Source organism: Coregonus lavaretus, assembly GCF_964263955.1.
Source record: "Coregonus lavaretus genome assembly, chromosome: 4".
NCBI lineage: Eukaryota > Metazoa > Chordata > Actinopteri > Salmoniformes > Salmonidae > Coregonus > Coregonus lavaretus.
The window spans coordinates 11277778-11349035 of NC_139991.1; the positions used below are offsets into that span (position 1 = coordinate 11277778).

Genomic DNA, 71258 nt, shown 5'->3' on the forward strand with positions numbered 1-71258 from the left:
CACATGAAAAGAAGTGTCCGGTTTCCACGTCATCTCCCGACATCCTCAGATATGGATGGACGTCAAATACTGACCGGCTGACCTGGCTGCACTAATCACTCAACATTACACTACAACATCAAATAAAATTGTATTTGTCACATGCTTCGTAAACCACAGGTGTAGACTAACAGTGAAATGCTTACTAACAGGTCCTTTTCCAACAATGCAGAAATATAAAGTCGAAATAGTGACATGAGGAATAAATACACAGTGAATAACAAATAACAATAACAAGTCAAAATAACATGGCTATATACAGGGAGTACCAGTACCGAGTCGATGTGCAGGGGTACGAGATATTTGAGGTAGCTGTAGGGGTAAATTGACTAGGCAACAGGATAGATAATAGACTGAGCTGTAGCAGCAGTGTATGTGGAGAAGTAGCAGCAGCTTATGTGGTGAGTGTGAAAGTGTGTGTGTGTGTGTGTGTGTGTGAGTGTGTGTGGTGTCAGTATGCATGTGTGCGCATGTTATGTGTGTGTGGGCATATGTAGTGTGTGTGTGTGTGTGTGTGTGTCTGTATATACACTGAGTACAAAACATTAGGAACACCTGCTCTTTCCATGACATAGATTGACCAGGTGAATCCAGGTGAAAGCTATGATCCCTTATTGATTTCACCTGTTAAATCCACTTCAATCAGTATAGATGAAGGGGAGGAGACAGGTTTTAAGAATGATTGTTTAAGCCTTGAGACAATTGAGACATGGACTGTGTAACTGTGTCATTCAGAGGGTGAATGGAAAAGACAAAATATTCAGGTGCCTTTGAACGGGGTATGGTAGTAGGTGCCAGGCGCACCGGTTTGAGTGTGTTAAGAACTGCAACGCTGCTGGGTTTTTCACACTCAACAGTTTCCTGTGTGTATCAAGAATGGTCCACCACCCAAAGGACATCCAGCCAACTTGACACAACTGTGCATTGGAGTCAACATCGGCCAGCATCCCTGTGGATGTCCATGCCCCGATTTATTAAGGCTGTTCTTAGGGCAAAAGGAGGTCCAACTCAATATTAGGAAGGTGGTCCAAATGTTTTGTACACTCAGTGTATGTGTGTGTTGGGGTGTCAGTGTAAGTATGTGTGAGTGTGTTGGTATAGTCCAGTGTGTGTGCATAGGATCATTGCAAGAGAGTTAGTTCAATAAAGGGACAATGCAGGTTCCTGGCTTCAAAGTAACTGTCCAGGCTCAGTCTTATACAATGTGTTCTGACTGCTGAGTGGCTTAGTAAAACCTCTCAGTGTCTGATCTCAACCTCTAGGGCCCTGTCTCTGCCAGCTCTATGGTTCATGCTCCCGGTTAGCAGCATCACTCTGGCTTTTACACAGTCCGCCCATGGAGGGAAGAGCTGAATACAGGCCCTTTATTAATGTTGCTTACTATTCACTCTTATTACTCACTAGAGTATACAAGGGCTCAAGAAGAGTGTGGAGGTGTGTAGCGAGACAACAGGTGCCCACAGAGGAATGATCGAGCCTTCAAATAAGTGATAACTTCCACCCCCCGATGCTCCTCCTGAGTGTGGCTGTGATTACTGGCTGGTGACCTGTCATCGCTGGTGTTATGAGTGACTCAGCTCCTTCATTATATTCCCCTCTCTGCCCTCGGTGGAGAAGACAAGCTGACTGGCTTTTATTCTGGGCCTCTCTGTGGCATACTGATCCACCAGGCCAGAGACGGCTAAGCATGCCTCATTCTCTTCTCCTTTTCCGGGGCAGATTCAAAATATAGTCCCCACTGGGCAAAAACTGTTTGAATCAACATTGTTTCCACATTATTTCAACCCAAAAAAGTAATGTCATAACGTTGAATCAATGTGGGGAAACTCATTGGATTTGCTAAAAGTCATCAATGTACTGTAAGAGTATTTCGTATTTTTTTCATCTAACGTTTAACCTAAATCTTAATGTTTTGTTGATTTCACATTGAATTCACAATAGTTGACAACTAAACCAAATGTAAATTAAAACTAAACGTTGAACTGACGTCTGTGCCCAGTGGGTCCTGTCTTAAACTCAAACTTGAGTTGAAGGTTCTCTTAAAATGCAGAGGAAAATAATTGTGGGCACACTGGAATTCTCTCTCTCTCTCTCTCTCTCTCTCTCTCTCTCTCTCTCTCTCTCACACACACAGACACATACACACACAGGGCCGGCCCTAGCCTGGGTATGTACCCTGCATGCCTGGTTGGTAATTCGGCCATGATTACTGCAGGGTTTAGGTAGCTAGCTAGACTAACTTACCTAGCAATCTAAAAAATGTTGGCTGACATGGGCCAATTGAGTGACTGACAGTGACTGACATAACTAGAGGAAAACTGCTGAACAGTAAGTTGAGACACCGACTGAGTTTTTGGTCGGGGCCCCCAAGTGGCTGCTTATGTCACTTATAGAGAGCAATAGTAATGGCATCTTTTTGTAGGCACTAACTCCGCCATGGCTCGTTGGCCAAAGCCTATGGGGAAATGAATGTTTTTTTTTGTAGGGTTTCTGGATAAACGCAGAAAATACGGTATTAGAAGGCTTAGAAGATCTAATACATTTTTGTACTATGAGATAATCTTCATCAGCTAACATCACTTTTTTTTTTTTTATGTTGAAGCATGTACTGTATGTAATCAAAACAAGCACATACCAACTGGGCAAAAACTGGTTGAATCAATGTTATTTCCACGTCATTTCAACAACAAAAAATGTAATGTAATGACGTTGAATCAATGTGGAAAACTGATTGGATTTGAAAAAAGTAATCAACGTAAGGGAATTTTGTCTTTTTTTCACCCAACTTTTAACCAAAATCCAATGACATGGTGGCATTGTTTGTTGATTTCACATTGAATTCAGGTTAGTTGACAACCAGGGTTTGGAACCAAAATGATTTTCCAATAATTTGTTCTGAACAGAACCACCATTTTTTTGTTTTGTGCCACTGTTCCGACCAGCAAAATAAAGTTCTGAACCGGTTCGTACCCAAAAAAGTACCAGTTTATATCGTTCCTTTCTGTTCCTTTTTAAACCTGTGAAATCAACAGTTTTTTACATTTAGCTCATTAAATTACTTCACCAGTCAGTGTGGATAGAGCAGGCAAGTTAGTTGTTTACATGCGTGATGGACAGACAAGTGTAGCCTATGGAGCAAGATGCGACTGAAATTTTGCGGGTGGGGAGAGAGCGAGAAAAGGTTGAGGAGGAGGTTAGAAGCACTGGGCATCTTGTTATGACGTGCATTATATGAATTAGGTCCACAGAATTATACCTAGGAGGAGCGGCTTCAATGGAGGAACTTTGAATGTCCTTTGAGCTAGCTAGCTAACAAGCTTGACCTTTTTGTAGTTAATAAATCCAACGTGAAATGTGATAACTAGGCCTATAGTATCCTTCACTAGCACTGAAAAAGTTAATCCATTCTTCTCTAGCTAAGTAAAAATCTCTCTCCCTATCTTCTGAATCAAGCTTGTAACTTCAGTACAGTAGCCTATGCTTTGGAGGGGGGAGGGGCAGGTAGCCTAAACATGCACAGGCAAAGATTTTCAGTTTGCAGGCAGACACTGGAATAAGTTTCTGAGTGACAGAGTGAGGGCTTTGCATGTGCACTTTGTTGCATTTTGTTGTGGGACTAGAAAAAAATGCCTGGAATGTAAAATAACGTTATTAACCGGTTCCCATGCTTTTATAATAACGATTATGTTCTGGAACACTATGGATCACTTTCGTTCCAGGTACCGTTTCTGTTCCTTGAAAATTTTCATTATTTTCAGGTTTTCGTTTCTGTTCCCTGAACCGGTTCCAACCCACATTGACAACTCAACCAAATGTAAATCAAAACCAGACGTTGAACTGACGTCTGTACCCAGTGGGTAAAGGCTTTATGATTCATTAAGGTCATGTTAACTGACTGATATTATCTCATAGAACAAAGATCTCCTAAGCCTGTGTTAAGGGGCAGGTGGAAGAGAGTGGCCTTTTATTGTCCCCAGCACAAGGTGCACCTGTGTAATGGTCATGCTGTTTAATCAGATTCTTGATATGCCACACCTGTCAGGTGTATGGATAATCTTGCCTAAGGTGAAATGCTCACTAACAGGGATGTAAACAAATTGGTGCACAACATTTGAGAGACTTAAGCTTTTTGTGCGTATGAACAATTGCTGAGATATTTCAGCTCATGAAACATGGGACCAACACTTTACATGTTGCGTTTATATTTTTGTTCAGTGTAGCTAGTTGTAGTAGGCTAATGTTAACTAGCTGGCTAATCGTTGCCCATGAAAGGAAGTTAGGCTAGCGAGCAAGCATTTTAGCCAGGTAGCCTAGGACAACAAAAACTAAAAGCATGTACTGTATGACAGAGTCATAGGCCATTTTGGCAACATGAAAGAGAGGAAAATGGCATTGGCGTTTCTCTACAAGTAGGGTGAGTCAACATGTTTTTTCTACTTACACACACACACACACACGCACACACACACACATACTCACACACGGACAGCCACATGATATTTAGCTTACGTTGATTGGACTAATTTGGTTTTGGAATATATTAGTTGTCACTGTATTAGACTAAGCATACTGTAGGTGATTTAATGATATTGAAATGTTGAAATTGAAATGGTGCTGGAATAGTGGAGGCAGCTCATGTTTTCTTTGCAACTTGCAGTAACTCTCCAGTGTTCTAAATCAGTAGTTGTTTAGTAGTCTGAACATTTTGAAAACATTAACTTGATTGACTGTTATGATGAGTTTCTGGTATTGAGAAGTTCAAGATGCAAGAATTTACTTAGACATTCTGTGGAGATTTTACCAAGTATTTATTTGATCACGAGCCCGTGGGTTCATCTAACAAACGGACATAGCCTTGCCCCATTGTCAGTTGAGCTGCCCACACACACAAATCTCACATCTTTCATACTCTTGGTTACACATTTCTTCAACCACATCTGGCCATCATCAATGAGCACTCCCATTCTTTGATGTTATTACTCTTTACCCCAAGTCAGTATATCCTGTCCATCAATCATGCTATCCTAAACATCAGTAATCTCCTTTGACATAACAGAATGTAGACTCTGTGGCACCAAGCCAATTATCTACTAAATCTAACATGGTCCCCTCCCCACGATACTATGACATGACATCATAACACTATAAAAACCTCATATCATTGACCATGCTGTAGGTCATGTAACAGTTGTTTACATCCAATATGCTTTGTGGACTCTGTATGTCACGGTGGCAAGGCATATGAACTAACAGGTTATAGATCAAACAACGCAATTATCATAAAACATAGGTTGTAATATGGCTTTTTTTTTCTTGGCTTGGCTTCCCCAGTGATTCTACCCCTGCACCGCTACTGAGTCTGAACAGCCAAAAAACGCATGGAATCAGATATATCAAACCACAGGAACCAGGTTTGTATCTGACTTCAAACCACCTATGAAGGTGGTTTGAAGTCAGATACAAATCTGGTTCCTGGCCATGTGACTTGTGTCTGAATGGTAAAATCTTATTTATTTGCCCTCAAGTGGTTTTTAGACTGTTATTTGGCATGTCTTGTTGCTTGCTAGCTGCTTTGTTGACAGTTTGACAAGAACATGTAGTAGCTAACTAGCTTGTTAATTGTTTACAAACAAATTAGTGAATGTGCTAGAAAGCTAAACAGCTAGCTAGCTAGCTAGTTGACTGCTGTGGCCAAAAAGGGCTTGTTTTGAATGTTGGATCATCTTATCCTTAGAGGCTTTAAAAGTGTTCTTACGCTATGATTTTGAACATTCAAAGCAAATGTGAAACGTACATGGCAGGCATTGTTGTCACATTAGCTTGCTACATAACTTCTGAGTGATAGGAAGAAGCAAGAGCACCACCGCCAATCTGCCTACTACACTGCTACACCACTGGCACTGCACGCACACCACTTGTTACTATGAGAACTAGTTTGGCCATGTCAACTAATGACTGCTGTCTGAAATCCGATTTTGGTCACTTGTAACTTGCTGTTTGGACAGTATTCCAAAACGGATTTGAAAAACGAAACTGATTTGAGCATTAAGGCCTGCAGTGTGAACAATATGTTATACTCACAACTCACTTCAATCTAATAGGATGAACATAATGGCTGTTTTTCCTCTATGCTCATATATGACAGATTAAAGCAAATTCTGGCTGTTCTGTTTTTGTGAACATGAAGGAGAGAAGCTATTGACTATTATGGACGTTTGAGACGCACTATATGTTTCTCTCGCCCAAAGCACACTGAAATTGCGACTGCACGCTTACTGATGTCCTGAAACGCACCCATCAGAAGCGGAACGAAGTCAAGTCAGCTGATCATCAAACCAGCCCTGACAGGATTCTTGGCGTGACACGATTGGATAGCTGGGGAGCTTGAGTTGTTTACTTTTTTTGCTAGTCATTTTCTAACTGTATACCGTTACAGTAGGCTTTCGTTATTTGTGAAACGGACACACTTTAAAACGGAATGAGTACTACCATTAGCACCCAACGAGGACAGGTAAATATAACGACTAACGTTAGCTAACAAGCTATAGTAGCTAGCTAACGAACACGGATCAACACCATTTTAGCTAACATTAGCTTCAATTATCACTCGTTTTCAAATTAACCAAAATTGGCCAGATTAGCTGTAGCTAGCTAGCTGCAACGTTTTAATGAAACAGCACCGTAATGTTTGTTGATTTAACAAATGTTAGCTAGCTACAGTAGCTAACAAACTTCCAGCTAGCTACATTAGCTTCAACAAGCTAGCTTGCTGGGTGGGTAGTTTTTACGTTAGCCAGCTAATTTAGAAGCCTAAAGTTTGACAAGTCTCTCTGGATATAGCCATCTAGCAAACGGTAGCTAGTTTGCGCTCCTTAGATAGAGCTTGCCAGGAACAATAACCAATGGCAGAGTTAACATTAGGCTAACTAGCTATGTAAATTAGCTCGCTACTGGTTAAATCTAAAGTCAACTAGCTAGTTATCTAGCTAACTACTGTATTCACAGGAGCCTTAGGCAAATGGCTGTAGCTAGCGTCTGTATGGCCGGATTAGCTAACGTTACTCGCCCAGATTTAAACTTGCTTGAGTTTATCAGGACACAGCTAAACCAGTGTCGTCTGTTAGCCATTTGAGCTGAAGCCTAGGCATGAGGTATTAAGCAACATTTTACTGAACCACCTCTATAGGGAAGCGATGGAGAGGCAGGGCCAAACTAGATCTGATGATGTTGGACCGGTTTCCCAGACTGATTTAACCCTGGACTGAAAAGCATTCTCAATAGTAGGGTTTTGGGGACTAAATGAAACTAGTTCTGGCATAATACTTTGCATTCCATGTTATAGAGAAACTTCTCATGAACACAGAACTTTATTTCATGAGGATATGACTTATTTTCAAGTGATCGAAAAATGTCGCTGACGGATCTGAATCCCTAGTCAATATAAGGGACCAAATCACCTGACACGTTTTGTCCAATAACTAAAGATAGGGTGGTCATATTGTTATGACATTTTCAGGGTTGATGTAGAACACAGAGATGATTCAAATAAAATTATTTACTGGGTAGTTCGAGCCCTGGATGCTGATTGGTTGACAGCCTGCTCTAATTATGTTGGTAACCAGTTTATAATAGCAATAAGGCACCTCTGAGGTTTGTGGTATATGGCCAATATACCACGGCTAAGGGCTGTATCCAGTCACTCCGTGTTGTCGTGGCTAAGAACAGCCCTTAGCTGTGGAATATTGGCCATATACCACACCTCCTCGGGCCTTATTGCTTGATTAAATGTATTAAATTAAAATGCTGTATTATGTAAATTAGGCACTTAATATGCAAATTAGGCAGTATGGAACACACAATTACAGTAATGAAAGCCCAATAATTTAAAGTAGGGATGGTCATATTATTAACAAATCTTAATGTTTTATGCAAAACAGAGTTTGTAACAATTTTAAACAATTTATGAAATTAGAATAACTTTTTGTACGATTTATAAAAATGTGATACTTAATATGCTAATTGGTCTGTACGGAATAAACACAAAATACAGCATGTTAAACCTATACATTTAAACTAAGGTGGACATTGTTAACATATATATTGATGTTTTATGCAGAACTGGGAGTTTACACTGAGGAGTAAGGTGCAGCCCATGTGCGTGTACACACACACACACACCAGGGGTGTTAAGAGTACATATAATTGGGATTAATTACATAATCATTTACATAATTGGGATTAATTACATAATAACAAAAAGCAGGCTTACTATTTAGTATTTACCAATTAGCAACTGTTAGGCGGGATATATCACAGTTATGTTGTATTTAGTAGCCCAACTGATTAGGCCTGGAGTGCCAAATAATAGGCCCAACCCTGTGCCACCTGCATACACACTCCACACATCCCACACACACTCAAACAGCACCCCCACCAGCACACACACACACAGTGCCTAACACAGACACACATTTCTCAGAATCCTTACACAGCACCCACCAACACACACACACTACATCACACATAGCCTAACACAGACACACACTTCTCACTATGTCTGAACTGTCACACAGTAGGCTACTAGTGTAATAACATAGCTTACTTCTAAGGTAGGCCTACGTCTGAGTTGGGTTTCATTTGTAATGTTATTTTTTGGTGTTGATGAGTTTCTCTGGTGAAGGGAGGATAAACTGCACTATTTCCAGCAAATAATTAGCCTAGGCTCAGAAGAGACAGAGTGCACTGCCTGCTAGCCAGCTGCAGAAAGATAGATGGGACACATTTTCAATTCACTGGTATTTAGCTATGTTTTTACCGATTGTAGGCCTGTCGCCACTGAATTCTTGTAGTTTTTACTTGAAAGAAAAAACCATGAATCACAGAAATTACTGGTGGCATAATACTGTCAATGCTGCACAGCGCTGCCTCTCACCCCAGTTGCCTCAGCGAATGGCGTCAAGCACTCCCACAAAGCTAGCAACCTAGCACTCATCATGTAAATGGCGGTGGCGGAACAAGAATTTGGAGCAATCCCTGACAACCCATACATCAAATCGTAGCTACAATACAATGTTGCCAACTTAGTGACTTTGTCGCTATATTTAGCAAGTTTTCAGACCCCACCAGTGAGTTTTATTGGTAAAATATTCTAGCGACAAATTCAGCTACTTTTCAGGCTGCCTTTTGGGGAGTCACGGTGGGTTTCTATGGTTTTGATAGCATTTAGCGACTTTTCCCAATACATTCTGCCGCAAACAAGAGTGGGAGAAGCTGTCTGTGCAACAGAAGTCACAGCAACAGTGCACACAGAGGCACAAGGGGAGGGGGTGTGCGCCGGGAGACGGGGTTCAAATGCTACGTTGGGGACCGCAGCTGTGCCGCAAGGCAAAACGTCATCTGCCGACAAATCAAGGAGCCAATAGTTGGTCTCGCTGAAAAATAGTTGGAAACACTGGCTACGAAGCTCTACTTTGTAACCTGCTATGTTTTTTTTGTATCTCTGAAGAAATGGTTCAATGATAGAGCTGAAAGAAAATCGTTTTACCTTATATTTCAGTCCAAGGATGTCCGATGCCCATGAAACACCCTCAGGACTTTCCCAACATTTCTTAGCAATACAACGTCACATCGATCTTACTCTGGTAGGTTGAGGAATACCTTCCGCCAAGAGCAAATATGAACACTGATTTTGCGGGTTTCACAAAAAGGTCTGTCCCACAGAATTTAACGTTCTTAGCACGGCACTTGCTTTAGATTTGGGCTCATATCACGTAAATATCATAACATACAGTATTGGGATTTTTAGAGATGGGTAACAACTGCCACATTAATGTTTTCAAATGATTAATGTATTTTGACGACCACATTATTGACATTTAGTGAAAATAGATTTGTTTACTCCTGTTCTTTGTAGAATTCTAGCATAGCGTCCATTGTTTGTCGCGTCACCTAACACCCTATCAATGGTGTGTCCGGGAAATCGCTGCATAGTGTGACCCTTTTCTTCCTCTAGTGTAGTTTGCCTGTCCTCACTCTCACAATTCCTCCGCTCCTTTCGTCTTTTTAGGTATACATTGGGGAGTTGCCCCAAGACTTCCTGCGTATTACTCCCACTCAGCAGCAGCAACAAGTTCAGTTGGATGCCCAAGCAGCGCAGCAGTTGCAGTATGGGGGATCCCTGGGCACTGTAGGACGGCTTAGCATCACTGTAGTACAGGTAGGGTGTTTTTAACTGTGAATCTGCTTGGTCTTTCCCTAGTATCAATACTTATTGTGTAACACAAGGTTATTAATGCAGTGGGAATGTTTTCCTGTGAATCACTGTTATGTCCCTCTTCTCTCCAGGCCAAGCTTGCTAAAAACTATGGTATGACACGCATGGACCCTTACTGCAGGGTCCGACTAGGGTATGCTGTTTATGAAACACCCACAGCCCATAATGGTGCCAAGAATCCACGATGGAACAAAGTTATCCAGTGCACTGTCCCACCTGGAGTAGACTCCTTCTACCTGGAGATCTTTGATGAGGTGAGGAAGAAGGAATTAGAGGGTGGTGGGTGAGGAGAAGATCCTAACGTGTTATTGGCTCGACAACTAGGCCTGTCTAGAGTTATTGATAGCAATCTACTTTGAGTGTTTCTTCTTGATGATCATCCATGATTTTAGAGACAAGTTACTGATTTGAGGTGTTTGTGCTGGTCACTTTTCCAGAGGGCATTCTCGATGGATGACAGAATTGCATGGACACACGTCACCATCCCGGAAGGCCTGAGAGAGGGCAGTGTGGTTGATGAGTGGTACAGCCTCAGTGGCAGACAAGGCGACGACAAAGAGGGCATGATCAACCTGGTCATGTCTTACGCTGTGAGTTCATAAAACACACATGCTCACATTGTACATTGTCATTGTAGTACAGTTTGAAAGTGATTGATTGATGTCATTTTACAACTTGCCCCTTATCTCTTCCTAATGGCTCTCATGCTTTCAGAACATGCCAGCAGGTATGCACATGTCTCCACCTGTTGTCCTCATGCCCACAGTCTATCAGCAGGGGGTAGGATACGTACCCATTGCAGGTGAGTAGAACCATACTCTCCACTGAGACATAGTGTTAGGTTTAATTTCTGGTACAATAATCCAGACGGTCTCCAAGAAAACTTGTGCTAGATCTATTCATCACACTGGGTGTTGCAGCTGCAAAAGCACACATACAGGTAATAACATGACTAGCCCCCCCTTCTAAGTCTAGGATGAACAATCAGTCTCTGTTGCTGGGCAGGAACTGAGTCTGTTCCTCATGTTGGTGTTATCATGTCCCAGCTTGAGTCCGGAACCTTCGCACTCCTCTGTGCCTTTCACAGGTCTTCTTATCAGTCAGCCCTTGAGTTATGGAGGGTACACATTTCTACAGGCTACTGCAATCCACTAGATAATTACACTTCTCATACACAAAGAGCCTAAATTTAACACTAATTTCAATCTCTAAGGATATATAAAAACGGTATATTCATATTCAGAGTATATAAGTATAGATCTAAAACAGTAAAGATATAAGACAGTGTTATAGAACAGTAATTATGATCTATCAGCTCTAACTCTATCAGCCCTATTCCACCCTTATGGAGTCATTTTTGCCCTCAGAGACAGGCCCCCTTTCCTTCTGCCCAAATACAATGCACATAGATCTTTCCATCTAACCAATAATATAATAATTACTACTGCTAGGCTAATTATACAATTATAAACAGATTAAAACGGGCTCAAGTCAGTCTTCAACAGTTAGCAATCTTGGACAGAGACACTGCAGCCATCTAAGGCCCGATTCTATTTAGATTGCTTGTCTACTTTCCAAGCCAAATTGGTAGAGACAAATGGAAGTGGGCATAGCGTGTCTTATGTAAATTAAACTAAAGGACGAAACAGACCACGCCTCTGACTGACCACAGAACATTGTCATTTTCTGTTCATTTTCCCAACTATTCTACATGTTGAATTGCCACTGCTCATCAGCACCCAGCAGGTGATCTACTTACTGCGCACGGCTGATGTTTATTAGTGTGTGTGTTGCCCTTAAGAACTGTTGACCTGTTTAAATGATACATTTAATAGATTGTTGCTTACCCATTTCTCTCTGGTTTGCTCTTCTCAGGAGTGCCCACTGTATACAACCAGGGAATGGTGCCCATGGGTATGCCTGCAGCACCCACTGTCGCCCCACAGGAGGCTCCCTGTAGCGAGGAGGATCTTAAGGCACTGCAGGACATGTTCCCCAATCTGGACAGGGAAGTGATCCGCACTGTAATTGAGGCCCAGCAAGGTAACAAGGATGCCGCAATCAACTCTCTGCTGCAGATGACAGAAGAGCTGTAACAGTGGAGCCACACATAGAGCCACTGTGGCGGCCAGAACATTGCCCATTCACATCAACAGCACCCTGCACAGTTTGTAAATATGCACTCAGGCCTGCGAGCTCTCAACTGTCACTCACACTAAATAAAATCCAGCAGTTTTTTTTCCAACCATAAGCAGATGTTCAAATCTGAGGTGTCAAACATTTATACATCTGTATACATTACCATCTGTATTATGAAACAATGTATAGCTTTGTTCCCAGTCCACATCTGGGATTGGGACAAATTGGTTTACCTACTGATAAGTGCTGTGATGGCTGGTTGGCTTCTCAATTTTACATTCCACTTTACTCAGAATGGGTTATGTACAATTGATGTTGATGCAGTGCTATGTGGGGGTAATAAAAAGTGCTATGTGGGGGTAATGAAAGGAATTGATCCTGCAGAAGCTTTAGATCTTTGTGAAAGCAGTTGTTGTGCGACATTGTTGAGCGCTCCCAAGCAAGTCTTCTCTGTATATGTGTATTGACCAGTACTGTCTTGAGCCTATCTGTGTTATATATATATATATCTGTATAAATATAGTTCTATATATTCAAAAGATTATAAATTATGAAGACGAGATTTAGGTATGCAGTGGTTCAGAGCAGAAAGAGGACTTATCACAATATAACAAACCGCGATTACTTAGGAGATGTGCAAATCCCCTCATAGCCACACAGCCAATGCCTAACAACCTCTCAAATGTTAAGGTTCATTTGCCACCATTCCACTCTACTCTGGATAATGCCATGTGATTTTGCACGTCTCCAAACAAAAATGCCTCTCTGAATGTTTCAATATCACTGGTCAGTGGCTTAGTAACTGTGGTGGAAGAATATATCATGGTAAACCAATATCAAATAATTACATGTTAATATCGAATTATTGAAAGCAGTGAAGAAATAAACATATGACTGATATCATCCTTTCCCTTAACCCATTCTGAATTCACAGGCTTTATTGCGAACCGTTATAGGCTGTGAAAATCCCTGCTGGATTAATAAACAAAATTGTGTGCACGACCAAATTATATTCAGAAAATGTGTAAATGTTGGTATGATTATCATACAAATAAAATGTAATGTCCTACCACTACCATATATATTTATATATACACACACACACACACACACATTTAGAGGAGACTTGTAAAGATCCATTGACATGAGGCATTGAATGTTGCCGTCCCCCCAAAGGTCTAATTTTAACATGGGGTTTTCATTTGATATTTGTATTTGCTTAATCTTCAAAGATGTGCATATATTTTTCCAAGGAAAGATCCTCTGTTGTGGTTTGATTCACAAAAACAATTGTTAGTTCATTTCATTTATGCTTAGGCCATACTCCATGAGTGTCATATGTAAAATACTTATTGTTTTAATTTAATAGACTTCATTGATTTTCAGTGATCCCAATTCTGGGCACTTATGTTTGATTGATTGCTCTATCCCCTCTTGATTTAATAAATTCCTGTCTACCTAGCACTTTCATTTTATATGTTAGGTTTTCTTCTCTGTTTTCCCCCATACTTGTCCCATTCGCATAGACATATTTTGAACATGATTGTGTCATGTTTAGCCAGACGTCTGTATAACTCCTAACACTTCCAATGTTTAGCCATTCTACTTATTTGTTAGTTCATAAGTAAATGTACCTTCCTAAGCTAAAGAGAGCATAACATTTATTTCACTTTTACAGTCCTTTGAGATCAATGTGCACAAGGATGTTCGAAGGCGCTCTAGCGAAGTTAGGAAGGTTGTTCTGATTCTGTTGCAATGGAATGGCAAGGCTATGTGCTAAAGCAGTTTAATGGGTTATCTGGTTTGAATGTACAAAACTTTTTTGGCATCAAATTATGTTTGCAATTTGACATTTGCTCTTGTTTCCTTTACTCATGAATTATTACATTATGGAAATAAAGGTTTAGTCTACATTTGGTTGGTCTTGCAGTGTATATCTCATCCTACTGGTTTGTTTGCCGTGCCATTTTTAGACTTTGAAATTGATATATTGATATATACCAAATTATTTATTTATTTATTTACTATAACTTAGAAATACCTCATGAGTTTAGTTCAACTGTCGTACCCCATCAGACCCCAAAATATAAGCGTGTTTTACTTCTTTGTTTGTAAACAATATAATTGTAAACAAACACTGTATAGACTCAACATGATTAAGGCCTAGATTCAATCCGGACTGTGGAAGATCTGTGTTACAGCGGTAATTTTCGATTGAGCCGACAAATGCTGTGTTTACCGTTAATGTGGTCTCTGCGATCGCTGGAATATTGCCTTTAAAATATGCATATAGTGGACAAAACGCGATCGGATTGAATCTGGCCCTTAAACTATAATTATGATCTCATGGATGGTCGGTTCTTACATCTATAGCTCTATATGAATTTGAGAGTGGTTACATTTCTCCAGCCCTATCCCTCAGCTTTGTCTGAACTGCAGATTGCCCCTTTAAATCCCACCATGTTGTCAATGACACAAGAACGTCACTACCCTATTCTAGCTACATATTTTATTATACCTTTACTAACTTGTGGCTTACTGCTTGGCATGTTTTGTTGCGTCAATATATTTTCAAAAGCCACTGGTAGATAGCTACAGGTAACTGCCAAAATAATAGAAACTCTTGCGTAAATGAGAGTTCTGGTGGCTCTGTTATGGTGTGTGGTGCATTTTCCTGCCATGGCTTAGGTCCACTCAACCCCGAGAGCACTGGTATTCAAACTTTTTCAGCGGGGACCCCCAATTGTTTCAGCCAGATTTTGACATCAACAAATAACCTTTAATGCATTGCATTTTCATCTCTTATCAAAAATAAACGAAACCAATATATAAATGTATTCAAAATGGTATCTTTCAAATTGTCTTTCTCAAAAACGTTTGTATATTGTCCCATACAACAATCTGTACCCTATTTTATTTTATTTGTATTACATTTTGGCGACCCCACTGCAGTTCCGTCGCAACCCCAACTTTGAATACCACTGAAGGTAAGATAAGCACCAGTAAATACACAACCATTCTGAGTGATCACCTTCAATTTATGGTGAATCATTTCTATCCTGATGGGAGTGGATGACAATGCCCCCATCCACATGGCACAAGTGTTCCCTGAATGGTTTGATGAGCATAAAAATTATGTAAACCATATGCCATGTCCGTCTCAGTCACCAGATATCAACCCAATTGAACACTTATGGGAGATTCTGGAGCAGCGCCTGAGACAGCATTTTCCACCACCATCAACAAAACACCAAATGATGGAATTTCACTTGGAAAAATGGTGTTGCATCCCTCCAGTAGAGTTTCAGACACTTTGAGAATCTATGCCAAGGTGCATTCAAGCTCTTCTGGCGGCTCGTGGTGGCCCAACGCCATATTAAGACACTTTCCATTATTTTGGCAGTTAAACCTCCAAGTAGCATAATGTTACTGTTATAGTGATCACTGTGAATAGCTTGAAGGAATGTGAGAAATGCTCAAAAAGCAAAAGGAACATGCAGAAGCACATGATGTTGCTGTTGTTTATTAATCACTACAAATGAGAAAAGAGATTCTCCACTACATTTATCATTGAAAATACATTCATTCTACAATGAAGGTATAAGAACATAATACTAAGTGCTGCCGATTGTAGAAATACACTGGCATGAAAATGTAAATAAAAGTTAACAAGAAAACAAATTTGGACTAAAACATTCGATGTCATGAGGATAATTCTGATATCAGTGTGTATGTTGTCTCCCTAGACGTTTAGCGCCTTCTCCTGCGCTGTCTGGTCGTTCCCGGGGCAGCGGTCATGCCTGCATCACAGTCTGTGACATGACATCCGCACGACTCAACGTGGATGTAGGAGTGCTTGACCTTTGACCCATCAGGGCAGATCAGCTCCACCTCTTTCTGGCTAGTGGTCGCCTCTTGGCAGCAGGAGCAGTAGTGCATCATGGTGTTGGCCTCTGCTGAGTACCTGCACATCCACATAAACACAAGACAAGTTGAAAAGAGGGCTTGAATTTCCTGGGTTGTCTTGACAAGATGAGCACAGGAGCAGTAAATAAGTCAAATAAGCTCCTAGTTCATAAAGGGCACAACATATGGTGAATAAGTGATCACTGACTGGGGCCTGCATGACATTGACTAGTGCTGCATTCAGCATCTGTAGTACTTACATGGAAGAGGTTCCACAGTTTCCTGAGCAGGAATTGATCTCCACAGGCTCAGTGGTCGCACAGCCACTGATGACGATGCTAGTGGTGGTGTACTTCATCTCACAGACATTGCTGCGTTCTGTGCCTGGTCAGGGAAGATGCATCAAGAGTTATTGTTTGATACATTATTACATAGCTTAAGCAGAAACAGACAACATATACATTTTTGGCCAGCATGTAGGCACAATGTTTCCTGTTGGTCTTATTTTATTGTTTAGGTGACATAGCAAGCTATTATTAACCAGTAGATAGGTGGTTATTAGGAATGCTTTGGCTGGACGTGTTACTTACAGGTCTTGCAGCATCCATTTGCATCTGTCTTTTCTGTGCCCTGGGGTAAAAAATAGGATAGATGATTTATAAGTGGCAGTTTGTATAAATTGTGAGCTCCCTTCCATTCTAAATGTTACTGAAACATCTATCGCTATGACCCAAGAGCACTAGGACTGATAGTAACATTCTGAGTGAGAATGGAAAACAGTGTACAGTGGGGGGAAAAAGTATTTAGTCAGCCACCAATTGTGCAAGTTCTCTGTAATTTTCATCATAGTCAACACGTCAACTATGACAGACAAAATGAGAAGAAAAAAATCCAGAAAATCACATTGTAGGATTTTTAATGAATTTATTTGCAAATTATGGTGGAAAATAAGTATTTGGTCAATAACAAAAGTTTCTCAATACTTTGTTATATACCCTTTGTTGGCAATGACACAGGTCAAACGTTTTCTGTAAGTCTTCACAAGGTTTTCACACACTGTTGCTGGTATTTTGGCCCATTCCTCCATGCAGATCTCCTCTAGAGCAGTGATGTTTTGGGGCTGTCGCTGGGCAACACAGACTTTCAACTCCCTCCAAAGATTTTCTATGGGGTTGAGATCTGGAGACTGGCTAGGCCACTCCAGGACCTTGAAATGCTTCTTACGAAGCCACTCCTTCGTTGCCCGGGCGGTGTGTTTGGGATCATTGTCATGCTGAAAGACCCAGCCACGTTTCGTCTTCAATGCCCTTGCTGATGGAAGGAGGTTTTCACTCAAAATCTTACGATACATGGCCCCATTCATTCTTTCCTTTACACGGATCAGTCGTCCTGGTCCCTTTGCAGAAAAACAGCCTCAAAGCATGATGTTTCCACCCCCATGCTTCACAGTAGGTATGGTGTTCTTTGGATGCAACTCAGTATTCTTTGTCCTCCAAACACGACGAGTTGAGTTTTTACCAAAAAGTTATATTTTGGTTTCATCTGACCATATGACATTCTCCCAATCCTCTTCTGGATCATCCAAATGCACTCTAGCAAACTTCAGACAGGCCTGGACATGTACTGGCTTAAGCAGGGGGACACGTCTGGCACTGCAGGATTTGAGTCCCTGGCGGCGTAGTGTGTTACTGATGGTAGGCTTTGTTACTTTGGTCCCAGCTCTCTGCAGGTCATTCACTAGGTCCCCCTGTGTGGTTCTGGGATTTTTGCTCACCGTTCTTGTGATCATTTTGACCCCACGGGGTGAGATCTTGCGTGGAGCCCCAGATCGAGGGAGATTATCAGTGGTCTTGTATGTCTTCCATTTCTTAATAATTGCTCCCACAGTTGATTTCTTCAAACCAAGCTGCTTACCTATTGCAGATTCAGTCTCCCCAGCCTGGTGCAGGTCTACAATTTTGTTTCTGGTGTCCTTTGACAGCTCTTTGGTCTTGGCCATAGTGGAGTTTGGAGTGTGACTGTTTGAGGTTGTGGACAGGTGTCTTTTATACTGATAACAAGTTCAAGCAGGTGCCATTAATACAGGTAGCGAGTGGAGGACAGAGGAGCCTCTTAAAGAAGAAGTTACAGGTCTGTGAGAGCCAGAAATCTTGCTTGTATGTAGGTGACCAAATACTTATTTTCCACCATAATTTGCAAATAAATTCATTAAAAATCATACAATGTGATTTTCTGGAGAAAAAAATTCTCAATTTGTCTGTCATAGTTGACGTGTACCTATGATGAAAATTACAGGCCTCTCTCATCTTTTTAATTGGGAGAACATGCACAATTGGTGGCTGACTAAATACTTTTTTCCCCCACTGTAACTGCAGTTTTGATTGTCCCCACAATGGAGGTGAGATAGGACAGAAACTCACTGGGACACAGTTCTCTGGGCTGAATGCAGGGCACACAGTCTTCACCTCCCTTGGTATATATTGGCCATCCGTTTTCTCACATGTGTACTTCACACATTTGTCACCAGGTGGTGACCATGTTTGGTTCACCTGTCGCACAAGGAGAAGATTATGAAGAATTATGATGGAGTTTCAGATCATGCAGACAGATTATGCATCCTCATACACACTCTTGTTGTACTCACCTGAATAGTGTGTTTGGTGTTATCTGGCATATTAACCACACAGCTTGTCTGTACACACTTCCCACAACACTGACCAGGTATGGCCTGATACTGGAAGCCCTAAGACAAGGATGGAGAGCCATCATTGAATCATTGTTCACTTATTTTATAAGCATGCGGTAGTCTCCAGAGTAGGCTACTGCAAGTTTCTTATAAATATGTAAATGCATTTATCATCTTTGTTAAGAGAGACATGACTACCTGTGAACATGTAGTGTCGCAGGAGATATTTGTGCACACAATGTTGTTGAGCTTGGTGCTAGGATCCATGGTCGAGCTGCAGATACAATTCTCACATGTTCCTTTAGGAACTTGAGCACCAGGCTGGAGTGAAGGAGAGAGACAAAAGAGGAGGAGGGTATAGAGGAGGGTCAGAGTGCAAAGGAAGCAGTTCTATAGTAGAATGTGACCAATTATGAGGGCAGCAAACACAATACAGCTTATCTCAAGCTATTTGTGTGTGTATCTTTCAGAAGCTTGTTGAATTTAATTTCTTTGAAATTATTTATTCTTACCTGGTACTCAATGTTATTGTAGACACATACACCCTTAGGAACTAAACAGACACACATTGAGAAGAAATCAGTCAGTGATACCAGCGATTCATGTCATTGTTAACACAAACGTAATTCAAACTAGTGATACCTGGGAATTACAAAGTCAATGAACTAACTAAACCACTGATGAAGCAAATCAAAGGGACTTACCACAGGTATACTCTGGACAGCAGCTTGAGATGGACGTGCTTATAATTGCCTCCCACCCTGGCTGGCAGTCCATCATGATTTTGGGGCAAAGCAGTGCATCGCACTCTGTTACAGAGGTAACCAATGAGAAGTGATTAAAAGACAAGCTGATAGAGGGTCAAATAACCCCCCTATGACCCTACAGAACACTTCAGACAATATTGGTCTAGTACTGTATGAGTAAGAGTTGGCTTTCTAATGATTCACTGAAGGGTCACTGTTCCATCACTCACCACATGTATATTTCTGGCAGCAGCCTTCTGTCTTGTTCACCAGTCTGTATCCAGTTTCATTGCAGATGGGTATGACTGGTGTGGGGCAAGTGATAGGCTGGCACTGGACAACCATAGAGTCCTTGTCACAGGTGCACTGCTGGCAAACACTCTCCCATGTATCACCAGGCTTAAGGGAAAAACAGGGTCATGTCAGGTCAACACATAAAAAGAAAAGACTCCATCTTTATGAAAACTCAAAACAGACAGATGAGTAACTCAAATGTTGTTGTTCTGCAATGAACTGGATTTAACCATGGCAATTCTTATGAACCATCATTAGGTGAGAAGAAATGGGTTGGAGGTGGTTATTCAGATATTAAAAGTTTTCTTCTGGTCTGTTCATTGGAAGGAATAAAGAGGCCAATACCTATACTGTGCCAATGAAAAGTATCCATCCTATGTGAGTTCCCTTGACTCACGTGATATGCGTCTCATGATATGTCTATGTGAGAATGAATATCTGGAGAATATTTAGATGGAGGAAATTCTTACCATTTTGGGGTTGCCATCAGGTCCAGTGCAGCCTGAGGAATGAATACAGGGTGTGTTTAAAATGTTTGTCTCACATAGTTGGGGTCTTGTTCTTCACACCTCCACAACAACACATTTTGTTAACCGTTCCATTACAAATAAAGTCAGTAAACCATGATTCATGATTAATTCAAGGTTTCAAAGCACAGAAAGGTCTAATTCTCATATTGATAGTGACCTGCAAAATATCCCATAACCCATTCTTACCACAGGAGACCACACAAGTATCAGAGTAGGTGCTGAACAAGACGGTTCCAGATGGACAGAAGCAACCCTCCTTCGTCTTATTGGTCATTTGGGTTTGATTGTTCAAATACTTCTCATTATATCTGCATACAAAAGAGGTTTTGGATTATGCAGGAGATAATTTATTTAAAAGAAGGCTCATATTACATCCAATCAGAATATAGCTTACCTGGTATTACATGTTGGTTCAACTGCTGGACCACATGGCATGTACACCTTAGTGTCTGGGCATGTCTGGTCTGTAGGACAAAAATAGGTCACAGTTATGCTAAACACCAGCAAAACATGTTTTTTTAAAGTAGCTGCTTATGACATCTGCTAATGTTACACATTAGTCAATGAATTTGTGGCATGACATCTATGCTTGGATTCATAGCTCACCACATTCTCCATCGGTGGACTTCCTCCAGTCAATGCAGATCCCTTTATTTGCACATTCAGATGCATACGCCTCCAGACTAGAGCATCTAGAATTAGCATTGTTGCAGACATCTGAACTACAGGCCTGAACAAAGGCGTCAGGAGAAACCGCTTTATGGCATGCCTCAAAGACCCTTTGACAGAAAATAACATAGAGAGTGATTTAAAGAGATGCATGGAGTGCAACCTTTAACTAGAAATGCCAATGGAACGGTACCTGTATTATGATAAAAACAGGTGCAAATACAAGCAAATTAACAGTACAGAAAATGTACATTACAATTGATAAAACACATTAGGAAGTGAATTATCATTTAGGCATTCCTATTGTGTGCTTGTTCCCTTTTTCAAACTTAGTTTGATATGTTCCTTACTTGCTGTTCATGATTTCACAAATGGCTGTCTTGCAGGGTGTAGGGGACGTGCTTGGGGTTGCCGGGGTGGTAGAGGGTGGTGCTGTTGGAGGAGTTGGACAGTCCTGGTTTGGAACCAGCCACTGGCTAGCTGCGACTGAGCAGCTCTGTATCTGACCATTAGGTGACTGGCAGTCATTCTTCTGGGAATTATCACAGGTACCTTGAAAAATACAGACATTAAGTAGGGTGAACCCTAGTTAGCAAGGCCAGGTCATAGATTCCTTGTTGTATGCAATTTCTATAGGGTGGTCTAGATAGGAGCATCTACTGAAGGTTTGAAACTGTGAAATGTATATTGACCCTCTTTAATAATACTCACCACACTGGCCCTCTGTGCTGCTTTGGAAGAGGGAATAAGGAAGGTTGATGCTAAATGATGACCCCTTGTAAGACACCTGAACCTTAAGATCAGGGATCTCCAGCATGACCTCCACACCTGTACTTGTTAGAGCAATGTCACCCATTCTGTAAGCTGGGTAGATTCGTTTACTGTTGACATATACCTGCATTTGTGTAGAAATGAATACACATTTAGATGGTTGAGTCATGTGTTATCTTGAAAGCAGGAACATGACAATGTTGACACCTTTATTGGTTTTAATTTAAAGTTATGAGATTTCAATAAAGCATGATAACGCAGTAGCATACATAAAACAATTATGGATATTAAATAATACAAGCAATGATAATTATATTTTAAAATAGTTACCACATTTTCTGTTGTTTCACCAGATCTCTGCTGGGTAAGAATCCCTTCATAGGATTTGTAATGAATGATAAGGGACTGAGGACAGAATCCACTGTCAGCGTTTCCACAGTAGTGGTTATCAACAATAATGGTAAGGTTGTATTTTAAGTTGATTTCTTTCATTAAGGTGTATGAGCAGTTCTCCTGGAAATTGTAATATACTCCATCAAATGTAATATAGTGAGATCCACCCCATCCACTGCATACACCTGCAACATGATAAAATATGAGTTGATAATAATCTAAGCTATTGACAGAGGACATTGAAAACTCAAAAGTTGGGGTTTTAGATTGTATGTTGTCACTTACATTCACATTCATATGTGAAGCAGCATCCAGCTGAATCATAGACCTTGACAGGTGGACGGCCATTCTCACACTGTAGTGGCTCCACTGGCTTGCATTTTACTGGTAGCTGGACAACAATGCCGTCCTGGCAAATTGCTGTGGTACAGCTATTCAGCTGCCAAGATTCTCCATTCTGCCATTGATTTGATAAGGGGAAACAATTACTCAAACATGTACACACAGGGTTGAACATACAAGCATTACACCACAAAGACAAATACTGTATAACCATTCACCCATTTTATTATATATATATATTTTTTAAAGATTTGTAGGCAAAAATGACCTTTCTTGGTGGCTGAACGCTAGTGCAGTCTGGAGAGGATTGAGTTGTTGGTGGTGGGGTCGTGGTCTCTTCTGACGTTGTGGGTGATAAAGTGGGTGGTGTAGAGGAAGGACATGGATTTGATTCCACTTCAACTTGACACGTTGCTTTGCAGTAAGCGGTGAAGCACCACCCTGAAGCATCGGTCACATTATACACTAGGTTCCCTGATTGTTGACAAAGGCAAGCGTTAGAACATTTCAGTTTGCAAATGAAAGTTCATTAAAAGATTAGTGAAATGTCATTAATTTTGATTGTCTGAATAACATTTATAACATATTACCTGGTAGATACTGTGTCCCATTAACATTGCAAATGCACTGGCTGGTGGTGACTACTTGTGATGTAGGTGTAATGATCACTTGTGGTGAAGTTGAAGGATTTCTTGTTGTTTCTAATATGCCTGTGATGACAACTGGCTCTGTTGTTCCTGTACTTGTTGTTGAAGGCTGTGATGTTGAAGTTGAAGTCAGTGATGTTGAAGTCACAATGATAGCAGTTGTAGAATATGTAATTGGGCCAGTTGTGACTACTTTAGGTGGCTTTGTGGATGTAGATGGAATTGTCTCAGTTGTGGTTTGTTCAATTGTTGTAGTTCCACCTGTGGTAGGTGTAGTTACAACTGCAGTTGTTGTGGGTGCAATTGTAGTTGTTGTTAAAGTAGTGGGTTTGGAAGTTATGACTATTGGCCCTGTTGTTTCTTCATGTGTTGTTGTGGGTTGTGATGTTGAGGTAGAGGTTTCAACAATTACAGTGGTGGAAGTGGTTGTTGGGCCTGTGGTGACTACTTTAGGTGGCTTTGTGGATGTAGATGGAATTGTCTCAGTTGTGGTTTCTTCAATTGTTGTAGTTCCACCTGTTGTAGGTGTAGTTACCTCTGCAGTTGAAGTGGGTGCAATTGTAGTTGTTGTTAAAGTAATGGGTTTGGACGTTATGACAACTGGCCCTGTTGTTTCTTCACCTGTTGTTGTGGGTTGTGATGTTGAGGTAGAGGTTTCAACAATTACAGTGGTGGAAGTGGTTGTTGGGCCGGTGGTGACTACTTTAGGTGGCTTTGTGGATGTTGATGGAATTGTCTCAGTTGTGGTTTCTTCAATTGTTGTAGTTCCACCTGTTGTAGGTGTAGTTACCTCTGCAGTTGAAGTGGGTGCAATTGTAGTTGTTGTTAAAGTAATGGGTTTGGACGTTATGACAACTGGCCCTGTTGTTTTTTCACCTGTTGTTGTGGGTTGTGATGTTGAGGTAGAGGTTTCAACAATTACAGTGGTGGAAGTGGTTGTTGGGCCGGTGGTGACTACTTTAGGTGGCTTTGTGGATGTTGATGGAATTGTCTCAGTTGTGGTTTCTTCAATTGTTGTAGTTCCACCTGTTGTAGGTGTAGTTACCTCTGCAGTTGTTGTGGGTGCAATTGTAGTTGTTGTTAAAGTAGTGGGTTTGGAAGTTATGACAACTGGCCCTGTTGTTTCTTCACGTGTTGTTGTGGGTTGTGATGTTGAGGTAGAGGTTTCAATAATTACAGTGGTGGAAGTTGTTGTTGGGCCAGTGGTGACTACTTTAGGTGGCTTTGTGGATGTAGATGGATTTGTCTCAGTTGTGGTTTCTTTACCTGTTGTAGTTCCACCTGTGGTAGGTGTAGTTACCTCTGCAGTTGTTGTGGGTGCAATTGTAGTTGTTGTTAAAGTAGTGGGTTTGGAAGTTATGACTATTGGCCCTGTTGTTTCTTCACCTGTTGTTGTGGGCTGTGATGTTGAGGTAGAGGGTTCAACAATTACAGTGGTGGAAGTGGTTGTTGGGCCGGTGGTGACTACTTTAGGTGGCTTTGTGGATGTAGATGGAATTGTCTCAGTTGTGGTTTCTTCAATTGTTGTAGTTCCACCAGTGGTAGGTGTAGTTACCTCTGCAGTTGAAGTGGGTGCAATTGTAGTTGTTGTTAAAGTAGTGGGTTTGGAAGTTATGACTATTGGCCCTGTTGTTTCTTCATGTGTTGTTGTGGGTTGTGATGTTGAGGTAGAGGTTTCAACAATTACAGTGGTGGAAGTGGTTGTTGGGCCAGTGGTGACTACTTTTGGTGGCTTTGTGGATGTTGATGAAATTGTCTCAGTTGTTGTTTCTTCAATTGTTGTAGTTCCACCTGTTGTAGGTGTAGTTACCTCTGCAGTTGTTGAGGGTGCAATTGTAGTTGTTGTTAAAGTAGTGGGTTTGGAAGTTATGACTATTGGCCCTGTTGTTTCTTCACCTGTTGTGTGCTGTGATGTTGAGGTAGAGGTTTCAACAATTACAGTGGTGGAAGTGGTTGTTGGGCCGGTGGTGACTACTTTAGGTGGCTTTGTGGATGTAGATGGAATTGTCTCAGTTGTGGTTTCTTCAATTGTTGTAGTTCCACCAGTGGTAGGTGTAGTTACCTCTGCAGTTGAAGTGGGTGCAATTGTAGTTGTTGTTAAAGTAGTGGGTTTGGAAGTTATGACTATTGGCCCTGTTGTTTCTTCATGTGTTGTTGTGGGTTGTGATGTTGAGGTAGAGGTTTCAACAATTACAGTGGTGGAAGTGGTTGTTGGGCCAGTGGTGACTACTTTTGGTGGCTTTGTGGATGTTGATGAAATTGTCTCAGTTGTTGTTTCTTCAATTGTTGTAGTTCCACCTGTTGTAGGTGTAGTTACCTCTGCAGTTGTTGTGGGTGCAATTGTAGTTGTTGTTAAAGTAGTGGGTTTGGAAGTTATGACAACTGGCCCTGTTGTTTCTTCACGTGTTGTTGTGGGTTGTGATGTCGAGGTAGAGGTTTCAACAATTACAGTGGTGGAAGTGGTTGTTGGGCCTGTGGTGACTACTTTAGGTGGCTTTGTGGATGTTGATGGAATTGTCTCAGTTGTGGTTTCTTCAATTGTTGTAGTTCCACCTGTTGTAGGTGTAGTTACCTCTGCAGTTGAAGTGGGTGCAATTGTAGTCGTTGTTAAAGTAATGGGTTTGGACGTTATGACAACTGGCCCTGTTGTTTCTTCACCTGTTGTTGTGGGTTGTGATGTTGAGGTAGAGGTTTCAACAATTACAGTGGTGGAAGTGGTTGTTGGGCCGGTGGTGACTACTTTAGGTGGCTTTGTGGATGTTGATGGAATTGTCTCAGTTGTGGTTTCTTCAATTGTTGTAGTTCCACCTGTTGTAGGTGTAGTTACCTCTGCAGTTGTTGTGGGTGCAATTGTAGTTGTTGTTAAAGTAGTGGGTTTGGAAGTTATGACAACTGGCCCTGTTGTTTCTTCACGTGTTGTTGTGGGTTGTGATGTTGAGGTAGAGGTTTCAATAATTACAGTGGTGGAAGTTGTTGTTGGGCCAGTGGTGACTACTTTAGGTGGCTTTGTGGATGTAGATGGAATTGTCTCAGTTGTGGTTTCTTTACCTGTTGTAGTTCCACCTGTGGTAGGTGTAGTTACCTCTGCAGTTGTTGTGGGTGCAATTGTAGTTGTTGTTAAAGTAGTGGGTTTGGAAGTTAGGACTATTGGCCCTGTTGTTTCTTCACCTGTTGTTGTGGGCTGTGATGTTGAGGTAGAGGTTTCAACGATTACAGTGGTGGAAGTGGTTGTTGGGCCGGTGGTGACTACTTTAGGTGGCTTTGTGGATGTTGATGGAATTGTCTCAGTTGTGGTTTCTTCAATTGTTGTAGTTCCACCTGTGGTAGGTGTAGTTACTTCTGCAGTTGAAGTGGGTGCCTTTGTAGTTGTGGTTAAAGTAATGGGTTTGGACGTTATGACAACTGGCCCTGTTGTTTCTTCACCTGTTGTTGTGGGCTGTGATGTTGAGGTAGAGGTTTCAACAATTACAGTGGTGGAAGTGGTTGTTGGGCCGGTGGTGACTACTTTAGGTGGCTTTGTGGATGTTGATGGAATTGTCTCAGTTGTGGTTTCTTCAATTGTTGTAGTTCCACCTGTGGTAGGTGTAGTTACCTCTGCAGTTGTTGTGGGTGCAATTGTAGTTGTGGTTAAAGTAATGGGTTTGGACGTTATGACAACTGGCCCTGTTGTTTCTTCACCTGTTGTTGTGGGCTGTGATGTCGAGGTAGATGTTTCAACAATTACAGTGGTGGAAGTGGTTGTTGAGCCGGTGGTGACTACTTTAGGTGGCTTTGTGGATGTTGATGGAATTGTCTCAGTTGTGGTTTCTTCAATTGTTGTAGTTCCACCTGTTGTAGGTGTAGTTACCTCTGCAGTTGTTGTGGGTGCAATTGTAGTTGTTGTTAAAGTAGTGGGTTTGGAAGTTATGACAACTGGCCCTGTTGTTTCTTCACCTGTTGTTGTGGGCTGTGATGTTGAGGTAGAGGTTTCAACAATTACAGTGGTGGAAGTGGTTGTTGGGCCGGTGGTGACTACTTTAGGTGGCTTTGTGGATGTAGATGGAATTGTCTCAGTTGTGGTTTCTTCAATTGTTGTAGTTCCACCTGTGGTAGGTGTAGTTACCTCTGCAGTTGCTGTGGGTGCAATTGTAGTTGTTGTTAAAGTAGTGGGTTTGGAAGTTATGACAACTGGCCCTGTTGTTTCTTCATGTGTTGTTGTGGGTTGTGATGTCGAGGTAGAGGTTTCAACAATTACAGTGGTGGAAGTGGTTGTTGGGCCAGTGGTGACTACTTTAGGTGGCTTTGTGGATGTTGATGGAATTGTCTCAGTTGTGGTTTCTTCAATTGTTGTAGTTCCACCTGTTGTAGGTGTAGTTACCTCTGCAGTTGTTGTGGGTGCAATTGTAGTTGTGGTTAAAGTAATGGGTTTGGACGTTATGACAACTGGCCCTGTTGTTTCTTCACCTGTTGTTGTGGCCTGTGATGTTGAGGTAGAGGTTTCAACAATTACAGTGGTGGAAGTGGTTGTTGGGCCGGTGGTGACTACTTTAGGTGGCTTTGTGGATGTTGATGGAATTGTCTCAGTTGTGGTTTCTTCAATTGTTGTAGTTCCACCTGTTGTAGGTGTAGTTACCTCTGCAGTTGAAGTGGGTGCAATTGTAGTTGTAGTTAAAGTAGTGGGTTTGGAAGTTATGACAACTGGCCCTGTTTTTTCTTCACCTGTTGTTGTGGGTTGTGATGTTGAGGTAGAGGTTTCAACAATTACAGTGGTGGAAGTGGTTGTTGGGACGGTGGTGACTACTTTAGGTGGCTTTGTGGATGTTGATGGAATTGTCTCAGTTGTGGTTTCTTCAATTGTTGTAGTTCCACCTGTTGTAGGTGTAGTTACCTCTGCAGTTGAAGTGGGTGCAATTGTAGTTGTAGTTAAAGTAGTGGGTTTGGAAGTTATGACAACTGGCCCTGTTGTTTCTTCACGTGTTGTTGTGGGTTGTGATGTTGAGGTAGAGGTTTCAACAATTTCAGTGGTGGAAGTGGTTGTTGGGCCAGTGGTGACTACTTTAGGTGGCTTTGTGGATGTTGATGGAATTGTCTCAGTTGTGGTTTCTTCAATTGTTGTAGTTCCACCTGTGGTAGGTGTGGTTACCTCTGCAGTTGTTGTGGGTGCAATTGTAGTTGTTGTTAAAGTAGTGGGTTTGGAAGTTATGACAACTGGCCCTGTTGTTTCTTCACCTGTTGTTGTGGGCTGTGATGTTGAGGTAGAGGTTTCAACAATTACAGTGGTGGAAGTGGTTGTTGGGCCGGTGGTGACTACTTTAGGTGGCTTTGTGGATGTTGATGGAATTGTCTCAGTTGTGGTTTCTTCAATTGTTGTAGTTCCACCTGTGGTAGGTGTAGTTACCTCTGCAGTTGTTGTGGGTGCAATTGTAGTTGTGGTTAAAGTAATGGGTTTGGACGTTATGACAACTGGCCCTGTTGTTTCTTCACCTGTTGTTGTGGGCTGTGATGTCGAGGTAGATGTTTCAACAATTACAGTGGTGGAAGTGGTTGTTGAGCCGGTGGTGACTACTTTAGGTGGCTTTGTGGATGTAGATGGAATTGTCTCAGTTGTGGTTTCTTCAATTGTTGTAGTTCCACCTGTGGTAGGTGTAGTTACCTCTGCAGTTGCTGTGGGTGCAATTGTAGTTGTTGTTAAAGTAGTGGGTTTGGAAGTTATGACAACTGGCCCTGTTGTTTCTTCATGTGTTGTTGTGGGTTGTGATGTCGAGGTAGAGGTTTCAACAATTACAGTGGTGGAAGTGGTTGTTGGGCCAGTGGTGACTACTTTAGGTGGCTTTGTGGATGTTGATGGAATTGTCTCAGTTGTGGTTTCTTCAATTGTTGTAGTTCCACCTGTTGTAGGTGTAGTTACCTCTGCAGTTGTTGTGGGTGCAATTGTAGTTGTGGTTAAAGTAATGGGTTTGGACGTTATGACAACTGGCCCTGTTGTTTCTTCACCTGTTGTTGTGGCCTGTGATGTTGAGGTAGAGGTTTCAACAATTACAGTGGTGGAAGTGGTTGTTGGGCCGGTGGTGACTACTTTAGGTGGCTTTGTGGATGTTGATGGAATTGTCTCAGTTGTGGTTTCTTCAATTGTTGTAGTTCCACCTGTTGTAGGTGTAGTTACCTCTGCAGTTGAAGTGGGTGCAATTGTAGTTGTAGTTAAAGTAGTGGGTTTGGAAGTTATGACAACTGGCCCTGTTGTTTCTTCACCTGTTGTTGTGGGTTGTGATGTTGAGGTAGAGGTTTCAACAATTTCAGTGGTGGAAGTGGTTGTTGGGCCAGTGGTGACTACTTTAGGTGGCTTTGTGGATGTTGATGGAATTGTCTCAGTTGTGGTTTCTTCAATTGTTGTAGTTCCACCTGTGGTAGGTGTGGTTACCTCTGCAGTTGTTGTGGGTGCAATTGTAGTTGTTGTTAAAGTAGTGGGTTTGGAAGTTATGACAACTGGCCCTGTTGTTTCTTCACCTGTTGTTGTGGGCTGTGATGTTGAGGTAGAGGTTTCAACAATTACAGTGGTGGAAGTGGTTGTTGGGCCGGTGGTGACTACTTTAGGTGGCTTTGTGGATGTTGATGGAATTGTCTCAGTTGTGGTTTCTTCAATTGTTGTAGTTCCACCTGTGATAGGTGTAGTTACTTCTGCAGTTGAAGTGGGTGCCTTTGTAGTTGTGGTTAAAGTAATGGGTTTGGACGTTATGACAACTGGCCCTGTTGTTTCTTCACCTGTTGTTGTGGGCTGTGATGTTGAGGTAGAGGTTTCAACAATTACAGTGGTGGAAGTGGTTGTTGGGCCGGTGGTGACTACTTTAGGTGGCTTTGTGGATGTTGATGGAATTGTCTCAGTTGTGGTTTCTTCAATTGTTGTTGTTCCACCTGTTGTAGGTGTAGTTACCTCTGCAGTTGTTGTGGGTGCAATTGTAGTTGTGGTTAAAGTAATGGGTTTGGACGTTATGACAACTGGCCCTGTTGTTTCTTCACCTGTTGTTGTGGGCTGTGATGTCGAGGTAGATGTTTCAACAATTACAGTGGTGGAAGTGGTTGTTGAGCCGGTGGTGACTACTTTAGGTGGCTTTGTGGATGTAGATGGAATTGTCTCAGTTGTGGTTTCTTCAATTGTTGTAGTTCCACCTGTGGTAGGTGTAGTCACCTCTGCAGTTGCTGTGGGTGCAATTGTAGTTGTTGTTAAAGTAGTGGGTTTGGAAGTTATGACAACTGGCCCTGTTGTTTCTTCACGTGTTGTTGTGGGTTGTGATGTTGAGGTAGAGGTTTCAACAATTACAGTGGTGGAAGTGGTTGTTGGGCCAGTTGTGACTACTTTAGGTGGCTTTGTGGATGTTGATGGAATTGTCTCAGTTGTGGTTTCTTCAATTGTTGTAGTTCCACCTGTTGTAGGTGTAGTTACCTCTGCAGTTGTTGTGGGTGCAATTGTAGTTGTGGTTAAAGTAATGGGTTTGGACGTTATGACAACTGGCCCTGTTGTTTCTTCACCTGTTGTTGTGGCCTGTGATGTTGAGGTAGAGGTTTCAACAATTACAGTGGTGGAAGTGGTTGTTGGGCCGGTGGTGACTACTTTAGGTGGCTTTGTGGATGTTGATGGAATTGTCTCAGTTGTGGTTTCTTCAATTGTTGTAGTTCCACCTGTTGTAGGTGTAGTTACCTCTGCAGTTGAAGTGGGTGCAATTGTAGTTGTAGTTAAAGTAGTGGGTTTGGAAGTTATGACTATTGGCCCTGTTGTTTCTTCATGTGTTGTTGTGGGTTGTGATGTTGAGGTAGAGGTTTCAACAATTACAGTGGTGGAAGTGGTTGTTGGGCCAGTGGTGACTACTTTAGGTGGGTTCGTGGATGTAGATGGAATTGTCTCAGTTGTGGTTTCTTCAATTGTTGTAGTTCCACCTGTGGTTGGTGTAGTTACTTCTGCAGTTGAAGTGGGTGCAATTGTAGTTGTTGTTAAAGTAGTGGGTTTGGAAGTTATGACAACTGGCCCTGTTGTTTCTTCACCTGTTGTTGTGGGCTGTGATGTTGAGGTAGATGTTTCAACAATTACAGTGGTGGAAGTTGTTGTTGGGCCGGTGGTGACTACATTAGGTGGCTTTGTGGATGTAGATGGAATTGTCTCAGTTGGGGTTTCTTCAATTGTTGTAGTTCCACCTGTTGTAGGTGTAGTTACCTCTGCAGTTGCTGTGGGTGCAATTGTAGTTGTTGTCAAAGTAGTGTGTTTGGAAGTTATGACAACTGGCCCTGTTGTTTCTTCACCTGTTGTTGTGGGTTGTGATGTTGAGGTAGAGGTTTCAACAATTTCAGTGGTGGAAGTGGTTGTTGGGCCAGTGGTGACTACTTTAGGTGGCTTTGTGGATGTTGATGGAATTGTCTCAGTTGTGGTTTCTTCAATTGTTGTAGTTCCACCTGTGGTAGGTGTAGTTACCTCTGCAGTTGTTGTGGGTGCAATTGTAGTTGTTGTTAAAGTAGTGGGTTTGGAAGTTATGACTATTGGCCCTGTTGTTTCTTCATGTGTTGTTGTGGGTTGTGATGTTGAGGTAGAGGTTTCAACAATTACAGTGGTGGAAGTGGTTGTTGGGCCGGTGGTGACTACTTTAGGTGGCTTTGTGGATGTTGATGGAATTGTCTCAGTTGTGGTTTCTTCAATTGTTGTAGTTCCACCTGTTGTAGGTGTAGTTACCTCTGCAGTTGTTGTGGGTGCAATTGTAGTTGTTGTTAAAGTAGTGGGTTTGGAAGTTATGACAACTGGCCCTGTTGTTTCTTCACGTGTTGTTGTGGGTTGTGATGTTGAGGTAGAGGTTTCAATAATTACAGTGGTGGAAGTTGTTGTTGGGCCAGTGGTGACTACTTTAGGTGGCTTTGTGGATGTAGATGGAATTGTCTCAGTTGTGGTTTCTTTACCTGTTGTAGTTCCACCTGTGGTAGGTGTAGTTACCTCTGCAGTTGTTGTGGGTGCAATTGTAGTTGTTGTTAAAGTAGTGGGTTTGGAAGTTATGACTATTGGCCCTGTTGTTTCTTCACCTGTTGTTGTGGGCTGTGATGTTGAGGTAGAGGGTTCAACAATTACAGTGGTGGAAGTGGTTGTTGGGCCGGTGGTGACTACTTTAGGTGGCTTTGTGGATGTTGATGGAATTGTCTCAGTTGTGGTTTCTTCAATTGTTGTAGTTCCACCAGTGGTAGGTGTAGTTACCTCTGCAGTTGAAGTGGTTGCAATTGTAGTTGTTGTTAAAGTAGTGGGTTTGGAAGTTATGACTATTGGCCCTGTTATTTCTTCATGTGTTGTTGTGGGTTGTGATGTTGAGGTAGAGGTTTCAACAATTACAGTGGTGGAAGTGGTTGTTGGGCCAGTGGTGACTACTATAGGTGGCTTTGTGGATGTAGATGGAATTGTCTCCGTTGTGGTTTCTTCAATTGTTGTAGTTCCACCAGTGGTAGGTGTAGTTACCTCTGCAGTTGCTGTGGGTGCAATTGTAGTTGTTGTTAAAGTAGTGGGTTTGGAAGTTATGACAACTGGCCCTGTTGTTTCTTCAACTGTTGTTGCGGGCTGTGATGTCGAGGTAGATGTTTCAACAATTACAGTGGTGGAAGTGGTTGTTGGGCCGGTGGTGACTACTTTAGGTGGCTTTGTTGATGTAGATGGAATTGTCTCAGTTGTGGTTTGTTCAATTGTTGTAGTTCCACCTGTGGTAGGTGTAGTTACCTCTGCAGTTGCTGTGGGTGCAATTGTAGTTGTTGTTAAAGTAGTGGGTTTGGAAGTTATGACAACTGGCCCTGTTGTTTCTTCATGTGTTGTTGTGGGTTGTGATGTTGAGGTAGAGGTTTCAACAATTACAGTGGTGGAAGTGGTTGTTGGGCCTGTGGTGACTACTTTAGGTGGCTTTGTGGATGTTGATGGAATTGTCTCAGTTGTGGTTTCTTCAATTGTTGTAGTTCCACCTGTGGTGGGTGTAGTTACTTCTGCAGTTGTTGTGGGTGCAATTGTAGTTGTTGTTAAAGTAGTGGGTTTGGAAGTTATGACTATTGGCCCTGTTGTTTCTTCATGTGTTGTTGTGGGTTGTGATGTTGAGGTAGAGGTTTCAACAATTACAGTGGTGGAAGTGGTTGTTGGGCCTGTGGTGACTACTATAGGTGGCTTTGTGGATGTAGATGGAATTGTCTCCGTTGTGGTTTCTTCAATTGTTGTAGTTCCACCAGTGGTAGGTGTAGTTACCTCTGCAGTTGCTGTGGGTGCAATTGTAGTTGTTGTTAAAGTAGTGGGTTTGGAAGTTATGACAACTGGCCCTGTTGTTTCTTCACCTGTTGTTGTGGGCTGTGATGTCGAGGTAGATGTTTCAACAATTACAGTGGTGGAAGTGGTTGTTGGGCCGGTGGTGACTACTTTAGGTGGCTTTGTGGATGTTGATGGAATTGTCTCAGTTGTGGTTTCTTCAATTGTTGTATTTCCACCTGTGGTAGGTGTAGTTACTTCTACAGTTGAAGTGGGTGCCTTTGTAGTTGTGGTTAAAGTAATGGGTTTGGACGTTATGACAACTGGCCCTGTTGTTTCTTCACCTGTTGTTGTGGGCTGTGATGTTGAGGTAGAGGTTTCAACAATTACAGTGGTGGAAGTGGTTGTTGGGCCGGTGGTGACTACTTTAGGTGGCTTTGTGGATGTTGATGGAATTGTCTCAGTTGTGGTTTCTTCAATTGTTGTAGTTCCACCTGTTGTAGGTGTAGTTACCTCTGCAGTTGTTGTGGGTGCAATTGTAGTTGTGGTTAAAGTAATGGGTTTGGACGTTATGACAACTGGCCCTGTTGTTTCTTCACCTGTTGTTGTGGGCTGTGATGTCGAGGTAGATGTTTCAACAATTACAGTGGTGGAAGTGGTTGTTGAGCCGGTGGTGACTACTTTTGGTGGCTTTGTGGATGTAGATGGAATTGTCTCAGTTGTGGTTTCTTCAATTGTTGTAGTTCCACCTGTGGTAGGTGTAGTTACCTCTGCAGTTGTTGTGGGTGCAATTGTAGTTGTGGTTAAAGTAATGGGTTTGGACGTTATGACAACTGGCCCTGTTGTTTCTTCACCTGTTGTTGTGGGCTGTGATGTTGAGGTAGTGGTTTCAACAATTACAGTCGTGGAAGTGGTTGTTGGGCCTGTGGTGACAATTTTAGGTGGCTGTGTCGATAAAGATGAAATGGTCTGAATTGTGTCTTCTTCCCTCGTTGAACTTTCAATAGTAGTATATTTAGTTACCTCTGCAGTTGTTGTTGGTGCCTTTGTAGTTGTGGTTGAAGTAGAGGGCTCTGATGTAGAGGTAGAGTCTTCAACAATTACTGTTGTAGATGATGATGCTTTGGTGTGTGTGAATATCCCGGATGTAGTTGTATTGGTAATTTGGGAGTGAGGCTCTGTTGTCAATATTCCACCTGTAATGACTGATTCTGTTGTTGTTGAGGGCTGTGTTGTTGATGTTAAAGGCCACAAGGTGGCTGTAAGGTAAGGTAGTGTTTTTGTTATTGGCGCAATCGAAGTCACTGAAGGTTTGGTGGTGAAATGTGATGACGTTGTTATTGTACCATTGGTGACAAATGTAGGAGGCTTTGTAGATATAATGGTCTCAGTTGTGGTTTCTTCCTTTGTTGAAGATTCAGCTGTGGTCGATGTAGCTACTTCTGTACTTGTTGAGGGTACCTTAGTTGTTGTAGTTACAGTTGTCGGTTTGGAAATTGTGACTGTACTTGCTCCTGATGTTGTAGTTGAAGGATTTGTGGTGCCAATATTGGATGACCAAGTTGAAGTAGATGTTGGTTCTGTTTTTGAAAAATATATATATTTAGTTAACTAGGCCAGAAAAATACAATTTGAATTGACCAAATAGCTCGTATTTACAATACTTATCATTCATATTCAAGTTTTAACATATTGTCAATATGAATTAAACTCATCACTACCACCTAGAGGTCTTCATGGTTCCATCCGAACCTGAATACCCGAGACCCCACCAGGGACCTGAGCTGGTACGGGTCCAAAATTAAAACTTTTCTGTCTTGTCTGGGTTGAGTCCCGTTTGATTGTCATCGGGTCTTGGGTCTATGTAATTACAGCTGATTGACCTGAGTGGACCCGATTGGACCCGAACACGGCTTTGCATAGCCTGTACCATATTTATTTTACGCTAATACAGTGAATTTATTGACTTATAGAAGGCCTAGGCAAAATATAAAGACCTTTTAATTAACCAGAGGAGCAACGTGGCTGATAAATATAATTAGTTTGTCACTCGGGTCCAATCGGGTCTGGTCTAGACCTGGACCCGTTAGGGTATGGGTCGGGTCTAGGTCTGGTTGTCGTCGGGTCCATTCGTGTTTGGGTCGGATCCGTTCGGTTTGGGGTCCAACTTTTTGGACCCGAGAAGACCTCTACTACCACCTTACATACAAATTGCTATTCATTTCCATCAATATTGCAATTTATCAGTATGGTATTTAGCAAAACTTGGGCTACACTTTAATCATTCAAGAGTTTCTCTGCTTACCAGGTGTTGAGAAGTGGAAGACAGTTGTGGGCTTTAGTGTTGTTGTAGAGGCCTGTGTTGTAGTTGCATGGACAGTTGTTGTGGTCAGAGGGGATGTTGTGGTTGGTACTGGAGTTGTGGTCACTTGACAAGGGTAAATGTTCCTGGCAATGGTTCCGTTCGCGGCACAAACAGCAACAATGCAGTTACCAATCCCATCTGTTGTATTGTAGAGGGTTGCTCCATATGGGTGTTGTTTACCATTATACAAGCATGTACAATCTGCACAAAAAAAGTATTTTAAATTAGGTTCAATTAATGTTGCTTTGGTCATTGCTAAATATGTTACTTTCATTTGGGGATCTCATCCTTACCATTTACATCATAACTGCAGCTCACTCCAGTCATTGTGCAGGTGCTTTAAAAGAAGAAATATAATTTAAACATTTTAATTATTCCCAGGATCACATTATATATATATACAGTGAGGGAAAAAAGTATTTGATCCCCTGCTGATTTTGTACGTTTGCCCACTGACAAAGACATGATCAGTCTATAATTTTAAGGGTAGGTTTATTTGAATAGTGAGAGACAGAATAACAACAAAAAAATCCAGAAAAACGCATGTCAAAAATGTTATGAATTCATTTACATTTTAATGAGGGAAATAAGTATTTGACCCCTCTGCAAAACATGACTTAGTACTTGGTGGCAAAACCCTTGTTGGCAATCACAGAGGTCAGACATTTCTTGTAGTTGGCCACCAGGTTTGCACACATCTCAGGAGGGATTTTGTCCCACTCCTCTTTGCAGATCTTCTCCAAGTCATTAAGGTTTCGAGCCTGACGTTTGGCAACTCGAACCTTCAGCTCCCTCCACAGATTTTCTATGTGATTAAGGTCTGGAGACTGGCTAGGCCACTCCAGGACCTTAATGTTCTTCTTCTTGATCCACTCCTTTGTTGCCTTGGCCGTGTGTTTTGGGTCATTGTCATGCTGGAATACCCATCCACGACCCATTTTCAATGCCCTGGCTGAGGGAAGGAGGTTCTCACCGAAGATTTGACGGTACATGGCCCCGTCCATCGTCCCTTTGATGCAGTGAAGTTGTCCTGTCCCCTTAGCAGAAAAACACCACCAAAGCATAATGTTTCCACCTCCATGTTTGACGGTAGGGATGGTGTTCTTGGGGTCATAGGCAGCATTCCTCCTCCTCCAAACACGGCGAGTTGAGTTGATGCCAAAGAGCTCCATATTGGTCTCATCTGACCACAACACTTTCACCCAGTTCTCCTCTGAATCATTCAGATGTTCATTGGCAAACTTCAGACGGGCTTGTATATGTGCTTTCTTGAGCAGGGGGACCTTGCGGGCACTGCAGGATTTCAGTCCTTCACGGCGTAGTGTGTTACCAATTGTTTTCTTGGTGACTATGGTCCCAGCTGCCTTGAGATCATTGACAAGATCCTCACGTGTAGTTCTGGGCTGATTCCTCACCGTTCTCATGATCATTGCAAGTCCACGAGGTGAGATCTTGCATGGAGCCCCAGGCCAAGGGAGATTGACAGTTATTTTGTGTTTCTTCCATTTGCGAATAATCGCACCAACTGTTGTCACCTTCTCACCGAGCTGCTTGGCAATGGTCTTGTAGCCCATTCCAGCCTTGTGTAGGTCTACAATCTTGTCCCTGACATCCTTGGAGAGCTCTTTGGTCTTGGCCATGGTGGAGAGTTTGGAATCTGATTGATTGATTGCTTCTGTGGACAGGTGTCTTTTATACAGGTAACAAGCTGAGATTAGGAGCACTCCCTTTAAGAGTGTGCTCCTAATCTCAGCTCAATACCTGTATAAAAGACACCTGGGAGCCAGAAATCTTTCTGATTGAGAGGGGGTCAAATAGTTATTTCCCTCATTAAAATGTAAATCAATTTATAACATTTTTGACATGCCTTTTTCTGGATTTTTTTGTTGTTATTCTGTCTCTCACTGTTCAAATAAACCTACCATTAAAATTATAGACTGATCATTTCTTTATCAGTGGGCAAACGTACACAATCAGCAGGGGATCAAATACTTTTTTCCCTCACTGTATATATATATATATATAAATATACAGTGAGGAGAACAAGTATTTGATACACTGCCGATTTTGCAGGTTTTCCTACTTACAAAGCATGTAGAGGTCTGTAATTTTTATCATAGGTACACTTCAACTGTGAGAGATGGAGTCTAAAACAAAAATCCAGAAAATCACATTGTATGATTTTTAAGTAATTAATTTGCATTTTATTGCATGACATAAGTATTTGATCACCTACCAACCAGTAAGAATTCCGGCTTTCACAGACCTGTTAGTTTTTCTTTAAGAAGCCCTCCTGTTCTCCACTCATTACCTGTATTAACTGCACTTGTTTGAACTCATTACCTGTATAAAAGACACCTGTCCACACACTCAATCAAACAGACACCAACCTCTCCACAATGGCCAAGACCAGAGAGCTGTGTAAGGACATCAGGGATAAAATTGTAGACCTGCACAAGGCTGGGATGGGCTACAGGACAATAGGCAAGCAGCTTGGTGAGAAGGCAACAACTGTTGGCGCAATTATTAGAAAATGGAAGAAGTTCAAGATGACGGTCAATCACCCTCGGTCTGGGGCTCCATGCAAGATCTCACCTCGTGGGGCATCAATGATCATGAGGAAGGTGAGGGATCAGCCCAGAACTACACGGCAGGACCTGGTCAATGACCTGAAGAGAGCTGGGACCACAGTCTCAAAGACAACCATTGGTAACACACTACGCCGTCATGGATTAAAATCCTGCAGCACACGTAAGGTCCCCCTGCTCAAGCCAGCGCATGTCCAGGCCCGTCTGAAGTTTGCCAATGACCATATGGATGATCCAGAGGAGGAATGGGAGAAGGTCATGTGGTCTGATAAGACAAAAATAGAGCTTTTTGGTCTAAACTCCACTCGCCGTGTTTGGAGGAAGAAGAAGGATGAGTACAACCCCAAGAACACCATCCCAACCGTGAAGCATGGAGGTGAAAACATCATTCTTTGGGGATGCTTTTCTGCAAAGGGGACAGGATGACTGCACCGCATTGAGGGGAGGATGGATGAGGCCATGTATTGCGAAATCTTGGCCAACAACCTCCTTCCCTCAGTAAGAGCATTGGAGATGGGTCGTGGCTGGGCCTTCCAGCATGACAACGACCCAAAACACACAGCCAGGGCAACTAAGGAGTGGCTCCGTAAGAAGCATCTCAAGGTCCTGGAGTGGCCTAGCCAGTCTCCAGACCTGAACCCAATAGAAATTCTTTGGAGGGAGCTGAAAGTCCATATTGCCCAGCGACAGCCCCGAAACCTGAAGGATCTGGAGAAGGTCTGTATGGAGGAGTGGGACAAAATCCCTGCTGCAGTGTGTGCAAACCTGGTCAAGTCCTACAGGAAACGTATGATCTCTGTAATTGCAAACAAAGGTTTCTGTACCAAATATTAAGTTCTGCTTTTCTGATGTATCAAATACTTATGTCATGCAATAAAATGCAAATTAATTACTTAAAAATCATACAATGTGATTTTCTGGATTTTTGTTTTAGATTCCGTCTCTCACAGTTGAAGTGTACCTATGATAAAAATTACAGACCTCTACATGCTTTGTAAGTAGGAAAACCTGCTAAATCGGCAGTGTATCAAATACTTGTTCTCCCCACTGTATATATATATATATATATATAAATGTTTTGTTGAAAATACTATTATAGAGGTAAAACTAGTCAGGTCTTGGTAATAAAGTACTGTAAGTTGTGAAATGCATGGGGAGCAGGGCAACTTTTCAGATTGCCATATAGTCACAATTGGCATCATATGGAAAAACTAGCATGACCTTCCCATCTTAGACAAACCCCTACACACCCTCTTCCCAATAATTAAGATAATACAGAATACCTAATACTTTCACAGTTAGAACATTTAGAATATGCTCTGAAAGAGCACAGGTACTGTGAATTGAATGATTTAAACATACCATGTTTCACAGTTTTGTGCCGGAACATTCTGTCCTTTGGTGTACTGGTTTCCTTCATAGTCATAGCAGCCACATTGTTCCCTCTCTACACACTTCATTGTCTCCTCATTGAAGTAAGGTTGTGCCGCAGGGCAGTTAGGATAGCAGCCTGTAATAAGCACAATAGCCAAGAGGTTACAAAAGGTCAAGTCTTGTTAAGGATAACAGGAGTCATTGTAAATGGTCGGGGTCAGATCCACTTTAAATTGTTAATCAGAAAGCATATCGAAAAAGACAAAAAATGAGACAGATGGTCACATCCCTACCTTCCAATGCTGGAATTAAACTAGAACAGTCTCCGGAAGGGTTTCTGCAGGTCTTCATACACTGAGCTCCACATGCCTTGTAGTGCCACTCACATTCTCCAGGGGGGTTGTAGTAATCACAGAACAGTGCTGTATGTGGTGGACAAAATATGGTGGACAAAAAACGTTTTCATTATTTGAACTAGAATTATGTTCCCTTTCCACAATCAACTGTCCTACATGATAATGTCTCAACCTGGTCCAGTATTGAATTGACAAGCCCCTTAATGTAATTGAAAATCATGTTCCAGACCAGAACCAAACAATTTTCAATTTAACCTCGATTTTACTCAGCTCAGACTTCACTGTTGATTGTGAAGAAACTTACGGCAAATTCGGGGGCTTCTCCAGGCTACGCATGCTCCAGCTTCATTACAGGCCTTTGCATAAGCTGCCACTGCGGTACAGAAGCACTCACAGTCTCCACCACTGTCACAAGCACATGAGTCTCTCACACAAGCATCGTAGTAAGGAGAGGGATCCACCTTAAAAACACAGCAATGTGTTGTAAGATATACAGTAGTTCATGGTACATGGTGAAGTACATTTACAAAAGACAAATCCACATATCTTACTAGTAATATATCCTAATTAAATATATCCATACCTGGTTCTGGCAGGCTGCGAAGACATCACTGTTAATGATGCTGCACTGTTTCTGGGCCCAAGACGCTCTGTACGGGTTGGAGGTACATGGATGCACTACAGCGGATACACTTGGGCAGCTTGATGAAACTTTCCAGCTGTTTCCAAATTCCACCGGATCAACAACAGTCGCCTGGGCTCTAGTTGTGAAGTCATTGATTGCGTTGCCATCATAGTTTCCACACAGACCACACACTTGCCCCTGAAGAAAAGAGATCATGAATTTAAATGATTGACTTGGCAGGGTTCTACAAAAGTCTTGGTAATATCAGTTTTGACTGAATACTGAATTCAGTTCTTCATCAGAGTATCTTTGTCACGCTCGTCGGGAACAGAGGAGGACCAAGGCGCAGCGTGGAATGCGAACATTTTATTTAATTTGAATGAACACACGAACAAAACAACAAAACGAAAACGTGACGTCCCTGGTTACATACACGAACCAACACGGAACAAGAAACCACAACGAATGAATGCCTAACGGCTACCTAAGTATGACTCCCAATCAGAGACAACGAGCTACAGCCGTCTCTGATTGGGAGCCACCCTGGCCAACAAAGATATACAACAACTAGAACCAACACACATGAAAACTCACACCCTGGCTCAACATACTAGAGTCCCCAGAGCCAGGGCGTGACAATCTTAATATACCTGGTATTGTGGGCTAAGCTTGATAGACAGACTGGTCTTCTTGTCCCACATGAGGATTAGACCACTTTTGACTTCAATGACCAGATAATTCCCCAGAAGACTGATCTGTTTAGGAAACTGCTCTTCTGGAGTACTCCTGACAACTTGAGCGGTCCCATCTGCCAATATGAGCTCACTGGTCTGAAATAGAGAAATATGTTTTCATACATAACTTGGTCTGAAATCGGATCTCAACTTGATGTTTGGTTGATCATTTGTTGATTGTGCTTTACACGAGGGATGGAATGTACAGTATTGTGTGAAGTCAAGTTGCTCATTACCCCCAGGAAGAGCTTGATGGTCTTGGAGCAGGTGGTGCCTTTAGTTCCACAAGGAACGTTCTCAGTGAGGACTCTGAAGCTGCCACTGCCATTAGTATTGCCACAGTAGTCCTGTGCGAAAGGAAAATATTCTTAATATGGTTCAAATTCACACTTTTCAATCCTGATACAATTCTACCAAATAAAGAGACACAAACCTGAATGAGAGTGTATTCACAGTTTCCATTAAAGTTAAACCTTTTCTCATCAAAAGTGATATAGTGACCCTCTCCGTAGATTGCACAAACTCCATCACAAAGATGTGTGGTACACTGCCATTGTCTGTCCTTGCAAGTACTGTGAACAACATACACACACACACACAATGTCACAAAAATTGCCTCCGTATTTTCATTATTTGTAAGTCTATTTTTTAAATGTTCTCTCCCCCCTGAGATGTAAGAAACAAAACAGGCATACCATGTATTGCAGTCAACCTTAACGGTCTCTCCAGCTTGGTAAGTAGCTCCATTGTGAGAACAAGGACAAAGTTCCTCCTTGATGCAGTCTCCGTTCCCATCAGACACCAGTCCGGTGGGGCACATACAACCTGATGTGCACTCTGTGCTGATCTAAAGTGATTTAACAAAGTACTCACATAAGTCATGGCAAATTAAAGACATAAGGACCATGTTTTTGTGCAATTTGACATCATTTAGATTTTCCAATGTTTTTGTTCTTTCAACACAAAACTCGGTGTAATAGTGACAGTGTGTGACAATCCCCTTTAGAGTTAATGAGGGACTCACACAGGTCATGTCCAGAGTTTTGCAGCTCTTCTGACACTCTGACCCTGAAGCTCCTGGAGGTGCAGTTGAGCAGTTGAAGAAAACCATAGGCTGTGTGCATACTGGGGATATATGGAATAACAATACAAGTTAAAAAAAAAACTATTTTCAATTCTCAAACAAGCAGAATATAATTGTAATATATCCAGAAATATCCACATTCATCATCCTCTTGGGTCGTTTCAAATGTACCTGTTTTGTGAAGGATGCATGTAAAGGGTTAAATCATATCGAGCCATATATTTTATAAATACCTACTAAATTGGAAGCAAAGAACATCAAACTTACTAAATAGTCTTGCTCCGCCAGTGCAACTCAGTGTCCCTTGTCTGCAAGTGCTGTAAAATAGTTACAGTTTAAAAGTTATTGTTAGATAATAACTGCAAATATCATTGTTATGACATAATTTAATACACAGTTTTGAATATATCCATCAAGTTTCACGAGTACTTGTATTTATTTTGGTCTCCTAGCTTAATACGTATGAGGGAGGTGTTTACCAGGTGGCACCGTCTCTGCTGATAGCCTCTCCTGCAGGGACCACTGAGCCCTTGTCATAGCAGGGACAGTTGGTGGGGGCAACACACTGGCCAGCCTCGTCCATGTAGGTGCCCTCTGCACAGCCACAGCCGTCCACCGGAACAAACTCCACCTGGCAAGATCGGTCTGTCATACTCAGGGAGCGGCAGGTGCGTCCACAGCTGGTCATGTTGTAGGTATATACTGTTTGACTGGGGCAGGTGGCGAATTTATCTGAGAAAAGTCATTAGATACGACTGGTATTAGCAATACTATTTTTGGTTTCCTTATATCTTTGTATTTGCGCAGTTATTTCTTCCGGTTATTTGTATTTAGTAACTCAACCCTACGGTTGTTGTGTCAATAAAATCATTATATTCTAATCGATTTGCAGCACTTATTATAATAACACATTGCAAGAGGTCTCCATGGTGCCATGCTGTCTACTTACTGCAGATAGTGTCTCTCCAGCCGCTGAGCTGGATGCCCTCGGCAGCACAAGCGTGGACATAAGAGGACACGGCAGCACACATGCAGTCCTCACTCTTCTCACAGTTACAGCTGTCATACATGCAGTTCTGTTGGAAAAAGAGTCAAAGTGTGTCAGGACTATAACCTCATCACATAAGACTTTAATGGTTTTACTTTGTGATTGTATCCTTCTTAACTAACTTACGGTTTTGTAGGTCTCAGGTCTTATTTCAGAATGGCAAGGGGAGAACACTCCTTTAGGATCTGATAACATGGAACACCAGTGCTGGGCATATTTCTCTGTGAAAAAGACAATCATAATTTGTCCAACATCAGCATATTCTTTCTTATATAACTTTGTTATAATCATTCAACAAGTGATTCATCTGTAGGTTTAATAAATATGTACCATTTTCAATGCTCAAACTGCAGGGGTTTTCAAAGCTACTCTTGACATCAGGGCAGCTGGCCATGGTCTTCCACGTGTTGGCAAAAGCTACAGCTGTGCCCTCCACCAATCCACTGATGACTCTGAACTCATCTGCCTGAACATCATTGTAGTTTCCGCAAAGGCCTGTGGATAAATAATTGAAGCCATATGTTATTCGATTTTTATGAATAGAGATACTGAAGAAAAAGTTATGAAACTGGTGGATGAATCTGAAGCATACCACAGGTTGTTCCTTTGTAGGATGAGATGGCAGTTATGTAGATCTGCATAACTGGTGAAAGCTGGATCTGAAGTTGAACTCCAAGGGTTGTCTGGATAACAATGTAGAATGAGGAGGGCTTGAAGATGGTCACTTCAGCTGCAATACATGAAATAAATAGAGGGACACCATTAAGGCTTCATCTAGTGAATATAAATGATATGGAGTGTATACACTGATCCACACAACAATTTAATTAGGTATTACAATGGATTATCTCACCTGTATAGAGTGGGAGCTGAGAAAGAATCTGATTTACAAAAACACTTCCACTTGACTGGACTTGGATCACCTGTGAATTAGATAAGATAATATATTTGATACAATTCTAATTTGTTCATATATATTTGTTGAACAATCCCCTCAAGACACAAACATTACCATGCATGAGCATTTTAGAAGATTGCAAACAATCCGGCAATATTTGCCAAATCAGGGAAATTTTAAATAAGATGATTGTGTTTAGACAAAAAGTTTGAGGGACATTTATTTGCAAGCCAGAATAATGATCTTAAAGAAGTGGCTTTGCTTTGAAATGAGTTGACAGGTCATTGTGTTATTTGCTCTGAAACATATTTGGAGAGTTGCATTACGGTGGATCTGCTGGAGAGGGCTAGGGTAACCGCCCTCATACAGGTCTCAGTGTCAGTCAACCCACACTTCACAATGTCTCCCAGCACGGTGAATTCAGTTCCATTGCATTGCTGAAAGAAAACAAGCATGAGTTTGACGGCAAAAACATGAAACGAGAGTGACTCATTTAAAGAATGACCCCATTGGACCCAACATATGGCTTGAGGAAAAGCTATTTTACCTCACCTTTTCACCTTAGTTTGCACTGAAAACTTATCAAGAGTTTCTACTTGCTTCTATTGCTTTGCTATACTGCACCACATGAACTGACCTTGGTCAGAATGTAAGAGCAGTCCCCATGGAAGGTGTAGGCTTTCCCATCATAGGTGTTGATGTGGGATCCTCCCTCCACAGAGCAGGTCCCAGGACAGTCCTTGTCCGTACAGGCCCACTGACCACCAGCACAGGTGCTAAAGGGAACATTTATACAGGCTCATCTCACAACTGCATTCATACAGTATTTAGTTTTGATAATCACACTGTAGATTTTGGCATGATTAATGAAAATGAGGCATAGGATATTTCATGTTTAAATCAGATTATGTACTTGGCCTACCATTCTTTACAGTTGCTGGTATAAGATTCTCCAGATTTGTATACTTGTCCATTGTGGACACAAAGGCATTCGCTCACTGGAATACAGCCACTGTTGCTAACATCATCAAAAACAGTACCTATTTGGTGAGAGATCAGGCAGAATTTTAAGACAACATTTCCTGCCAGAAAAAAACATTATATAATTTTCACTTTTTAAGAGATTGCTAACACTGCATTCAGTAAGGAGTGTTATTCTAATGTGTTCTTTACACAGAGAACTTAATTGACTCCAGGAAGTAACTGAGAGAAACATCCAATATTTACTTATTTCATTATTAAAGACTTTGCACACATTGACATGAAAGGCATAATGGGTAAAGGTGTGATGTTTTCATGATGTGCTTAAGGTTAACTTGTACACCAGAGTTGAACCTATGTGGTACCTAGAGGACAGAAGCAGCCGTCTGTACAGTGGTCTTCACACAACTGGCTGGCCTCTGGGTTGGAGCAGGTGTCAACACAGGGGCTTCCACACTCCTGGTACTCCATGTTGTAGGGGCATGTCTTATCTGGGAAAATAAACATTGTGATTAACAGTTTCTTTAACAGAGATTGTGAACATGATCATTTGGGGTTTGGGGGGCATGTTGAAGTGTATCTGCATGCTTACAGCAGAACTGTTTAGTCCTCCATTGCTGTGGCTTCCCCCCTGCGTGAACACACTGACGGGAGTACTCTGAGATGGTGTTGCACAGGCAGAAGGAGTTGGTGCTGTTATCACAGTGGCACAGGTCAGCCAGGCAGGTCTTGACGAAGGAGTCCATGTCCAAATAATTTGTGCAGCTACTGAAAGCTGCATTGGAGAACAGCTGCTGACAAAACACCTACAAATAGAGACAAACCACAAAAGGTTACCATACAGAAAACATTTGTTGGATCACATGGATTGATTGCCATTTCTAACTTCTATTAACATTGTTTAGTATTCTTCTTCTGTTGTTTGAAATGCATACCTCATCTCCACAACTCTCTGCAGAAGTTAGCATAGGCTCCTCACAGACTTCCAGAGGGCCATCCAATTTCCAGAGGTTTCCATAGTCAGAGCTAGAGAGTTCCCCACCTGCAACAACACAAACATTGGCAATTAGCTTTTCCACCTACAGTATGTAATGTAGTTACATTTCAATAGTTTTGGCAGTTTCAGAAATTATTTTACCATTGATGATGAACTCGTTATATGCTTGGACTTCATTGAAGTCACCACAGAGTCCGCAGGTCTGGTTTCTGTACTTCTCGTTCATTTCAATCTGTAGAATGGCCAGATGTAATGTGTTTAGTCCACAAAATCTCATCCGATTCAGCATCATTCACATGTTCAGTCTTGGCTATCCTCCATGTTTATAAACTTTATTTTTATTGGTCTTTGTATTAGGGAGTGACAGAAAATCTCATTCAAATCTACAAATATTTGCAAACACTTCATCATATAAACATTGGAGGATCAGCCTGTGTGTGTATAGCCTATAGATCTTCACAGATCCTGTTTAATTCATCCTCGTTCTTCAGGTAATTCTGCCTTTCAATGTTAACATATCAGGAGGTGAGTAGACAGTGCTTCAACCAACATGAGACAAGGTGCAGCCAAAAATAGGTGTCTCTCACTCCCGATCAACTGCTGATCATTGCCATTGACGGCAAAAATGTTATGCTTTTAATCTAAAGGCAAATTAAACATGGTTAACTAATCAACCATTGAAGAGGAATATTAGAAAAGCAGGTATTTTACCATTAGGGAGTCATCCTTGTTCCAAATGGCAACCAGCCCCAGTTTGGCTACGACCTTCACATTGGATGTAGTCTTCACGATGCTGACTCCAGACAAGCTGAATGGCAGGGTAACCCTTCAGGTGGAAGATGCATAAAGGTCATCCTATACATCCTGATTGTAATTTTTATTTAATTCCAGAATGTAGCACATAGAATCCTCAAGACAGGTGCTTGCAGAATGGCGTATCAGTTAAATGACAGGGAAACTCACGTCTGTCCATTGACCACAACAACACCCTTGGATAGCTCCACCACTACACCATCCACTTTCATGGTGATCTTGCTAATGGTGGGCTGGTTGTCCACCACCTGCCTCCTCATCTGGATGTTGAAAGCCTCATAGCTGCTCTTACACAGTGATGTCACAACATGGTTGCAGGTGGAGGGGAGCTGGAAAAAGTCCCCGTCAAAGGTCTTGAAATGGTAGTTACCCCATGTGCTGCAGACCTGGTCATTGTGTGAGGCATTCACTCCTAAGGGACAAGGAATACAAATGTCAGTTCCTTGTTAGCTTATTGATGGATACCCAGTCATTTATTTGGTGTGCATTCTGTCAGACATTTACCTGAAAGTGTGGGTATCGTCGTGGTCATTGCTGGGATGATTGTTAAAGTTGTGGTGGGGCTCACTGAAATAAAAGCAATTCATGAGTATTTGACAATATTATATGTACATTACGGATGGAATTCAATCACTCTAGACATAGATTGTCGCACTGCGCTTTTAGAAGTGTATTTGATTTGCACAGCAGTATGTCCCAGATGAAGGGACATTTGAGGCATGATGTGACCCATTCAATATTAACGGCGGACCTAAGGCTCCATTCGATCCGTATCGCCAAAGTTAAGCGCTATCGTGCAATTGAATTTTAAAGGGAATGTTCCTGCGTTCGCGGAGTCTGCCTTTGTGGCGATAGAGATTAAATCGAGCACCTACTTTACCAAAAGCTGCATAGTTAATGTGGCACTTTGTTTCACTTGACAATTGAGTCACACAGCTGCAAGGGGCTAACAATTGTAAAATCAATGTTTGAGGGTCAATCTTCTGTGCCTGAACTACTTTTATGTTCTATGAATCGCATAGGTGGGGTCAAAGCTTTTGGAAAGCTCAGGCCTGGCTGACAGGTCATCCGACACATTCAACACACCTGAAGATTCCTTAATCAAGTGTCATCTGCTTTGTAAACTAAACACATTGAATTCCAATGTCAGTTCAGTTCCTATTTTACATATTTAGGCATCTGATGTTTCCTGTCAGTATTATTTGAGTAATATCAGACATACTTACCACAACTGTTATTTTAACGATAGACATTTGTGTTTTGTCTGTATTCTGTTCTTGTTTTCGTTCCCGATCTGAATTTTTGTTGAAAGGTACTAACACACACTCAGTGGGGGGAGTGCTTTATGTATTTATAACACTATAAACTATGCTACAACCACTCATGATAACAATCACTGATGATAATGATTTCTATAAGGTTACAGATTTTTCACCACAAATGTGTAACATTTTCAAATTTAGACAGAAACAATCTCATAAACAAATGTGAATAAGGAACAGAAATAGCATGAAAACTTAAATGAATAATGTAATCATATGATCATAGTAAATGTGTATGCTGCCCTAAAGCAGAAAACAGGAAAACCGTTGTTACTGATTGTGTAAAAACTGCTACTGTATGCCTACTGTCAAATTCTTCAAAATGCATGTATAATACATGTAATCAATGTTCTGTGTGTTAGTACATTTCTGAATAGCTAATACATATTTATTTTTGATAATGAGATTTTACATAAAATATATACAGTATATAATCAAATCTGAAAGTCACCTAATCATATATTGATAGGGTATATTTGTAAACTAAACTTGTGGTTACAGCTTTTAAACCTATAGACCTGCTGAATTAACATGTTATTACAAATTATTGTGTATGTTGATGACATTCTTCCATACATACATTCCAAGTCACAATAATCATAATAATTTGGTGTTGTCCCGAATACATACTATTTGTCATTTACAATCAGTCTGATTTATGAAATAATATATAGATTTCACAGATTATGTCAGACTTTTAAAAATGTATAATAATGATATTATAATAATAATCAGAAAAGTTTCTGAAATAAAGCAAATTAATAAATATTCTACCAACCTGTTTGTGTTGATCTGATCAGTAGTGCCAGGCATATCAGTGTCCATATCTGTATATCCTTGGTTGTCCCCATGGTTATCCTGTGGGTAGTGAACAGGTCCTCCACAGGTGATATGAGAGAGGTGCTTAGGATGGATCAGGTCTTTATAACCACCTGTATTTGAGGAGGGACCTTAAAGGTTAACACAAAGGTGGGGCCAAAGGTTAAACATGACTCAATGACGACTTTAAGACTCCAATCTTCTGTCTTATGAGGGTTCTTCAGTCCACTAAGCATGAGCATTTACATACAGATTTAGCTATTTTCATAAAGTATTATATTATTGTGATTAGTTGTGTACCCCTATTATTACTATAAACTCAGGGGTTCCTAATTGTCCTTTATTATAGGCCTTCACATTTATATTTCACAAGATAAGTTACTTAGTAGTCGTGATTTCCTTATTTACATAGAGAGGTGCCTTCCTTCCTCATTCATTATCTATTTATCTCAGGCAGCATCTCCACTCCAGTGGTTTGAGCATTTGGTATTTGGTATTTTATTAGGATCTCCATTATCCCAAAAGCAGCAGGTACTCTTCCTGGTGTCCACAACACAATACATGTTTTTTTCTTTATGTAATGTATATTTTAATGTATAATTACAGATACATGTAAATAAGTGGTGAGGTTTGATAGAACACAATGGTGTATCTCCACAGCCATCTTAAACTCAGGCAATGTGTAACGGATTAATAATACATTAAACAACTCTATTGGCTCAGTATCTTGAGCACACACTGTCCAAATGCAAACATTTGTCTCTCTGCTGTTGCTCAAAGGAGCGATCAGGCAAATTTTATTTATAGTTAGTATTCATAGGCTAATGTGACTCACCAAGCTGATCCAGGAACTGCATCCTGATTTTTTTTAAAGAAAAAAGATGATCCATTATTGTTTTGAAAATAATTTTGACACACTGATGTGCATTTTTTCACAACTATTAAAACTATTATTTCACAACTATTATAATGTTAATCAATTCAGCTTTCTCATATGGCCACTAAGTCTATCAATAGTATCAACCTATTCTTTTTAATTTTTTAATTTTTTTATTCAACAGGAATAACTCGTTTGTATATGGCACAAACACCCTATGCTGTTGCAAAATGAATTTAGCTTTAGTAACATATTAGCATTTTCTATGTTTAGTAGCATATCTACGTTTTACAAATTCATGTTTGAAAATGTAACATATTAACTTTTTTGTCAAACCTTCCTTGTTCAATTGATGGTTGTCATATTAAGGCGTATGGTTATTGTTAAGGTTAGACACACCTTCAAACCTTCACTTTAGGTGTACATTTTAAAAAGTTCAATATTTTTTGTGTCTCAACATAAATATACTCCTTTTTTTTATCACACTAAACGACCAGAAAGTACACATTTTACTAAAAACCAATTAAACAAGTTTGCTTTACGTGCATGCCTTTCTATATTTCATTTTACATTGACACTAATTTATTTAACCACCAATGTACATGTAACTGCCAAAATAAAGGAAACACTTGATTAATGAGGGATACACATTGTATTGAAAGCAGGTGCTTCCACACAGATGTGGTTCCTGAGTTAATTAAGCAATTAACATTCCATCATGTTTAGGATCGTGTGTATGTGTATGTCAGTTACCAGATCTCAACCCAATTGAACATTCTGGAGCGGAGCCTGAGACAGTGTTTTCCACCACCATCAACAAAACTTGAATTTGTCATGGAAGAATGGTGTCGCATCCCTCCAATAGAGTTCCAGACCCTTGTAGAATTTAAGCCAAGGCGCATTGAAGCTTTTCTGGTGACTCATGGTGGCCCAACGCCCTATTAAGACACTTTATGTTGGTGTTTCCTTCATTTTGGCAGTTCTGTCAAGCCAAAACCTGCTTTGTTTCAGTGGTTTTTCTGCCATGAATGTAACACATGACATTAAATATTATACCATCAGTTGATTAACATTTGTTGGAGAATTGCCTTTTTTTTATTAAGTCAATCATCTAACTTGACATACAGGGATTTTATGATCCATTGCTGACAGAGCTGACCTCTGTGTGAAATTATCATATCTGCATATGATCATGTCTACATTCATCTGCTATAGGGAAAAATCTGTTGCAGGTTTGCAGGTTAGTATTTTTCATATCTGACTCATCTTTACATTGGACAATGGAATATGCATAGTGTCAATCCGGAATTCAGACAGACCTCAAACCTCACTACCGTACCTAGGGCGCTCTTCTGAAATGCTATTGACTGATTTATGACTGATAATTGGCCCAGCCTTTAAATGTCTTTCACACTGCCTAGGCTATGGTATATGCTCTTGTGTCTACACCCCAGGTTGTTTCTTTCCAAACAAAGCCTTCACTGACTGAATAGCCTATTCATCTTTCCCCACCCATCCCCACCTAGGTCTTGCCAGAGGCTGTGTGCGGTTCCACCTTACCCAAAGGCTTCAACAATGTTTGATGATTTTAGCAGCTCTGGGTTGCGTATTTGGCTGTTCTATCGTCATAGCTATACTTGGTTTTTGTACAGAACCATTATTACATAAGCTCTGGGTAAATAGATTGAGGTTGAGCGTAAACTCAATTCAGCATACAGAAGTAATATTATACGGTGCAAGTTGATGAGCTCTCTGAATAACTCAAACAAATGTGATGATTTATGGGCGACAGCTTAATGTTAAGTGTAACTAAAGGTTAGATTGAGGTAGGTTGATACAGGAACCTTTATGTAAAAGAAAGCGTAACATACATTTATTTTTAATAGAGTGGGAGAAATGACTCAGGAGTAACTATCCAGTGTGGAGCACACAGTTGAGCAACATATGTTTTCTGTTTTATCGGCTACATAGGCTAGTAAAGAGAAGTTCCCCAACAACACCATGTTTGATAAATGTTTACACAAAAAAAATACATTAGCTTATTTATTTGAGCATTATATTATTTCATGGGTATTTTCCTGTTCCTGGTCTAATTATGTTATACATATGACCCACTTTCTGTGAGCTCAGAGTTCCTTCTTTGATGACTAGGCAGCAAGTATACAGTGCCTGGAGCTGGGTAAAACTAATAAACAGTCCTAGTATTATGGTCCCTTTTAAATTGACCCTACCTATTCTACTGAAAACGTTTAATCTCACAGGAATGTTGTTTGCCTACTTAGATGGGACTTTCAATGTTGATTCAGTGTCAATACAATTATTGATCTAATTATCATTGAAATGTGTATCTAATCCACTCCACCTCAAGGCATAATCTTCTAAATATCTGTAAAGTCCTGCCCATAGCAATTGGCACTCCACTGACTTTTATTTAAATCAATTGTACGTTTTTGAAAATCATTCTCTTTCAGGTAAAGGGTTTTAAAAAACTGTAGGGAGTATTTTCCCTTTTAAACAGCCTCTTAAGCCTCAACTAACCTAAAGCTGTCAGCAAAATGTCCCTTTGGACACCAACACTCTTTTCTGCAATATTAGTTTTGATTTGAATTAGTATATTGATCCACTTTTTGTCTGATTGTTGTGAGGCTACAACATCAGTAAGGTAAGTCATCTGTAACAGAGGACTGGTTATAATAGCAAACAAATAGCAAAATAGTTGTATAATTCCCTCCAACTAAGGTGGGAACCTTCCCACAGTTTGACAAACACTATCAAAAACATTTGAAAGAAATTGTTTAAGTGCATAATGCACAATACCCAGTTTGTTATATATAATCACACATGCCCCATGTACTTCCCTTTGCATTTTGTACGTTTTATACTTTGTACACTTTGTACAGTTAAAATGAAGTGATCTGCTCCTTCTTGGTTTTTATGTTTATAACTTTATTTAATATGAGGGATGAGTTAGGATAAGTACTTTATTACATGATTTGTCCATCAAAGATGGAAATGTGTCTTTAGTGCTGTATAGGCAGGAGCACAGGGTCAGCCACAGTGCTGCCCCTGGAGCTATGTAGAGGTTAGCTAAGTGCGTTGCTCAAGGACAACTGTAGGAAGTGGTGCCAGGGATCTGAAACCAGCAACCTTCTGATTACTGATCAGTTTCTCTAACCTAACACCATCTCAAATTTGTTTTGACACTTTGAATTGTGGTTGTTTGTCTGGAAGAGGATAAGTCACTGTTGAACTGGATGTCTGCAATCAAATATTTCTCAACAGAATTTCAAAAGGAATGAAAACAAGAACGTGGTATATATGCATAGCCTGTTGGCAACTTTATTTATGTGTTTTGAATGGCTAAAACAAAACAAAATTAGACAAAAAAGCTGAAACTATTTCTCCTACTTTTAGCAGAGTACTTTGCAGGAAAGTGAACAAGTTGAACATAAATAGAAAACTAATCTAAGCAGTAAAGGGATGGTAGTGGCGAGTCATTCATCTTCTCCTGCGTCGTGATCTTGTGACCTGGGTCTCCTCCGGGGTCACGCACTCTGTCCTCTGGCAGCCACATTTATTGATGTGGATGTAGGAGTGGTTGTACTTTGACCCGTCTGGGCAGATCATCTCCACTTCCTTCTTGGTGGTGGATACTTCCCGACAGCAGGTACAAGAGCGCTCCATCATGTTGGCCTCAAGAGAATACCTGAAAACAGAAACGAGAGGCCATGTCATTATGTGGAAGTAGTGATGGTAGCAGTTGTAATTATATAACACTGACTGAGTTTACACAGGCAGCCTAATTCTGATGTTTTGACCAATCAGATGAGCTCTTTTGCCAATAATTGGGCAAAATATCAGAATTGGGCTTCCTTTGCAAACACAGCCATTGTAACATAATATATTACTGAAAATATATATAATTTGCAGTTTGCATTTAGACAGGCAGCCCAATTCTGCTTTATTGGGAGGAATAATGTGTTAGTGTTCCTGAAATATTTCAGGAATGATCAAAATACTCACATGGCATAGGTGCCACAGGATCCACCGCATGTTGTCACTTCCACCTCGTTTACAGACTTGCAGCCATTGCTGTCCAGGTACACTTTGCCCTTTGTCACGTTGCATGGCTTATATTTTGGAATACCTGCACACAAAAGTGACATTTTCAAATGAATTAATGTTAACCATTCTGAGGACCATGGCAATAGCTAAAATTATTTTTTCAATGCATGATAAAGGGCAAGAATGATTTACAAATGTCCATCAAAAAGGATGGTGTTAAAAAGACACTCACAGACATGGCAGCAACCATCTGGAGCAATGACTTCAGTTCCCTTAAAAACAAGAACATGGAAGAAAAAACAAGAACATTTTGAAGTCACTGACGTAACGTTTACCAAACTGGCTCCACATGTTTTTCAGTGCAGTGCTCTTGCATGGTTCACTTTAAGCAGCAGGTGTCTGTAACCTCACATAAATACACAGTAGGTTTGCTATATTAAGCAACAGGACTTGGTCTGAGTGACTGGGCATGTTTAACCTGAATTTCACAAGTATGATTTTGCACATTGTCCAGTTGTTTTTAAATGGGCCAGCTTCCCGGCCTACAGATAATTTGCCAGATGGTTATTGTAACTCACGGGTATGCAGTCTTCTGGGTAGAAGTCAGGGCACACAGTCTTAGCCTCCATTGTGATGAGTTGGTCCATAATCTTTACGCACTCAAACTTTAGACACTTGTCTCCAGATGGTATCCAGACGGAACCAGGCTGTAGAGGTGAGAATGTGAAAGATATCAACAGGAGATTCTTCAAATGATTTAAGATATACTGTATCATTGGTAAGATAGTTATTTTGCATAACACTTTAGTGCTACAGTACAATTACATGTTGGTGTTTTTAAATAATCAAGCGAAATAGGACTGATATGTTTTATGAATTGTAAATAGTAATGCTTCCTGATGCTATTTTACCTGAATAGTGTGTGTGGTGTTATCTGGCAGCATAACAACACAGCTTGTCTGTACACACTTTCCACAACACTGCCCAGGAACGGCTTGATGATCATAGCCCTGTAAGGAAGAAGTATATGATGTGCACATTATCTCTCTCATACCAATGTGTGATCCAGGTAATTCACTAGTAATTACACTTATTCAGTAGTAGCCCAATAGTGGACACAGATGAATCAGGGTTATTATAATATTTTGACATGGATAAGAACTTGGCAAATATTACACTAAGTTGGTTGAATTACATATGAGGCCAAAGGGTGTAGATGTGTCAATGGAGATCACTTACCTGCTGGCAGTGAGTGTCACATTCAGTAGGTTGACACTCAATGATATGTAGATGGGTTTGGGGATCCACCCTGTCACCACACACACAATTCTTACACTTGTCCTCGGGAACATTGGCACCAGGCTGGAATTAGAATTTCAATGGAAAATCTCATGAAAGGATTGACCAATACATATTGTTGGCACCCTAATAGAGGCCTCTAATTGCTTTATGGAGGGTTTTATTTTGTTTAGTTTAACTTCATTTGCTATTAATGTATGCAAGTAAAATAACATTGTCCTCTTTTAATAAGTTAAATTCAAAATTGTTGATAGTGTAGAAGTGGTGGGACTGGCCAAAATGAACATTGCATAGATAGCATTCTCACCTGATATTCAGTGTTGTTAAATACACAGACATCCTTTGGCACTGTGGGGCAAAGAACATGGATAACCACTCAATACAGCAACTAACATGTTGGGATATCTATGGTATGCACACTCAAGCACATGCAGACGCATACTCACAGCATTGATAAGTTGGGCAACAGACTCCCATAGTTGCCTCTGTCTCGAATCCGACTGGACAAGTTATCTTGGAAGTAGAGCATCGTTTGACATCACACTCTGTTAGAAAGAAACAACTATTGTTTTAAAAACTATGAAAATCGCCACATTGGATATATTAGATAGTCACCAAAAATGTTAATGTTTAAACTGAGATGTTAGAAAGCCCACATATAGAGCACATTATCCTAACAAGTCACTCACCGCATTTGTCCTTTTGACAACAGTCAACAGTTTCTACGACCTTAACTTGGCCCTCCTGATCACAGGTGAGAGGAGGCTGATGTTGGCATGCCACAGGCTGGCATTGGATTTCCAGACTGTACGGGTCACAAACACAATCCTGGCAGTTGCTCACCCAGGTCTCATTTGCCTGCAATGAGGAACAATTTAAGCACATCAAGGTTTGTATTGACACTACCAGCACAAAGTTCAATCATTCAGTGTGTCGAATCATGCATTACTGAAGCGCTTTGAGGTTCTAAGAAAAGCACTATAGAAATGTAATAAATTATTATTATTATTACTATTGCATACATTATTATACATGATTGTCAAAAGTGAACTACCCACATGATGTTAATGTGTATATCAGAAACAAATTGTTTATGTTCTCTGCTAAAATCTGTGAGAGAAATTCAACCACAATTTTACCTCTTTCCATTCTCCATTTGGCAATGGGCAAATATCTGATGAACCAAAGAGAAAATAATACATTAAAACAAAATAAGTAATTGAAATACAGTACATTCCACTACTTAGTTTTGATAATGTACTGTATGTACACATGATAAAACCAAAACCAACACCATTGAAGTATCTGTGAAAAATGCTGTGGTTAAACAGTTTTTTTGTTGTTGTTGTTTTATTTTTTTACAAAAAGCTGAACCAGCTTTCAAAAGACAATTACAGTAGCAATGAACAATTAACACTTTGTGCTTCCCAAAGTGAAGATCAGCATGATGTAGCTACTATCACAGCACCATACTGTAAGTCACCACACCGTCATCATACAATGCTGTTATTGAACAATCCTTACCACAGCTGGGGATACAGTAGTTTGAAGTGGAACTCATCAGAATGGTACCATTGGGGCAATAACATCCCTCCATTTGTATATCTCCCATGACACTGAACTCATTTTGAGTCTGGATGAATTTGAAATTGTACCTGCAGAGATATTTAAAAAGTGTCAATACCTGAGAGACTTTTCCCCATCATTATGCCCATCCACTGAACAACAACAGCATTATACATACCAGGCATTACAGGTTGGTTCAACTTGTGGACCGCAGGCATTATAAACCTTGGGTTTCTCGCATGTGAAGTCTGTAGAGGGTGAGAGAAAAAGGTTAATAACCAATAAGCTACATCATAGAGAGGCTGTCTGAGTTTTATGGTCTTGAGGAGTGATCTACTTACCACATTGTCCATTTGTATAATTTCTCCACTCAATACAGACTCCTGCTTGTGCACATGCATCAGCATAGGTCTGCATGCTGGTGCAGCCAATTTTGACCTCACTCATATGACACACATCAAAGATGCATGCCACAAGGAATGGCTCGTAGGGGATTACCTTATGGCAACTCTCAAAGACCCTTAAAAAGATGCCACGCTTCAGTTAGAGTAGATACTTAAACATGATAATTCACTTCGTACTGTCATCAGGCTTTTTCAAATGATTGCCATGTTTTAGTATGTCAAGTTACTGTTGGCACTGAGATGATTCTGATTGAAAGGTTATCGATCCTACAGAGGAGATAGGTTTCTTGTAAATACGAATTGCTACTTACTCGCTTTGAATGAGATGACAAATGGGTGGATCGCAGCCTGGTGGTTGTGTTGGTGTCGGCTCTGGTGGTGGTGGCGTGCACTGACTGTTATTGTGGTCAGCAACATGCCATTGGTGTGCCATGTCAGGACAAGATGAATCGATAGTCCCATTTGGCAAGCGACAGTCATCTGTCCGGTTGTTGTCACATGTCCCTGAATAATATTGAATACCATTGTTAGACAATGAGACATCATGGGGTAATCATGGTAACAGAGTGACCGTAAAACACCTGTACTCACCACACTGTCCCTCAGTGTTGCCACTGAACTTGTCCCAGGGCAGGTATATGCTAAACATAAGACCAGTGAAAGACACCTTGGCATTAATTGCTGGTATGACTAAAAGGGTCTCAATTCCGTTGTCTGTGATGCGGAAGTCCTTGGTCTCATATGCTGGGATGATGCGTTGCTGGTTTACATCAATCTAAGACAAAAATATTAAGAGATGGACAAAATGGTTACAATAATTCAATATTTGTATACACAATAGTATTCTAGAACTGTCTCCTATATCTAATACAGAGGAAGTATATCAATCTTGAATTAAAGCTAATCAATATCTAAGCTAATCAAAAAGCTAATTTCTCTTAAATGAAAAATGAATGAAAATATCTTGAACATACAGTATTTGAGATATTTTAATTACCAGACTTGTGAAAACTCCATCAACGTCCTTCTTGGTCATGAATATCTCATAAGATTGGTAATAAATTGTCAGAGACTGAGGACAGGAAAGTCCATCTGCGGCATCACAATAGTAATTGTCGATTACAACACTGAAGTTGTACTTTGGCAGGATTTCTTTGACCAAGACGTAAGAACAATTTCGTTGGAAGCCATAGTATGTTCCATCAAAGGTGACATAGTGAGGGTCTCCCCAACCATAGCAGATACCTTTGTAAGAAGAGAACGGTTATCATTTAAAAGCACACGGATGTGGAATGTTTTATGCTAAATTATTAGTGATGTGATGATATGTTTCCCATGTTAGACATTCATATACATTTACTGCTGGTAACTATTAGATAACCCGAAACCAGTCAAGAGTAATGATAGTTTTTCAGATTTGGAACTAAAATCAATAGCGAAAGTGGATTTTGTGACACAACGAAAAAACTATTTTTTGTGAACTTACATTGACACTCATAGTGGAAACAGCATCCAGATTCGTCATACACTTTAATTGGAGGATAGTTATTTTCACATGCTATAGGCTTCGGAGTCTCACATTGTACATGCTCATAAATAACTTTCCCGTTGGCGCATGTTCCATTGGTGCACTGGTTATGTATCCAGCTTTCACCATTCTACAAACACAGAAAAGTATTAGGCCAACAGGAAATGTCTATAAAATTATACATTTAGTTTTGTAATAAAATCATCCTTTTGTAAATAATAATTCCTATGGAATGATTCCACAAAAGTTATTATCTATAGCAGAGTAAATACCTGTCTTGGAGGATGTTCATGGTCACAGTTTTCAAAAGCTGGATTTTTTGGGGTGGTGGTTGGTCTTTCTGTTGTTGTTGGAAGGTGTGTAGTGGTTGGTGTAGTAGGAGGAACTGGAGTAGTTGACGTATTACATCTGGTAGCATGTGTTTCTACTTCACAAGTCTTGTTGCAGAGACCAATGTAGCACCATCCATCATGGTCAGAGACATTGTAAACAATTGAGCCTGAAAGTATTTTAGGAGCATTAAAAGATTTCCAATTTAACGTGTATAATGCCATACAAATTGAACATTAATAATGGCTAAATTAATGGTAACGCACAAAAGGTTTCAAACTTGGAAAGGGGGAAAATAAAAACGTACCTATGGGGAAATCAGTATGATTGAAATAGCAAGAACAATGAAGGGGTTCAGTGGATGGAGTCACTGGTTTCGTTGTTCCACCAGTTATTACAACAAATGAGGTTGTAGGAATAACACTAGTGAAGGGTGGCTGAGTTGTTGTCATTGTTGTTGTGGGAGCCAATGTTGTGGTCGTTGGGATGTGTGTTGTGGTTCCACATTGACAACATTTCACTCGAATCTCATAATCAAAGCACTTTTGCTGAAGACCTTGCTTATTGTTGTTACAAATCAGTCCAATGGATGGATTGCAAGTCACGTCTTGGCCAAGCTGAGAGATCTGAAGTCCAGGGTATTGCATTGCTCTGCACTCTACTGCCTCTGGAGCTGAGCAAATGTGATAACCAGCAGCAATGATGTTCTTAATGGATTCATGATCTCCACCTTCAGATCCAGAGGTTGGCTGACCAAGGTTGATCCAGTCTGACCACACACATGTTTCTTCACCACTGCACTGGGTAGTTGATTCTCCTGTTGAGGTTGATGTAGGAGTAGTGGTTGGAGTTGTAGTAGGGGTGGAAGGCCGAGTTGTTATTTTTGTTGTAGGTGGAGCTGTCGATGTTGAGGTTGTAGTAGTGGGTGTAGGAGTAGTGGTTCCAGGAACTGTTGTTGTTGTGGTGGTTGGGATGTGTGTTGTGGTTCCACATTGACAACATTTCACTCGAATCTCATAATCGAAGCACTTTTGCTGAAGACCTTGCTTATTATTGTTACAAATCAGTCCAACGGATGGATTGCAAGTCACGTCTTGGCCAATCTGAGAGATCTGAAGTCCAGGGTATTGTTTTGCTCTACATTCAACTGCCTCTGGAGATGAGCAAATGTGATAACCAGCAGCAATGATGTTCTTAATGGATTCATTATCTCCACCTTCAGATCCAGAGGTTGGCTGACCAAGGTTGATCCAGTCTGACCACACACATGTTTCTTCACCACTGCAGTGGGTAGTTGTTACTCCTGTTGAGGTTGATGTAGGAGTAGTGGTTGGAGTTGTAGTGGGGCTGGGATGCTTAGTTGTTGTTTTTGTTGTAGGTGGAGCTGTCGATGTTGAGGTTGTAGTAGTGGGTGTAGGAGTAGTGTTTCCAGGAACTGTTGTTGTTGTGGTGGTTGGGATGTGTGTTGTGGTTCCACATTGACAACATTTCACTCGAATCTCATAATCGAAGCACTTTTGCTGAAGACCTTGCTTATTATTGTTACAAATCAGTCCAACGGATGGATTGCAAGTCACGTCTTGGCCAAGCTGAGAGATCTGAAGTCCAGGGTATTGTTTTGCTCTACATTTAACTGCCTCTGGAGATGAGCAAATGTGATAACCAGCAGCAATGATGTTCTTAATGGATTCATTATCTCCACCTTCAGATCCAGAGGTTGGCTGACCAAGGTTTATCCAGTCTGACCACACACATGTTTCTTCACCACTGCAGTGGGTAGTTGTTACTCCTGTTGAAGTGGATGTAGGAGTAGTGGTTGGAGTTGTAGTAGGGCTGGGGCTGGGATGTTTAGTTGTTGTTTTCGTTGTAGGTGGAGCTGTCGATGTTGAGGTTGTAGTAGTGGGTGTAGGAGTAGTGGTTCCAGGAACTGTTGTTGTTGTGGTGGTTGGGATGTGTGTTGTGGTTCCACATTGACAACATTTCACTCGAATCTCATAATCGAAGCACTTTTGCTGAAGACCTTGCTTATTATTGTTACAAATCAGTCCAACGGATGGATTGCAAGTCACGTCTTGGCCAAGCTGAGAGATCTGAAGTCCAGGGTATTGTTTTGCTCTACATTCAACTGCCTCTGGAGATGAGCAAATGTGATAACCAGCAGCAATGATGTTCTTAATGGATTCATTATCTCCACCTTCAGATCCAGAGGTTGGCTGACCAAGGTTGATCCAGTCTGACCACACACATGTTTCTTCACCACTGCAGTGGGTAGTTGTTACTCCTGTTGAAGTTGATGTAGGAGTAGTGGTTGGAGTTGTAGTAGGGCTGGGGCTGGGATGCTTAGTTGTTGTTTTTGTTGTAGGTGGAGCTGTCGATGTTGAGGTTGTAGTAGTGGGTGTAGGATTAGTGGTTCCAGGAACTGTTGTTGTTGTGGTGGTTGGGATGTGTGTTGTGGTTCCACATTGACAACATTTCACTCGAATCTCATAATCGAAGCACTTTTGCTGAAGACCTTGCTTATTATTGTTACAAATCAGTCCAACGGATGGATTGCAAGTCACGTCTTGGCCAAGCTGAGAGATCTGAAGTCCAGGGTATTGTTTTGCTCTACATTTAATTGCCTCTGGAGATGAGCAAATGTGATAACCAGCAGCAATGATGTTCTTAATGGATTCATTATCTCCACCTTCAGATCCAGAGGTTGGCTGACCAAGGTTTATCCAGTCTGACCACACACATGTTTCTTCACCACTGCAGTGGGTAGTTGTTACTCCTGTTGAAGTTGATGTAGGAGTAGTGGTTGGAGTTGTAGTAGGGCTGGGGCTGGGATGTTTAGTTGTTGTTTTCGTTGTAGGTGGAGCTGTCGATGTTGAGGTTGTAGTAGTGGGTGTAGGAGTAGTGGTTCCAGGAACTGTTGTTGTTGTGGTGGTTGGGATGTGTGTTGTGGTTCCACATTGACAACATTTCACTCGAATCTCATAATCGAAGCACTTTTGCTGAAGACCTTGCTTATTATTGTTACAAATCAGTCCAACGGATGGATTGCAAGTCACGTCTTGGCCAAGCTGAGAGATCTGAAGTCCAGGGTATTGTTTTGCTCTACATTCAACTGCCTCTGGAGATGAGCAAATGTGATAACCAGCAGCAATGATGTTCTTAATGGATTCATTATCTCCACCTTCAGATCCAGAGGTTGGCTGACCAAGGTTGATCCAGTCTGACCACACACATGTTTCTTCACCACTGCAGTGGGTAGTTGTTACTCCTGTTGCAGTTGATGTAGGAGTAGTGGTTGGAGTTGTAGTAGGGCTGGGGCTGGGATGCTTAGTTGTTGTTTTTGTTGTAGGTGGAGCTGTCGATGTTGAGGTTGTAGTAGTGGGTGTAGGAGTAGTTGTTCCAGGAACTGTTGTTGTTGTGGTGGTTGGGATGTGTGTTGTGGTTCCACACTGACAACATTTCACTCGAATCTCATAATCGAAGCACTTTTGCTGAAGACCTTGCTTATTATTGTTACAAATCAGTCCAACGGATGGATTGCAAGTCACGTCTTGGCCAAGCTGAGAGATCTGAAGTCCAGGGTATTGTTTTGCTCTACATTCAACTGCCTCTGGAGATGAGCAAATGTGATAACCAGCAGCAGTGATGTTCTTAATGGATTCATTATCTCCACCTTCAGATCCAGAGGTTGGCTGACCAAGGTTTATCCAGTCTGACCACACACATGTTTCTTCACCACTGCAGTGGGTAGTTGTTACTCCTGTTGAAGTGGATGTAGGAGTAGTGGTTGGAGTTGTAGTAGGGCTGGGGCTGGAATGCTTAGTTGTTGTTTTCGTTGTAGGTGGAGCTGTCGATGTTGAGGTAGTAGTAGTGGGTGTAGGAGTAGTGGTTCCAGGAACTGTTGTTGTTGTGGTGGTTGGGATGTGTGTTGTGGTTCCACATTGACAACATTTCACTCGAATCTCATAATCGAAGCACTTTTGCTGAAGACCTTGCTTATTATTGTTACAAATCAGTCCAACGGATGGATTGCAAGTCACGTCTTGGCCAAGCTGAGAGATCTGAAGTCCAGGGTATTGTTTTGCTCTACATTCAACTGCCTCAGGAGTTGAGCAAATGTGATAACCAGCAGCAATTATGTTCTTAATGGATTCATTATCTCCACCTTCAGATCCAGAGGTTGGCTGACCAAGGTTGATCCAGTCTGACCACACACATGTTTCTTCACCACTGCAGTGGGTAGTTGTTACTCCTGTTGAGGTTGATGTAGGAGTAGTGGTTGGAGTTGTAGTGGGGCTGAGATGCTGAGTTGTTGTTTTTGTTGTAGGTGGAGCTGTCGATGTTGAGGTTGTAGAAGTGGGTGTAGGAGTAGTGGTTCCAGGAACTGTTGTTGTTGTGGTGGTTGGGATGTGTGTTGTGGTTCCACATTGACAACATTTCACTCGAATCTCATAATCGAAGCACTTTTGCTGAAGACCTTGCTTATTATTGTTACAAATCAGTCCAACGGATGGATTGCAAGTCACGTCTTGGCCAAGCTGAGAGATCTGAAGTCCAGGGTATTGTTTTGCTCTACATTCAACTGCCTCAGGAGTTGAGCAAATGTGATAACCAGCAGCAATGATGTTCTTAATGGATTCATTATCTCCACCTTCAGATCCAGAGGTTGGCTGACCAAGGTTGATCCAGTCTGACCACACACATGTTTCTTCACCACTGCAGTGGGTAGTTGTTACTCCTGTTGAGGTTGATGTAGGAGTAGTGGTTGGAGTTGTAGTGGGGCTGGGATGCTTAGTTGTTGTTTTTGTTGTAGGTGGAGCTGTCGATGTTGAGGTTGTAGTAGTGGGTGTAGGAGTAGTGGTTCCAGGAACTTTTGTTGTTGTGGTGGTTGGGATGTGTGTTGTGGTTCCACATTGACAACATTTCACTCGAATCTCATAATCGAAGCACTTTTGCTGAAGACCTTGCTTATTATTGTTACAAATCAGTCCAACGGATGGATTGCAAGTCACGTCTTGGCCAAGCTGAGAGATCTGAAGTCCAGGGTATTGTTTTGCTCTACATTCAACTGCCTCAGGAGTTGAGCAAATGTGATAACCAGCAGCAATGATGTTCTTAATGGATTCATTATCTCCACCTTCAGATCCAGAGGTTGGCTGACCAAGGTTGATCCAGTCTGACCACACACATGTTTCTTCACCACTGCAGTGGGTAGTTGTTACTCCTGTTGAGGTTGATGTAGGAGTAGTGGTTGGAGTTGTAGTGGGGCTGAGATGCTGAGTTGTTGTTTTTGTTGTAGGTGGAGCTGTCGATGTTGAGGTTGTAGAAGTGGGTGTAGGAGTAGTGGTTCCAGGAACTGTTGTTGTTGTGGTGGTTGGGATGTGTGTTGTGGTTCCACATTGACAACATTTCACTCGAATCTCATAATCGAAGCACTTTTGCTGAAGACCTTGCTTATTATTGTTACAAATCAGTCCAACGGATGGATTGCAAGTCACGTCTTGGCCAAGCTGAGAAATCTGAAGTCCAGGGTATTGTTTTGCTCTACATTCAACTGCCTCTGGAGTTGAGCAAATGTGATAACCAGCAGCAATGATGTTCTTAATGGATTCATTATCTCCACCTTCAGATCCAGAGGTTGGCTGACCAAGGTTGATCCAGTCTGACCACACACATGTTTCTTCACCACTGCAGTGGGTAGTTGTTACTCCTGTTGAGGTTGATGTAGGAGTAGTGGTTGGAGTTGTAGTGGGGCTGGGATGCTTAGTTGTTGTTTTTGTTGTAGGTGGAGCTGTCGATGTTGAGGTTGTAGTAGTGGGTGTAGGAGTAGTGGTTCCAGGAACTGTTGTTGTTGTGGTGGTTGGGATGTGTGTTGTGGTTCCACATTGACAACATTTCACTCGAATCTCATAATCGAAGCACTTTTGCTGAAGACCTTGCTTATTATTGTTACAAATCAGTCCAACGGATGGACTGCAAGTCACGTCTTGGCCAAGCTGAGAGATCTGAAGTCCAGGGTATTGTTTTGCTCTACATTCAACTGCCTCTGGAGATGAGCAAATGTGATAACCAGCAGCAATTATTTTCTTAATGGATTCATTATCTCCACCTTCAGATCCAGAGGTTGGCTGACCAAGGTTGATCCAGTCTGACCACACACATGTTTCTTCACCACTGCAGTGGGTAGTTGTTACTCCTGTTGAAGTTAATGTAGGAGTAGTGGGTGGAGTTGTAGTATGGCTGGAGCTGGGATGCTTAGTTGTTGTTTTTGTTGTAGGTGGAGCTGTCGATGTTGAGGTTGTAGTAGTGGGTGTAGGAGTAGTGGTTCCAGGAACTGTTGTTGTTGTGGTGGTTGGGATGTGTGTTGTGGTTCCACATTGACAACATTTCACTCGAATCTCATAATCGAAGCACTTTTGCTGAAGACCTTGCTTATTATTGTTACAAATCAGTCCAACGGATGGATTGCAAGTCACGTCTTGGCCAAGCTGAGAAATCTGAAGTCCAGGGTATTGTTTTGCTCTACATTCAACTGCCTCTGGAGTTGAGCAAATGTGATAACCAGCAGCAATGATGTTCTTAATGGATTCATTATCTCCACCTTCAGATCCAGAGGTTGGCTGACCAAGGTTGATCCAGTCTGACCACACACATGTTTCTTCACCACTGCAGTGGGTAGTTGTTACTCCTGTTGAGGTTGATGTAGGAGTAGTGGTTGGAGTTGTAGTGGGGCTGGGATGCTTAGTTGTTGTTTTTGTTGTAGGTGGAGCTGTCGATGTTGAGGTTGTAGTAGTGGGTGTAGGAGTAGTGGTTCCAGGAACTTTTGTTTTTGTGGTGGTTGGGATGTGTGTTGTGGTTCCACATTGACAACATTTCACTCGAATCTCATAATCGAAGCACTTTTGCTGAAGACCTTGCTTATTATTGTTACAAATCAGTCCAACGGATGGATTGCAAGTCACGTCTTGGCCAAGCTGAGAGATCTGAAGTCCAGGGTATTGTTTTGCTCTACATTCAACTGCCTCAGGAGTTGAGCAAATGTGATAACCAGCAGCAATGATGTTCTTAATGGATTCATTATCTCCACCTTCAGATCCAGAGGTTGGCTGACCAAGGTTGATCCAGTCTGACCACACACATGTTTCTTCACCACTGCAGTGGGTAGTTGTTACTCCTGTTGAGGTTGATGTAGGAGTAGTGGTTGGAGTTGTAGTGGGGCTGGGATGCTTAGTTGTTGTTTTTGTTGTAGGTGGAGCTGTCGATGTTGAGGTTGTAGTACTGGGTGTAGGAGTAGTGGTTTCAGGAACTTTTGTTGTTGTGGTGGTTGGGATGTGTGTTGTGGTTCCACATTGACAACATTTCACTCTAATCTCATAATCGAAGCACTTTTGCTGAAGACCTTGCTTATTATTGTTACAAATCAGTCCAACGGATGGATTGCAAGTCACGTCTTGGCCAAGCTGAGAGATCTGAAGTCCAGGGTATTGTTTTGCTCTACATTCAACTGCCTCAGGAGTTGAGCAAATGTGATAACCAGCAGCAATGATGTTCTTAATGGATTCATTATCTCCACCTTCAGATCCAGAGGTTGGCTGACCAAGGTTGATCCAGTCTGACCACACACATGTTTCTTCACCACTGCAGTGGGTAGTTGTTACTCCTGTTGAGGTTGATGTAGGAGTAGTGGTTGGAGTTGTAGTGGGGCTGAGATGCTGAGTTGTTGTTTTTGTTGTAGGTGGAGCTGTCGATGTTGAGGTTGTAGAAGTGGGTGTAGGAGTAGTGGTTCCAGGAACTGTTGTTGTTGTGGTGGTTGGGATGTGTGTTGTGGTTCCACATTGACAACATTTCACTCGAATCTCATAATCGAAGCACTTTTGCTGAAGACCTTGCTTATTATTGTTACAAATCAGTCCAACTGATGGATTGCAAGTCACGTCTTGGCCAAGCTGAGAGATCTGAAGTCCAGGGTATTGTTTTGCTCTACATTCAACTGCCTCAGGAGTTGAGCAAATGTGATAACCAGCAGCAATGATGTTCTTAATGGATTCATTATCTCCACCTTCAGATCCAGAGGTTGGCTGACCAAGGTTGATCCAGTCTGACCACACACATGTTTCTTCACCACTGCAGTGGGTAGTTGTTACTCCTGTTGAGGTTGATGTAGGAGTAGTGGTTGGAGTTGTAGTGGGGCTGAGATGCTGAGTTGTTGTTTTTGTTGTAGGTGGAGCTGTCGATGTTGAGGTTGTAGAAGTGGGTGTAGGAGTAGTGGTTCCAGGAACTGTTGTTGTTGTGGTGGTTGTCATGTGTGTTGTGGTTCCACATTGACAACATTTCACTCGAATCTCATAATCAAAGCACTTTTGCTGAAGACCTTGCTTATTATTGTTACAAATCAGTCCAACGGATGGATTGCAAGTCACGTCTTGGCCAAGCTGAGAAATCTGAAGTCCAGGGTATTGTTTTGCTCTACATTCAACTGCCTGTGGAGTTGAGCAAATGTGATAACCAGCAGCAATGATGTTCTTAATGGATTCATTATCTCCACCTTCAGATCCAGAGGTTGGCTGACCAAGGTTGATCCAGTCTGACCACACACATGTTTCTTCACCACTGCAGTGGGTAGTTGTTACTCCTGTTGAGGTTGATGTAGGAGTAGTGGTTGGAGTTGTAGTGGGGCTGGGATGCTTAGTTGTTGTTTTTGTTGTAGGTGGAGCTGTCGATGTTGAGGTTGTAGTAGTGGGTGTAGGAGTAGTGGTTCCAGGAACTTTTGTTGTTGTGGTGGTTGGGATGTGTGTTGTGGTTCCACATTGACAACATTTCACTCGAATCTCATAATCGAAGCACTTTTGCTGAAGACCTTGCTTATTATTGTTACAAATCAGTCCAACGGATGGATTGCAAGTCACGTCTTGGCCAAGCTGAGAAATCTGAAGTCCAGGGTATTGTTTTGCTCTACATTCAACTGCCTCTGGAGTTGAGCAAATGTGATAACCAGCAGCAATGATGTTCTTAATGGATTCATTATCTCCACCTTCAGATCCAGAGGTTGGCTGACCAAGGTTGATCCAGTCTGACCACACACATGTTTCTTCACCACTGCAGTGGGTAGTTGTTACTCCTGTTGAGGTTGATGTAGGAGTAGTGGTTGGAGTTGTAGTGGGGCTGGGATGCTTAGTTGTTGTTTTTGTTGTAGGTGGAGCTGTCGATGTTGAGGTTGTAGTAGTGGGTGTAGGAGTAGTGGTTCCAGGAACTTTTGTTTTTGTGGTGGTTGGGATGTGTGTTGTGGTTCCACATTGACAACATTTCACTCGAATCTCATAATCGAAGCACTTTTGCTGAAGACCTTGCTTATTATTGTTACAAATCAGTCCAACGGATGGATTGCAAGTCACGTCTTGGCCAAGCTGAGAGATCTGAAGTCCAGGGTATTGTTTTGCTCTACATTCAACTGCCTCAGGAGTTGAGCAAATGTGATAACCAGCAGCAATGATGTTCTTAATGGATTCATTATCTCCACCTTCAGATCCAGAGGTTGGCTGACCAAGGTTGATCCAGTCTGACCACACACATGTTTCTTCACCACTGCAGTGGGTAGTTGTTACTCCTGTTGAGGTTGATGTAGGAGTAGTGGTTGGAGTTGTAGTGGGGCTGGGATGCTTAGTTGTTGTTTTTGTTGTAGGTGGAGCTGTCGATGTTGAGGTTGTAGTACTGGGTGTAGGAGTAGTGGTTTCAGGAACTTTTGTTGTTGTGGTGGTTGGGATGTGTGTTGTGGTTCCACATTGACAACATTTCACTCTAATCTCATAATCGAAGCACTTTTGCTGAAGACCTTGCTTATTATTGTTACAAATCAGTCCAACGGATGGATTGCAAGTCACGTCTTGGCCAAGCTGAGAGATCTGAAGTCCAGGGTATTGTTTTGCTCTACATTCAACTGCCTCAGGAGTTGAGCAAATGTGATAACCAGCAGCAATGATGTTCTTAATGGATTCATTATCTCCACCTTCAGATCCAGAGGTTGGCTGACCAAGGTTGATCCAGTCTGACCACACACATGTTTCTTCACCACTGCAGTGGGTAGTTGTTACTCCTGTTGAGGTTGATGTAGGAGTAGTGGTTGGAGTTGTAGTGGGGCTGAGATGCTGAGTTGTTGTTTTTGTTGTAGGTGGAGCTGTCGATGTTGAGGTTGTAGAAGTGGGTGTAGGAGTAGTGGTTCCAGGAACTGTTGTTGTTGTGGTGGTTGGGATGTGTGTTGTGGTTCCACATTGACAACATTTCACTCGAATCTCATAATCGAAGCACTTTTGCTGAAGACCTTGCTTATTATTGTTACAAATCAGTCCAACTGATGGATTGCAAGTCACGTCTTGGCCAAGCTGAGAGATCTGAAGTCCAGGGTATTGTTTTGCTCTACATTCAACTGCCTCAGGAGTTGAGCAAATGTGATAACCAGCAGCAATGATGTTCTTAATGGATTCATTATCTCCACCTTCAGATCCAGAGGTTGGCTGACCAAGGTTGATCCAGTCTGACCACACACATGTTTCTTCACCACTGCAGTGGGTAGTTGTTACTCCTGTTGAGGTTGATGTAGGAGTAGTGGTTGGAGTTGTAGTGGGGCTGAGATGCTGAGTTGTTGTTTTTGTTGTAGGTGGAGCTGTCGATGTTGAGGTTGTAGAAGTGGGTGTAGGAGTAGTGGTTCCAGGAACTGTTGTTGTTGTGGTGGTTGTCATGTGTGTTGTGGTTCCACATTGACAACATTTCACTCGAATCTCATAATCAAAGCACTTTTGCTGAAGACCTTGCTTATTATTGTTACAAATCAGTCCAACGGATGGATTGCAAGTCACGTCTTGGCCAAGCTGAGAAATCTGAAGTCCAGGGTATTGTTTTGCTCTACATTCAACTGCCTCTGGAGTTGAGCAAATGTGATAACCAGCAGCAATGATGTTCTTAATGGATTCATTATCTCCACCTTCAGATCCAGAGGTTGGCTGACCAAGGTTGATCCAGTCTGACCACACACATGTTTCTTCACCACTGCAGTGGGTAGTTGTTACTCCTGTTGAGGTTGATGTAGGAGTAGTGGTTGGAGTTGTAGTGGGGCTGGGATGCTTAGTTGTTGTTTTTGTTGTAGGTGGAGCTGTCGATGTTGAGGTTGTAGTAGTGGGTGTAGGAGTAGTGGTTCCAGGAACTTTTGTTGTTGTGGTGGTTGGGATGTGTGTTGTGGTTCCACATTGACAACATTTCACTCGAATCTCATAATCGAAGCACTTTTGCTGAAGACCTTGCTTATTATTGTTACAAATCAGTCCAACGGATGGATTGCAAGTCACGTCTTGGCCAAGCTGAGAGATCTGAAGTCCAGGGTATTGTTTTGCTCTACATTCAACTGCCTCTGGAGATGAGCAAATGTGATAACCAGCAGCAATGATGTTCTTAATGGATTCATTATCTCCACCTTCAGATCCAGAGGTTGGCTGACCAAGGTTGATCCAGTCTGACCACACACATGTTTCTTCACCACTGCAGTG

The 71258-nt window shown here is 41.5% G+C and overlaps 4 protein-coding genes across 6 annotated transcripts; 1 reads left to right on the forward strand and 3 right to left on the reverse strand.

Annotated features, from left to right (window-relative positions):
• The first annotated feature begins 6376 nt into the window (after nt 1-6376).
• On the forward strand, nt 6377-14364 carry LOC311128192 (toll-interacting protein). Of its 3 annotated transcripts, XM_084160204.1 has the most exons (7): nt 6391-6550; nt 9596-9680; nt 10106-10255; nt 10384-10566; nt 10750-10902; nt 11027-11114; nt 12188-14364. In XM_084160204.1, exons 2-7 carry the CDS (start codon nt 9603-9605, stop codon nt 12406-12408), a joined length of 873 nt encoding a protein of 290 aa, XP_084016330.1. In that variant the 5' UTR covers nt 6391-6550; nt 9596-9602; the 3' UTR covers nt 12409-14364. The 3 variants fall into 3 exon arrangements, with proteins under 3 accessions (XP_084016331.1, XP_084016330.1, XP_084016332.1); XM_084160205.1 differs by lacking the exon at nt 9596-9680 and having other exon boundaries at nt 6377-6550; XM_084160206.1 differs by lacking the exons at nt 9596-9680; nt 10106-10255.
• A 1577-nt stretch (nt 14365-15941) lies between these two features.
• LOC311128278 (intestinal mucin-like protein) lies at nt 15942-25192 on the reverse strand. The gene is made up of 19 exons (XM_084160339.1): nt 23379-25192; nt 23057-23262; nt 22732-22903; nt 22384-22631; nt 21994-22177; nt 21633-21834; nt 21220-21392; nt 21008-21077; nt 20800-20921; nt 20554-20585; nt 20020-20188; nt 19748-19852; nt 19556-19596; nt 19242-19364; nt 19002-19100; nt 18778-18906; nt 16948-16987; nt 16618-16741; nt 15942-16415 (listed from the first exon to the last, which is right to left on the reverse strand). Exons 4-19 carry the CDS (start codon nt 22543-22545, stop codon nt 16202-16204), a joined length of 1989 nt encoding a protein of 662 aa, XP_084016465.1. The 5' UTR covers nt 22546-22631; nt 22732-22903; nt 23057-23262; nt 23379-25192; the 3' UTR covers nt 15942-16201.
• A 16122-nt stretch (nt 25193-41314) lies between these two features.
• LOC311128573 (mucin-2-like) lies at nt 41315-50515 on the reverse strand (the record flags this gene model as incomplete). Its single annotated transcript, XM_084160759.1, has 16 exons — nt 41315-41792; nt 41933-42043; nt 42130-42268; nt 42392-42543; nt 42764-42821; nt 43260-43512; nt 43730-43856; nt 45053-45163; nt 45364-45502; nt 46114-46198; nt 46300-46513; nt 46643-46749; nt 46846-46936; nt 47416-47530; nt 47668-47929; nt 50494-50515. The coding sequence occupies 16 exons, from the start codon at nt 50513-50515 to the stop codon at nt 41604-41606; spliced, it is 2175 nt and encodes a 724-aa protein (XP_084016885.1). The 3' UTR covers nt 41315-41603.
• Nucleotides 50516-54033: 3518 nt separating this feature from the next.
• Nucleotides 54034-58905, reverse strand: LOC311128193 (intestinal mucin-like protein; the record flags this gene model as incomplete). The annotated part of the gene is made up of 16 exons (XM_084160207.1): nt 54034-54241; nt 54559-54682; nt 54833-54872; nt 55179-55307; nt 55512-55610; nt 55840-55962; nt 56207-56247; nt 56346-56444; nt 56589-56757; nt 57039-57073; nt 57424-57554; nt 57644-57713; nt 57807-57985; nt 58181-58373; nt 58461-58644; nt 58867-58905. The coding sequence occupies 16 exons, from the start codon at nt 58903-58905 to the stop codon at nt 54034-54036; spliced, it is 1863 nt and encodes a 620-aa protein (XP_084016333.1).
• Between the last annotated feature and the right edge of the window lie 12353 nt (nt 58906-71258).

Coding starts and splice junctions, on each gene's coding strand:
- LOC311128278 (XM_084160339.1), bottom strand. CDS start 22,545: ATGAAAGAAATCAACTTAAAATACAACCTTACCATTATTGTTGATAAC. Junction 20,189..20,553: donor CTGATGGCAACCCCAAAATG/GTAAGAATTTCC, acceptor TTTTCCCTTAAG/CCTGGTGATACATGGGAGAG. Junction 16,416..16,617: donor AACTGTGGAACCTCTTCCAT/GTAAGTACTACA, acceptor GTGGATGTGCAG/GTACTCAGCAGAGGCCAACA.
- LOC311128192 (XM_084160204.1), top strand. CDS start 9,603: ATGTCCGATGCCCATGAAACACCCTCAGGACTTTCCCAACATTTCTTA. Junction 10,256..10,383: donor TTAGCATCACTGTAGTACAG/GTAGGGTGTTTT, acceptor TCTTCTCTCCAG/GCCAAGCTTGCTAAAAACTA. Junction 10,903..11,026: donor ACCTGGTCATGTCTTACGCT/GTGAGTTCATAA, acceptor TCATGCTTTCAG/AACATGCCAGCAGGTATGCA.